The sequence below is a fragment of the Urtica dioica genome, chromosome 3 (genome assembly GCF_054948205.1).
Source record: "Urtica dioica subsp. dioica isolate 48M chromosome 3, U.dioica_male_clone48M_v1_H2, whole genome shotgun sequence".
NCBI lineage: Eukaryota > Viridiplantae > Streptophyta > Magnoliopsida > Rosales > Urticaceae > Urtica > Urtica dioica.
In genome coordinates, this window is record NC_142758.1 from 36,013,718 (window position 1) to 36,085,806 (window position 72,089).

Below are 72,089 nucleotides of genomic sequence, written 5' to 3' on the forward strand. Positions count from 1 at the left end.
TTTTGAAGCTGACCAAGCATTGGAGCGTGCTTGAAGTGTGAAATTGAGAGGGGTCTCAGTTTCATGGGGAGTCCTTGTTTTGATAATCACTTGTAGTAATAGTTTCCATGACATTGATTTTTGTGTTGTTCATATAAGTCATTTTCTGTACTATTGACTAATCGATAGTGAATTCCTTTCCACTTGCAGAGAGGCCCCAGATGTAGGTGACGTTGCACCGAATTGAGAAATATTATGTGTCCTTTACTTTACGCCTGCTGATTTCATTATACATCTGTGTTAGAGCAATTTGTTGGACACATTGACTCTACATTGTGTGCGACATCTTGCCTCTTTCTCTAAACAGAATTTCACATTGAAGTTTTGAATATTATGGATTTCTTCCTTAAAACTCTCAAGTTTTTAATTTCATCCCTGAATGTTTAAGTTTTCTCTAATTTTATCATTAGGACCTTAGTTTCACATAAATCAAACATAATTCTAATAATTACAACATAATCAAAACCGGGGGTGAACAAATAAATGAATAAATAGAGAAAATCAGTAAAATTCAGTTCATTGTCAAAGAATTATATTTAAATTTAGAAGCTTAGAGATTTTTGTTTCGAACAACAATTTTGTTGGGATTGAACCCTCAGCTAATTTCTATTTTGGAAGTGATGTTGAATTACCAACTAAATTATGCTAGATATCACATAACTTTAGGGATTTAAATGGATAAAAATGGAAAGTTTAACGATGAATATTCAATAATATGGTCCAATAGTTTCTTAATTGAATTTGTATAAAATTAGGATTATATATTTATTTTGTCCACCCATTTTTATTACAAAAAATTAGCAAAATAGTCAACCCTCAAACGTTGAGATTTGATAAATAGCCAAAGTTTTGTAAATATAAAGTAAATAGCCACTCGGATGACGTGCCCCAATTAGATATTTTTTCAATTCCGAAATCTGTCCTTTTAGAGTTTTGAATTCTGAAAATATTTGAAATTTGAATTTTTAAGATTTTTCGAAACTTTAAATTTGAACTAACCGAATTTATGTATGAACACGATTTAGTTATTTAATTATTTCCTTATATATAGCAACTGCATTAACGTGGCTGTGCATTGTTATTTTGTTTCCTTATATATTTGATTTTTATTCCTTATTTACTGTTTTGATTATTTCTTTACTTTTTAGTTTGATCTTCCTTAATAGTCGTTATATTGATCTTCCTTTTTTACTCTGAATGAATCAGGTGGTATATATATATATATATATATATATATATATATGTATAAAACACGTATAAAAATAGCCGAAGCCTGGGATAGCTATGTAATTGCTCAAATAATAAGGAGTCTTGTGTTACTAAGCCAGTCAATTCTGAGAAAATATATAATATTACCATCATTGATAATAGTTAAAAATATTACTCGTATTTTATTCTTTAAATTTCCTGAATGGTCCGAGGATTTTATGGTATATATATATATATATATATATATATATATATTTAATTTTAGGCTATTTTCGCACCAGTTTTCATAAAATTACTATTGTATTTACGTATATTTACTGTCACTGTTATGTTGCAGTTAAGCTTTTTGAACGTCAATGGTTGGAAAACCATAATCCATTGTCAGGTGGTGTAAATACAGAATGTTATCAAAATGATTTACAAACTGTTTTCGGTAGACAACGTTATTGCGAGCGTCTTATTTCTTATGACAGTTATTTTTGTTATTGCCGTCGTGGTTGAATCATATTAACCCTGTTTGCAGTAAATACGCGTTACTATTCTAATTTCATTATATATAACAAATTCATAACTTGACATATTCAACACTAAATACATGGAAATATCTTCATCACAATTTTTTAATTGACATTTTCGACAGTAAATACACGTTTTAACAAAGAAACAATAACATCTAAAATACCTAGACATCATATTCTTTTTCAACAACATCACACCTAAATCATTGACATCTACATGCACACATTTTTCCTTTTAATTAGACCACAAGCCATGTATAACTCGTCCACTAGTAAATATACACAAGTCATTGATATATTATGCAGTAAATATATGAATCTTTATCCCATAGAAAGATGACTAACACAAAATCTATGTTTTTCAATAATCGAACTCAAAAACCCAGATTTATATTTCCATTATGTGTAAATCTTTGTCGGAAATTAGTAAATACCAGTTAAAATAGTAAGAACATCTACATTTGCATACCATACATATTTGTTGCTGTCGAAATCGTTCGTCAGACGTGTTGGACATGTTTTCGTCGGGGAAGAGACCAGAGGTTTTTTTTTTTTTTTGAGCTTTTTTTTTCTTAAACGAGAGATAATGGAAGTGAGCGGTTATGAATGTGATTTAATTACCTTGATTCTCGGAAATCATGATTTCTTTGAATTTTTTTTTTTTATATTAATCAGGAAATGACGAATGGGCGGGAAATCATGATTAAATTCTGCTGACTATTTATTTAGTATTAATAAAACCTTAGTTATTTAGCAATTTCTTAATTATTTTGCTAAATTACCCTTTTTATTATGTCAATTTGATTTAGATGAATCTCAATGGCTGATGACGAAATTAGTAGAAATTTTTTAAAGTTCAGGGTATCCTTAAAATCTCAATAAAATATATATTTTTCTGCAATCATTGTCGCCACGCACCTTTGGCTTCCTCTTCTTTCCTTAGTTTTTGTTTTTCCTCTACGACCGAAAGAAAAAGAATCAATAAACTCTCTTCTGTTTTTCTTAGGAATCTCATTGATTTAGATTCAGACATGCGGAAGAGAGACAGCGACGGGTCTTCGGAAAGTGAAAGACTGCTCTTGGAACACGGTCGAACTCTACAGGTTTGACTTCTAATTAATTTTTTTTTTTTCAGGTGTGTGAAAGTGTTATGTTCTGAAGGTGTTATTAATTTCGTTTTAAATCCAGCTTAAGGTTTACAATAGTGATTCTTAAGGTTTGAAAATCTTGCTATGGCTTTAAAGGGATATATTATCCATTGATGTGTTTAATAGTTGGACTCCGATGAGTGTTTGACCAGTACAGTGAATTGACAATTTTCCTATTTTTATTTGTTCAATATTTATAGGCTATCTGAATTTTAGTATGTCTTTTCAATTCTTAAATAAATTGCAGGTGATTCATGAAAATAATTTCGACAAGATTTATTTATTTATTTTGCTTTCTAGAAGTAGCTTTCAGAAATGCAGGTTATATTTCTAGCTTTTAATTTTGACTTTTGTATTTTTTCGCTGATCTTTACAATTTAAAGATGTTTTTTTTGTTTTATTTATTTTTTTATTTTTTTTTGTTTATATCTAGAAAAACACGTCACAACTAGAAAAATCTTAATGAATAGTTGCATCATTAGGAAAGCGGCCCAAAGTCGGAAGCGTCGGTGATGGAAAAAAGGGAATAAATATGGTCTTTCATATATGAGATGATTTGCATGGTTATTAGCTCTCTATTTCATAAGAAATGGCATAGAGAAAATAAGTAAAGGTCGAGGGGTTCTAATCTCATAGAGAAAATAACTGTTATGTGTTTTTATTTAAGGAAGCGAGTGGACTCTATACCGGTGATGGCTCTGTTGACATTAATGGAAACCCCTTGCTGAAACAGAACACTGGGAATTGGAAAGCTTGCTCTTTCATTCTAGGTTGTGGTTTTTCAAACCCCCAATGTGTTATTATCTTTCCGTGATAATACTAAATCCTGTTTAACCAACATTGACATGTAACGCAGGCTCCGAATGTTGTGAGCGCTTGGCCTACTATGGGATCGCAACTAATCTCGTTACTTATCTCACAAGGAAACTGCACCAAGGAAATGTGTCCGCTGCCAAGAACGTTTCGATATGGCAAGGCACTTGCTATCTCACTCCCCTCGTCGGAGCCGTCTTGGCCGATGCTTCTATTGGAAGATATTGGACCGTTGCTCTTTCAACGGTGATGTACTTTCTGGTAACAATAATCATCGTCTTCTTGTCTTTCATATGAGTAAGAATTTCACTCAGTGCCTTCATTAGGAAACTTGTAGTTTTAGTTGAACATGTCGAAAAACAAAGGATGCTAGAGAACACCCAAGTGCGTTTAATTTTTCCGTATGCTTATATCTCAATCCAATTAATCAAACACTTATCCTCACTTAAAAGGAAAGTCAGTTCAACAACAATGGTTAGCTTTAGAGAATGATATAACCTTGCAAGCTTCAATGAGAGGGAACGATTGAATTGATGAGTCGAGTTGTCTAACTCTAATACAGGGATTGGTCGCTTTGACATTATCAGCCACAGTTCTGGGTCTGAGGCCCTCAGAATGTACAAGCTCTCAATGTCCGACGTCAACTATTGGTCAATCTGCAGTGTTTTTATCCGGACTTTATATGATCGCGCTTGGAACTGGTGGGATTAAACCGTGTGTCTCCCCCTTTGGCGCGGATCAATTTGATGCAACTGACCCGAAGGAATCGGTGAAAAAAGCATCTTTCTTTAATTGGTATTATTTCACAATTTGTGTGGGCATAATTTTATCGAGTATTTTCCTGGTTTGGATTCAAGACAATTTAGGGTGGGGTTTAGGCTTTGGTATTCCCGCCCTGTTTATGGCCATGGCTACTGCTGTTTTCCTTTCGGGTACTCCTTTTTACAGAATTCAGAGACCAAAGGGAAGCCCTTATACGAGAATTTGCCAGGTTTTGGTGGCGTCATATTGTAAACGGAACCTCGTAGTCCCTGAAGACAAGAATCTCTTGTATGAAACGCAAGAAAAGAGTTGTGCTACAGAACCGAGCTGTAGATTCGAGCACAGCGACACTCTCAAGTAATTCTCTTATCTCTTAACCCTGTGAAAGCTAGAAGAAAAAAAAAATCTGAAGTACTGCCCGATATCGCTTTTTTAGTGATGTCGCTCCTGATTTCAGCGACACTTTGATCAATGCCCATACCTTCAAGGTGATATCTTCGGACATGAATCAACTGCACCTATTTGTCTCGCAGGTTCCTCGATAAAGCCGCCGTTAAATCAGAGGCGGAGATCAGCTCCGGGGAGTTGTCCGATCGATGGAGGCTCTGCACAGCGACCCAGGTCGAAGAGCTCAAGAGTCTTCTCCGACTCTTCCCCATATGGGCGACCGGGATACTCTTCTACGTCGTCCTGGGCCAAGCCCCGATATACGTTGAGCAAGGAATGACGATGGACACAACGATCTCTGGCCGTCTCTCTGTCTCGGCGGCCACGTTCTCCACCATCGACGCTGTCTTCATAATGATCTTGATCCCCGTCTACGACCGGCTCATCGTCCCAGCCTTGAAGATGATCACCGGGAACGAGAAGGGCATTTCAGTCCTTCAGCGCATAGGTGCTGGGCTCTTCTTCTCCGTTCTGTGCCTCGCGGCCTCTGCAGTGTTGGAAACGTATCGGCTAAGGGCCGCCCGAGAGGGCAATGCTCGGCTCAGCGTCTTCTGGCAGACTCCGCAGTATTTTCTGATGAGTGTTTCGGAGATGCTGGCTTACGTGGGCCAAATGGAGTTGCTGTACGAGGAAGCCCCGGTGGCGATGCGAAGTTTGTGCAGCGCGTTGGTGTTTCTCAGCCTCTCCATCGGATTTTATCTGAGCTCGTTCATTCTAAGCGTCGTCGCATACTTCACCGTTGCGGAGGACGGCAGAGGAGGCTGGATTCCCGATGATCTGAATGTGGGTCATCTCGATTACTACTTTTGGCTCTTGGCTTGTCTCTGCTTCCTGAATCTGTTGGCATTCGTGCTCTGTGCCAAGAACTTTAAACAAAGCAAGGTTTTTTGAATGTCTTATCAACATGTTTTTTATTTTATTTTAATTTTTTATTTTTTATTTTGGCCTTAGACCTAAAGTAAAGCTTTTTTTTTTTTTTTTTAATGTTCGGCACGGGAATAAATATTCATACATTTAACTTGGTATCCATTATGAAACGGGGAAATTAGATGTTTCTAGGCTCTCCGAATCACCACCCTGACTGGAAGAGTGAGGATCAGGGTGGGCTGAAAAAGGGAATAACAAACTCTGTTGATTTGCTCGTGAATGTGAGATTACAGGTCCTAAGACCTATTGATTCAAGGCATATTGGAATTTTGGCAATAAAAATTCGTCGATTCAAACAAACGAAGAATTTTTTGAGGAAAGAGAGAACACTGTCAAAAGTTTTTTTTTGTTTTGTTTTTTTTTTTTTTTTGTCATTTTATCATAATCTTCTCTAACATAAAAAAAAGTCCAAAATTTATAGTGTATCTAGAGACTTTTCACAACCTATGAAGACATTAAACATAAAATTAGAGGTACATAACACACATTAACACACGAAATAAAAAATTGCAATTAAAAAAAAAAAACAAACAGACAACATAAGGTCGTTGTTAGGGTCTAAACGTCCGAATTTGGCTTAAATCGCCTCCATTTTATTTTTGCCATTTCCAATAAAAAAATACTACTTTTGCATCTATTTTCATTATGACAATCCTATGTTTCGAAAAATTGTAGTCCTGTTTGTTATGCATCAAAGAGATAACTTACATGTCTGATGTTCATAATTTAAGCTTAAATTTAATAGTATAAGCGTACCTGAACTAAATAGGATTTATGTGTGTAATTATTTTATCTGTAATATATATTATCCATTTGGAGGACTAAATGCACGGATTTGTTGTAGGTCACGGTGGCGGAGTCACCGTAGATGATGGCGGCTCTCTCATGGAATCCGAGAACGGTCATCGGGCACGAGGTCGCCGGGTTTGGCTTCAGATTGATGATATGATCGTGTAAGAGAGAAACGATTGAATATACTTGAGGTCACTATGGTCAAAATAAAAGCTCAAAGGGATGAAGCTGATCTTCCCTTGTGGTTTTGCTTATCTTTCTTCCTTTTTTTTTTCCCTGAGAAAATGATTTTTCATGTAAATAATAATAGTTATGCTAATATTAGTTAATAAGATTAATTATTATTAGTATTACTGTTAATAATAAGATTAACTATTGTTATTGTTATGCGAGTAATATTTAATAAGATTAATTATTTTTATCGTTACGAATAATTAAGATTAACTATAGTTATTGTGAGGGTATAAATTCGGTCCAAGAACATTAAGAAATTAGGCTGAATAGCCCAATATCAAAAGAGAAAATCATTTAACAAACCGAATAATTCCTAATATTCAAATATTTAATTCTCGACGAAACATTGAATAATGAGACCATTTGGGCCCGACCCAAATAACATGAAGAACTCAACCCATTTCTGCAACTAGCCTTGACGAAATCGAGGTCATCATAAGGGATGCGATCTTGCCTATAAACAAGAAAGCGACGTGGTAGTGGACGAGGCAATAAAGGACGAAGTCTACTACACGTGTCTCCGAAGATCCCGGACCTCGCTCGAGTATAAATGTCTTCGACCCAAGAAGATTTAGGCACTTTTCTCTTGTATTTTGAATATAACATTTCTTATCGTGAGTTCGCTGATTGATTTTGGTGACCAATCGAGCTCATCCCTTTGTATTTCATTCCAATTAATAAATAAATAGCCTACTTTTTATATTCATTTATTCAATAAATTCATTTAATTATATTTCTTGTTTATTATACGACGTTTTTCCAAGATCCACATAATTAATAAATCGAAACAAACGCTTATACTTTTATATTCTTCTTTCTTCGTGATTGTTGAAGCTCGGAAACGACATCAACAATTTGACGCCGTCTGTGGGAAACTTTCGGAAAAACCAACCTCGAAAAGAAGCGAGTTAAGATCGAATTTTTTTTATCATGTCTTCATCTCTAGCTCGTTATGAATCGGGAGCTGATATCCCTTAGTGGATTAGGGTGATTCTGGGCATGTTGAACAAAAAATTCGATCACTAAGAGGAGACTAATCGACCCATCCATGCACAATTGGATAACATGGCCACTCCACCCCCATCCGCTCATGGTCAATACCCCGGGGAGGGTGAGATCGTCGCAGCAGGATCGGATCGGAGCATGGTCACGGCCACACACACCAATCGAAGCCTCCCTCTAGGCACTCGCCTGGATTTCAACGTAATCAATGTCACCTCGGCGCGAGAGATCGATCAATATCCAATCTTCCAGTCGGGAGTGATCCCTGAAACAACTGGAACCTGATCCTCTACCACCTCCAGGCGGACCTCCACCGAGATCCTTTCCAATTGGTCCCAGCGAAGGTCCCCGCATGAAATCAATTGGGATTTCAGATAATGGCAAATACAATCAAACAAACGACCATAACTCTAATGGGCATGGGATTTCAGTTTCCTCCCACAGGAAACCCTAGCATGAATGAATTTGAAGAATTCAAAGAAATGATGGTAGCTGAACTAAGGGCAGTCCATTCAAAGTTCCACAATGTGAAGAGCTCAGCACCCGAGCTTGATCGTCTTTGGGTGAAACCCTTATAGGTTTCGACTTGTCCATCAACTCCTTTCTTTCTCTTATAGATCCACTTGCACCCAATTGGTCTAATTTGTTCGGGTGCATGTACAAGAGTCCAGACTGAGTTTAAGTGCATAGACTTTATCTCTTGATTCATGGCTTCTAGCCATCTATCTTTGTCCAAATCGACCATTGCATCATTAAATGATGCGGGGTTGGCATCGCTCGTATCCAATGCAACAACGTTTGCTTCAAAGCCAAAATATCGGTCAGGATCTCTAGAGACCCTCCCACTATGACGAGACAATGTAGCACTTGGACCAACATCTGTGTTTTCTTCTTCATCTCCCACTCTCACATCAGTTGTAGGTGGAGATGGTTCCCCTCGGACGTTAGTCTTTGGGGTTTGTCAAATTGTTTCCTCGAGTACAATCGTACTACGAGGTTTATGTGTTTTAACATAATCATCTTCAAGAAATGTAGCATGAGTAGAAACGAAGGTTTTCTTATCCAAAGGATCATAGAATACACCTCCTCTAGTCTCTTATGTATATCCAACAAAGAAACATAAGTTTGTTTTTTATTCCAGTTTACTCACCTTCTTTTTCAAGACGTGAGCGGGGAAACCTCATATACGAAAGTGACGCAAGCTAGGATTAGCTCAGTTCCATAATTCCAATGGGGTTTTGGATATTGATTTAGAAGGAACATGTTCAAGAAAAATACAGCAGTTTGCAAAGCATAACCCAGAAAGGTGTTGAGAGTGATGAATAGCTAATCATGAATCTTACCATGTCTAATAGTGTTCCGTTTCTTGTTTCAGCAACTCCATTTTTTTGTGGGTTACCAGGAGCCGATAATTGCGACACAATCTCATGTTCAAGAAAATAATCGGTGAACTCAGTATCCAAGAACTCGACTCCCCGATCAGATCAAAAGGTCTTAATAGCTTTACCTTATTGGTTTTTAACAGAAGCACAAAATTCTTTGAACTCTCATCCGGTTATTCTCTTTTTGGCGAAAGATTGCCCCGTCCACGAGGTGCGAAGGTTTTCTTCTTGGGTGGTAGTCCTAGGTCGATGTCCTTCAACTCGCCTTTAGCGTATTTTTCGGCAAGACTTTCCTCATTGTATCACAATTAATAGTTTCGTGGATTTAAATTTATAGAAATCGCAATATGCATCGGGGTCTTGGGTCCATTTCTTCCCTTGGAACTTGTCCTCCTTTGCTTCGTCGTTCATGTTAAACAAGAAGCCGGGGGGCGCGTTATGATTTTTTGAGTGAGGAGTGTTGTCCTGAATATGTTGGCGGTGTATTTTTTTAGCTAGCAAGCTTATTTCTTCTTCAGTCTTTGCAAAGTTTGAAGCTCGATGAATTGCATCTTTGATAGTTACTGGGCAATTCACGGTCATCTTAAGGCGGAATCGGGAATCATGCCATAATCCATTTTTAAGAGCAGTCAGGGTGGAGTCATTGTCTATGTTTGAGATTTTTGTCATGATGCCTTTGAATCGGCTCATAAAATCATTCAGAGACTCGGCCTCTGACTGCTGTATGTTCACCGGTCGTTCATGGTGGATTCGTCTTCCACAAACAGGGAATAGTGTTTAAGGAATGCCGCTGATGACATGGGAAATTGTCAATGGAGGTTTCCTCTAGTCTGGAGAACCACTCGAGTGCGGGTCCAAAGAGGTTTTCTTCTAACGATTGACAGTAGCCCACCTCTCGTTCGTGTTCCATCAACTGAGCTCGCCCCATAGCGATCTTCAAGTACGTTATGAAAGCTTTTGGGTTAGAGGTGCCACCGTAACATGGAAGCCGAACTTTCCTAGCGTCACCAATGAATACCCCAGTAATCTTGTCGGTGAATGGAGTTCGCCATGTTTCAGCGACAAGACGATCAAGCTCGGGTGCTGAGCTCTTCGCATTGTGGAACTTTGAATGGACTGCCCTTAGTTCAGCTACCATCATTTCTTTGAATTCTTCAAATTCATTCATGCTAGGGTTTCCTGTGGGAGGAAACTGAAATCCCATGCCCATTGGAGTTATGGTCGTTTGTTTGATTGTATTTTCCATTATCTGAAATCCCAATTGATTTCATGCGGAGACCTTCATTGGGACCGATCGGAAAGGATCTCGGTGGAGGTCCGCCTGGAGGTGGTAGAGGATTAGGTTCCAATTGTTTCAGGGATCACTCCCGACTGGAAGATTGGATATTGATCGATCTCTCGTGCCGAGGTGACGTTGATTACATTGAAATCCAGGTGCCTAGAGGGAGGCTTCGATTGGTTTTTGTGGCCGTGACAATGCTCCGATCCGATCCTTCTGCGACGATCTTACCCTCCCTAGGGTACTTAGCGCCATCTGGACCGATATTGTCCTCTGTACAAGTCAATGACTTATAGTACCACCGATAATAGTTCATTATGATTTGGGTGCTATGCAACACTCAGAGTATACATTTATGCTACTTATAGGAGAGCAACTCGGGATATATCCCGGAAGAATAATCATTTCTCTTTTATGCTCGTTAGTGTTTTAAGTTGAAGACTCGCGACGTGACTCCCGGTACTTCTACCCTCGATTCGAATCTAAGAGTCGACCAATGCTCTCATGTCTCCCAAGTTTAACGGGTGAAACGTAGAACTTAAGGAATAATTATATCACATAGCAATGAATATGTTTCAACAATTCTATGGTTGAACGTATCGGGAAAATCCGAACTAAGTTTTCAAGAAAAGTGGCCGAAGCCTTAATCTTTGAGTTTATTCCTTTTTCAAGATTTCACCTACTCTTGTTTACTATCACGTAAAGGCACGTAAACATAGTTATTCTGTTGGTAAGTAGTTGACTTAGGTCTCGGCACTTACCCGGAATAGTTCGCCATGGAACTTGTTGAGACACTTCATACGTCCTGGAGCGTCGAGAGAACTAGGATCCGAAGTTGAGATATCGTTAGTTATTTGATTCGAAAATGTTGAAGAGATTGAGGTTCGTTTTCAGGATTCGTTACAAGTCCTTTCGAGTTTTGAGAATTTAATTTAGTAATTCTCGGTCTTTCAGAAATTAATCCTTATTTAAGACCCGTAAGCTTTCGTACCGAAAAAAGTATTAAATGAAATTCCAATAATTTATTTTTAATGGGTCTTAAATAAATAAATAATATGAAATTATACAAACCGAGAATTCCAGATTATTAACTGAAACTAAATATCCAAACATGTTTAAAAATAATTCACAATTATTTAAAAAGAATATCAAAATAATTGGATCTACGATCTAAGTCGAGAGTATTAAACGCTACAAAGCGATTGATAAAACTCACAAGGTAGATCAGGATATACTATTTTCTGATTTTTCTATCTCCGGCTTCGATGGTCTCGATCATGTCGGCACTTGCTCGTCCCGAATCGATTTGCGAAAAAGATGCGAGATTCAAACATGAATATTGAGTCAACTCACGATTCTAAACCAGTCTCAATCCTAAAATCCAATCACTTGGTCTCACCACGAGATCTGAAAGATTCCGAGAGTCCGACTAATAAACGAACCATAATATCAAATAATCAAAAGATTCCAAACAAGAAAATTCTCAAATTCACACAATCGTAACATGTCAATCGAGTTCCAAAATCAAAATCGGAACGTAAACAACTTCAAACGTTCTCAGATTCAATTCAATTCTTTTATTCGACCGAGTTTCAAGACAACATGACATTCAACCAACTAAACACGCAGCCAACCAAACAAGGACCAGCCAAACAAAGTCAAGCCAAAACCAAACAAAACCAAAACAATCTCGAACGAACAAACAAAACCGAAAAAGTCGGCCAAACCAATCAACGAGTAAACCTCTCAAACAACCTGAATCATCACTGAACAAAAATCGAAATCAAAAATTCGAAAACTCAGAATCAACATCAACAATTCAAATGCAACCAAAACGCGAGACTAATAGTGAAGAAATTCTCAATTCCAATTTTCCAAACGCACGGGTAACCATAAATTTCAGAGACAAAATTCATCAAGAATCCGAAATCCATCAAGTCTCAACATAAACAGAGCATGACCATTCCACAACACCTTAATACAATCAAACAATAATCAGAATTGAAAAGACCAAAATTTAAAATTAAAAACCCTAATTTTTGGAATTCTTTAGATGAGACAAAAATTTCCTTACCTAACTTGAGGAATCAAACCACTCAAACGAAATCCTTTCTCCTTTCACCGTCTGAAATGCTTGCCGAAGCTCCTGAGAAATGCGGCCGAGAAGAGAGATGAGAAAGGGATTTCTAACTCTAGAAAGAACTTGACGAAATTCGGAGAGAAATTGAGGAAATCGGACTTAATTCTTACCTCTGATAGCTTCATCGGCGTCCTCTCCGGTGACTTTCCTCGGTCCAGCGTCCTTGTCTAGCTCACGGCGATTTGCTTCTTCTGCGCCAGAGCGCGCGTGCGAGACAGGTCTCGGTGGCTTGTGGTTGTCCGGTTGAGCACATGTGAAGAAGAAGAAGAGCGAATGAGATGTTGGTGATGATGGGGATTGTTGTTGTTGCCTATTGTTGGTTTTTTCTTTCTTTCCTAGTTTGTTTTTGCAGGTATCGCATGCTGAGAATGAACATGAAGAAGAAAGAAGAAGAAGTTGAAGAAGTTGGTGATGAGAGAGATGTTGTCAATGGTGCCCACAAGAAGAGTAGTAGTGTCTATTTATGTACATTTGATGTATTGTCAATGGTGCCCACAAGAAGAGTTGTAGCCTTTATATTGTACATTTGATGTAATAAAGTCTCATGAAGACTCTTGCTTGTAATTGCTTATTCATTAATAAAAAGTTGAAACGTTCATTCATTCCTCCTTGTCTGTTTGAAGCTTTATGATAAAAAAATTAGTCTTTAGTCCATAAACAAACTAAACAACTTACGAAGAGACAAATGTAGATTTGCATGAACAAACTCTTCGTAGTTTGCTTAAAACGATACATTCGCAATCTAAGGGTCAAAGGACTATTGACCTCAGTATGATTGTTAGAAGAATCTATGATGTGTGGTTATGAGGCATTGAGTGTTGGAGACTCTATAGTTCTTCTAGGTATCTTCCGAAGGTACTGAATTGACCAGTGCACTTCTAGAGGCAAGATAAGAACAAACCATATAACCTCTCATGTCTCGAAGTCACTACGTATGAATTGCATCGTGCTTACCTTAATCCTGAAATGAGACATGCCATTTCACACCTTACGTATTCTCATTTGAGAAAGTCAGAGTTCGGACTCACTATGTGATTCCGAACAAGGCATATTGGTGAAATACTAAGTTGTGAGAATGTCATGAGTAACTTTGTGAAGTTCTCATAGATATGGAATTCATGTACAAGATTGCTGAAATGCAATATATATCACCTCATGTTTTGTACCTTGGAATGTGAATAAATGAACTGGCCAGTGACCGAATTGAGTCTTGACTCTTTTGGATGAAACAATGTGACTTGTTAGCTCCTCGTCAATACATTGTTTCTAACTTATTCACAAGCGACAAAGGAGTTGAGGAAATAACAGCTAGAAGGGTAAAATGGTAATTTTGTAAAACCCGACTAGCTGATGATATTCATGAAGGCTAAACACTGATAATATTATGTGGATCCACTTATTAAAATTAGGTTGAATTCTTGAGTAGAAAATAAATTCATTTGAACCGAGAGATTTTCAGTGTTAACTCTTTAGTGGAGTCAGTTGACATTAAGCTAAACTTGGAAAAGGTTTGTGAACTTTTGAGTCCAAGTGTTTAGCTCAAGCTTTGTTCATTTGGATCCATGAGGTTACTGTCACGAATCACATCAAGTAGGAATAGTTAAACTGAAAGCTAAGTCAAAACAAAAACGAGACAAGTTTTTTCGAAAATTGTCAAAAGGGTATTTTTGTCTTTTGAGACATAGGATGAAATGAATGTCAATAAATTTTTTGACATGATCATTTGATGACAAGTATCACTCGGCCAAAATTAGATTTATTGGGCCTTGTGGATTAATTTCATTTCATAGGAATTTTATTGAAAATTCTTAATGGGTCTTTTTTCATGTTGTCATGAATAAATGGAAAAGCTTCTAGAAGCCTTTTCTAGACAACATGGGCGCCCAACATACCCAAAGAAAGAGAGAATATTTTGTGCATGAATGTATGAAGATACTTGCCAAAATAAAAAGAGAAAACAAATTTCCTGAAAGAGGCAAGAGGGAATTCGCCAACATGGGTCAAGGGAGAAGCAAATAAAAGAGGAAACAAATCCAAGGACTTGCTTGGCAAGTCTTGGCCGTGTGCCTCATGAAAGAAAAGGGGAAATTGGCTCATCAATATGTGATATTCTATAGAAGAGGAAACTACCTTATTGAAGGTGAGACCTCTCCTATAAATAGGAGCCTCATTCTCCACATTTCATTCATCCAAAGTTTTAGAGATTGAGAGCTTCTCTCTCTAGACTTGGCCGCCCCTCTTCTCTCTCTCTCTCTCTATTCAATTTCGTTTTTATTGTTTTGGCACCTAGGTCCTCATTTGACCTAGTGTTTAGCTCTTCCACTTCAAGACTCGTTCTTAAGTCGTAGTGTTTAAAAGTGCCCACACACTAATTCCTTTTTATCTTGAGTGATTTAGTGATAGAAACTTTCGTGGTTACTCGAGTTAGTGAAGAAAGGAAGAAAGACGTGCAACGAGGGAGACGAACGTTTTCAACCTTCCGAAGGCTTATCAACGTTCAAGCTTCTAAAGAGGTTAGTAAATTTATTATGCTCATATTAATTTTATTTACATGTGCTTGCTCTTTGTCTAGGTTAGTAAAAACTGTTTTACTTGTAAAAGAAATTTTTTAAAATTCCGCCGCTTACCGAAGCGTTAAACTTTTTCTTAAACCCTAGATCAATTCCAAAAAATGGTATCAGAGCTATGGTCAAAGATATGGATGTACATGTAATTTAAAAATATGAGCTTGAAAATCGTTTTTCGAAAGTTTACTAATTTTGTGACAAGTTAGAATTGTTTTCTTAGATCTTTTTTTTTAATTTATTGCTCAAGTCTTTAAATTAAAAATTATATTGTTTTTCTATGAGTTTGGGATGTTATTAAAACACATTAGAATCAGTTATGAAAGTTTTTAATTTTTTATATTGAAAAACGTGTTTTTAAGTTTGAGAAAATTTCGAGTAATTTTGTGACTAGTTATATTGTCTTGCTAGTTTCTTTTATTTACTTGAATCGTTTTATGCTTGTTGTTATTTATTTTATACCATGTTGTTACCTTGCTAATAAAACACAAATAAAAGCTTTAACAACTTCCTAAAACGTTCCGTTACACTCGATTCTTTTTCGCACCTTAAAAGACCGAACTTTAATTATTTCTTTTTCTTCGAGCTGGAGTAAAACCCGCAGTAAAAGTAGCATAACTCTCTGCTCAGAAATTGAAATTTAATGATTCTTGAATCAAATTAAAGCTCTGTCTGTCCTCTGTCCAATGCTACCGGTTTCAGGCGATTTTAACTCATCAGAGCCGCCAGTTATGGCGATTTTACTCCGAGGTGCGCGGCTTAAAATGTTTTTTATAAGATTATAAACATGATGTGAAAGATTAAAATGTTTTTATTTTTGAAAGTTTAATTGAAATTAAATTTTTACAAAACTAGTTTGAATTTTGAAAAACCGTTTTCGTTTTCAAACTTGAAAATATTTTGTCATCCAAATCAAATAAGTTTTCAAAAAATTTTCAAAACTATATCTATATCACATATGTTCAAAATATATATGCTCTTGAAAATTTGAGTGAGAGGTCTCCTTGTAGACAAGCCGAAAAATAAAAAGATGTGTAATCTCAAACTTTCAAGTGTTCGAGTGAGTTGAAGTTCACACTTCCCTCATGCACTTTCCCGAAATAGAAAATAGGAAAAGATCCGAGTATATTCCTTGCGCCTTTATGCACTAACACTACTCTGAACATGAAGATCTAGGATTCTTTTCTAGTTGTCCGCTCTGTCGCTCTATAACTAGGAAAACCGTTTCCGAACTTATAAGAGTTGATGTACCAACTCGGAAAACTAAGTGGGAAGGTTATATCTGTTGTTTGTAACCCACGATCCCCAACACTAATGAGAAGTGCAATTTTCGCTAGACTAAGAGTCACCCTCGTGGCCCTCTCTTAAATGAGAGTACTCAAGGGCACTTTACACTGATCATTGCTCAATGAGCTAAGTCCGAAAGTGAGACAGTGAGACAAGACCTCCCCTCGGTGGATTGTTTTTCAAAGTCGATCTTTTGGACTAAGTGGTTGGTTACACACTTAGACTCAATCCCTAGTAATCCTCCCTCGAGGCTCTGCGAAAGGATGTGAGTGATCAAACCAATTTAAAAGGTGGCTGGTCAAAAATGGTGTATTGACATCTTGGCTAAGCATTAATGATGTGTCATTTACTTATAAATGGAGATTTTTTGCGGCCTTCCCTCGAGGGAGTAAATTATCGTTTCGTTCATAACACCTTTGGATTTTTCATGTCTTGTTCATCCTAAAAACTTAAACAAACTCAAATCCTAAACCAAAAGACTAATCATAAACTTGTTTCAACTTAATTAAGCAACATGTCTCTCCACCTTCTCTCAATCATCCTTTCCTCTAACAAACTCGAAAACGAAAAACTACGTAGAATCGTAACGTAACCTCGATATCATCCTTACCATTAACAAGCACAAATGGGTACTCACCACCCCGTGTCCTCCTCTGACGAATGATGATTCGACTCAAGAGGGCTAAGACGCCTTAGCGGCCTGGCTTCGATCCCATGAGATTGTGAGGTGCTATATCTTAGCATCAATGAACAATGTGTTGCAACAACAACATCGTGACAAGGAGACTGCCGCTAACATGCTGTGAGACCCGACTTTTGTACACGTCAGCTTCTGTAACAATTTCCTCTTATCAATAAATAAAGGAAATTTTCTTCTCTCTCCGTGTTGAATAAGTTATTAATTTCACAATCTCTCTCGTTTCAGTTTATTAGAGATGTTCTCTCTATATTTTCTCGTTCCACGTTCTAAGTGAAATTTTTGAATTTCGGAAGAAATTCATAGTAAATTTGGATAAATCAATAAGAAAAAGGATTTTTGAAAGCACTTGAATGTTGGAATAAATTTAAGTGCTTGAGAACGAAGGAAATAATATTTAAGGGTGACGAAATTTCGGAATAAGGATATTCGAGTAAATTCGATATTATTTTCCGAATAAAAATTTCTCGGAATGTACCCGGAGCTTTAAAAATCTCAAGGGTGAAAATAAATTCTGAAATCCCTTAAATATATTCAAGGTAACGAGAATTAATGAGAATTTTCTCGGTTATTTTTCGAGATTATTTTCAATTAATTAAGGACAAGATTGTGAGATTTTATTTTGGAAGGACTTATGTGCAACGTTTTGAAGGACGAAATTGAAAGAAAAGAGTAAAGAGGGGTTATTTTAAGAGAGACGTGTCAAAATTTTGTTGGGCCATTTGTGCACGTGTGGCGTGAGGAGGAGCTGCCATGTGGCATTTCTTTCTTCTTCTCCTCTCATTTTCGGCCACCTCACCCTCTCACTCTCTTTCTTTTCTTTTCCTTCTTCTTCTTTCTCTCTTCTCGTTCTTCTCTCCCGCGCGCGCACAGCAACACCTGCAGACAAAGAAAAAAAAAGAGAGAAAAGAATTTCGGCCATCTTCTTCAAGCCTCACCGAGCTTTATCATCACCTTAATCACCCTTCCCTTCTCTTTTTCTTCTCTCCTCATCTTCGCGCGCCATCTCCGCCGTGAGCCCCGTCGCCGCGCGCTTCAGGCCGAGGAGAACGAGACTCGCCGAGAGCCGCCGTGACGCCGGACCAGGAAGGAACGCCGGGGAAGGTTTGAGAGCACGCTGAGGAGGCTGAATTTCACGGGAATAAGGTGATAATCTCTTCCTCAACTTGAATTCGAAATCTAGGGTTCTAAGATTCGAAATTGGGGGTTTTTGATTCCGGATTGAAATATGTGAAATTGATTGGTTCTACATGTTTATTGAGCTCGGTTATTGATGATTATAGCTTGAGATTGAGGATTGATTTCGAATTTCTTGTTTTGGATTCATTTTGGCCGAATGTGTGAAAAAGAAAAAACTGTTTGAACAGCCTCTGTAAATCGACGTGGACAGACCGTTATGCTCTGAGTCCTTATTTTTGGATATTTTTCATGGATAGTAGACCGTACGAGCTTTCTAAAATGACCAAGAACATGTAAATCCATTGAGTATTGAATGAGTTATGAATTTTCAAAGATTGTGTTTCGCAGCAGTATTTACAAGATTTCCAGAACTGTAACCGGGAATTACGGGCTGTTTTTGAGATAGCTATTCTTGTCGTATGTATGCTTGTAATATCTCGTTAGAAAGCTACATGAGTCTACTTTCATTTTCCGCTAGAATCAATCGATTTCAAGTTTTGTAGCTCGAGTTATGATGGCTTAAGCGCTAGTGGGTCGGGCTGTCGGGAAATTCTTGTGATTTGTTTGTGTTTTGCCGAGCGTTTGATTCTGTGTGTTCAGCCGGGGCTGGTTAAGTGTTTGCTTGGTTTGGAGTTGATTATGAGTTTGAAAGTGTGAAATTGACTCGTTATCGGATTCAATGACTTGATTACAGATCTAGACGGACGAACGGAAACCGGACGAGGCGAAGGCGACGAAGTCGGTTTTGAAGATTCTAAGAAAGAGTTATCGAAATTAAAGCTCGATTAACTCGTGAGTCTTTTAATCGCGTCTCGCGTTTAAATACTCTTGGATTTGATTATGTGATGTATTTCGCGTATTTAAATAAATAATTTATGTTTATTTATTTAATAACGTTTAAGAGTTTGATTTGATTCGCTTTGGAATTCTCGGTTACTTTTTATTCGGATCAATTTATTTGAGACTCATAAGCATGTTATTGGATTTTATTTCGTATTGTTCTCGATACGAAAATACGCGAGTCTTGAATAAGTTTGACTCCCGAAAAACCGGAGAATAATGAATTAAATTCTCGAATTCCGAACCGACTCGAATCTAATCCCGACGACGACCATTATCTTTTCAAGTAGTTCGATAACTAACGAAGTTTCAACTTCGGATTCTAGTTCTCTCGACGCTCCAGGACGTGCTAAAGGTCTCGGGAAGCGTGTTTAGCAAAGTGTCCTCCGGAATTCATCGAGTTCTCCGACGAACTATTCCGGGTAAGTGGGATTTAAGTTTGAGGCGCCAAAAGGGGAATGGTGCCTAGTAGAATAATTGTTTATGTTTCTTCGTTTAATCCTAAAACAAAGAGAAACCCTCAGTTAGACAAGATGACCGAATAAGGCTTCGGCCACTAACTAATAAGATAATAAAATGATAGGGTTAAACGGTTAGCGGGTTAAGAACCTTGAAGCCTTTAAAGTTATGTTGAGCTTCTGTAATAGGTTTTACCCCTTCGTCCTGATGAGAGGACAACAGGAGGAGGAAAGACGGTGTCCTTCGGATTCAATCCCGAGAGGAACTGTTCTAGGAGAAGGTCCAGCCTCACAGCTGTCGACAACTCCTTGTAAAATACTTAAAGAGCCATACAGTGAAATTAATAATGTTAATGACGGGCTTTATCCCGATAAGATCTCCTCCTGTATTAAGATAGGCAGGTAGGCTGTAGACAGCTCCTGTAAAACATAACGAACTCTTGTCGGCAATGTAGCGAGTGGCATTCCTGAAGGCCCTTTAATGGGAAGTCGATGGGTGGCTTCAGGTAAGTCGATGAGTGGCTTACCTGTCCTGAGGGAAATATGAAACCCTGGACCAACCAGGGATTGGTGAGGGTTTGCTCCCCTCTACCATACGCGCGTCAAGGCCCTCCTACATGTGCTAGTGGATCCCAGACATTAAAACTTCGGCCTTCTGAGGGCTAGGCTCAAGTTCTCAGAATGGTTTACTCATCTCTCATGAACGGCTGCGGACTGAAGTGTTGATTGGCCAGTCCACTGATGTAAGGCGCCGGTATGAGCGAGATGGATGAGTTTCTAGGAAGACGGTTGTTAGCCGGATTCCTATATGATTATGTGTTTGATTGTTTTAGAACGGGGTTCTAAAACTGAATATGTCTATGTTGATTGAATGATATTTTTGTTATCCTGATTGTATGATGGAACTTCTTTATTCTTATGAATCTATCACCTGCTGTTATCTGCATTTTATCATCTGCAACCATGCATCTCATGTAGTGCTAGGTTAGATATCCTGCTTACTGAGTCGGTGTGACTCACCCCTTAAATCCCTCTCCTTGTAGATAAAGGAAAAGCTCAGGCGAAGCAAGAGTGCTAGTCAAGGTAGATCTCATGACGACCTGTGGCATAGGAAATGTCTTTTTGGGAAATGGGTATCAGGTTTTTGAAAACCGAGCTTATATGCTCGTGAAAGTTTTATATAGCTTTGAAAGAACTTTTATTATATCATAACGTTTAGATAATCGGCCCGAACCTCTTTTTATGTTTTGAAACTCGGTTAGCACGATTATGGGCCTGTGCTTATGGATAGCAAGCTAGGGTAGTCCACATTTTTGTAACTCTTCTAAAAGCGAAAAATTTTACCAGTTTTTAGCGGACTAGCTCTAGGAACCCTTGTTATTCCTTATATGTAAATTAATTTTATTTCCGCTGTTTGTTTAATAAACGTTTTGTAAATGACGTTTGAAAATGTTTTATGTTCATTTCATTTGAAAACATAAATGGTTTATGATAATGTTATGGGAAAGGTCGCGTTCCGAGGACGACGGGTGTCCCGCGGGTCGTGACAGAGTTTTTGGTATCAGAGCCACAGGTTTAGTCGTTTCTGTAGACTGTGAGATCTATTAGTTGACTGAGCATTTTGTTTACGGTCTGAGTGTCTACATGTATAACCTTTTTTTTTTATGGTTACTAGGAGTATGAGGGTATCAGTGTGTCGGTGTGCTGTGTTTCCTGTTTGGATTCGTTGAAGTATATGTTATGCTATCTTGAGCTTTCTGGCGTCGTTCAGTTTCTGACCTGGCTATTGTCATGTGATTCCTTTAGAATCTGGAAGTAATGGCGGAAGAAGGGGAAAGTCTTGACGCTCGTATCGCAAGGATAGAGCAATCGTTGGAACGACAGGCTAGAGAAGCGCAGCAAAGGAATGAGCAAACGGAGAGACAGAACCGTTTGATGGCATTGCTGCTTGAGCGAATGGATCAGCAGGTTCAACCGGATCCTCCTCTAGCTGCCGAGAACCAACCTCAAGAACCTCTTCCAGCCTTACCGGTAGCGAGAGCGGAAGAGTTGAACTACCGTATTCCTGATGTAGCCCCTGTTATAGGAGAGCCAGTGTACGAACGATTCCGGAAGCAGAAGCCACCAGTGTTCGAAGGAGGTCCAGACCCTGTAGCGGCTGAGAATTGGATCAAGAAGATCCAACAGATCGTTAGCTACATGCAGTTGTCCGACGCGGAGCGCGTAGCTTGCGCGATCTACCAGATGACCTCTGAGGCTCGAAGCTGGTGGGAGGTAACTGTCATGTCAGAGGATGTAACGACTATGACATGGGTACACTTCATCAACCTCTTCCATGAGAAATACCTGAGCGAGGCAAGCACATCCGACAAGATTCGAGAGTTCATGAATCTGCGTCAAGGGAAGATGCCAGTAGCGGAATAGGTTGCGAAGTTCGACGAGCTGGCAAAGTTTTCTCCGTCCGTGGTTCCGACCGATCAAGCACGGAAGACGAAGTTTATGCATGGTTTGAACGTTGGAATCGTGAAGCTGGTAGAGAGCGGAGACACTGGGCCAAGAACCTACGCTAGTGCGGTTCAAAGGGCGTTGAGGATCGACGCTTGGCATGGAGACGTGGCAGTTTCTGCTCCAACTCCTCTTACTATAGTGCCGCCACCACAAGCTGGTTCGAATACAGGGAATCAGTTCAAGAGGAATCGTTTCCAGCAGCAGTCAGGACGCCGTAATCCGACGAACTATGGAAATCAGCCTCAACAGAGGAATCAGTCGGGAGGCGGAAACTCGTATGGAAAAGGTAAGCGCTTCCAGAAAGGTGACCAGAACGTCGATAACAAGCGCGCCAGACCTGACAATCAGAACATCCCTCAATGTGCGAAGTGTGGGAACCGACATCCAGGCGAGTGCCGAGCCAATAATGTTACCTGTTACAATTGTGGCCAAGTGGGACATTATTCCAGGACCTGTCCAAACCCGAGACAAGGAGATGTACCAGCCAAGGCCCCACCGAAAGCCAATGCTCGAGTGTTCACTATTCGTGAAGATGGTGTGCGTGCAGGAACGTCTACTGCAGTTACAGGTCAGCTTTCTGTGGGAAATCTTTCAGCTTATGTACTCATGGATTCAGGTGCTACGCATTCATTTATTGCATCTAAAGTAGCTGAAAAGTTAGAAAGTGAAAAGTTGAATTTTTCCTACCCGTTCATAACCGTTAGTCCGGCAGGAGATCTGTTCGAATCTAAGTTATGGTTCAAGAATGTACCAATTTACGTTCAATGTAGAGAGCTGATGGCTCATCTGATTGAACTTGAAATGGTTGACTATGATGTTATACTCGGGATGGATTGGTTAAGCAAGCATCACGCAGTGATTAACTGCAATAAGAAAGAAGTTAAGTTTCAAGCTCCTGGGAGTGAATCGTTTTACTTTCATGGGTCATCTCGGAAACCAGCCCTTCCAATGGTATCAGCAATGGGAGCTTTGAGGATGCTACAGAGTGGATGTGTTGGATTCCTAGCAAGCGTAAGAGATGTATCAAAGGAACAGAAGGTAGAGCCGAAGGATATTCCAGTCGTAAGGGAGTTTTTAGACGCATTTCCTGAAGATCTACCAGGATTACCACCTGAACGGGAGATCGAATTTTGCATAGAATTGATTACTGGAACTGCACCGATATCGAAGACCCCATACCGGATGGCTCCAGCAGAGTTGAAAGAGCTTAAGACGCAGTTACAAGAGTTGTTGGATAAAGGTTTCATCCGTCCAAGTCACTCTCCGTGGGGAGCGCCGGTGTTATTCGTGAAGAAAGCGGATGGTTCTCTAAGGTTATGCATCGACTACCGAGGATTGAACCAGGTGACTATTAAGAATAGATATCCGCTTCCTCGTATCGACGATCTGTTTGATCAATTAGCAGGAGCGCAAATCTTCTCAAAGATCGATCTACGTTCGGGCTATCATCAGCTTAAGGTCCGAGGTGAAGACATTCCGAAGACAGCGTTCCGAACGCGATATGGGCATTATGAGTTCTTAGTCATGTCCTTTGGATTGACGAATGCTCCTGCAGCATTTATGGATCTAATGAACCGAGTGTTTGAGGCGTTCTTGGATAAGTTCGTGATCGTTTTCATAGACGATATCCTCATATACTCGAAGACTCGGGAGGATCATGAGCAGCATTTAAGAATGGTTCTAGCGAAACTCCGAGAAAAACAGCTCTATGCCAAGTTCTCGAAGTGTGAATTTTGGCTTGACAAGGTAATCTTCTTGGGTCATGTCATTTCGAAGGAAGGAGTTATGGTCGACCCAGCGAAGATCCAAGCAGTTAAGGACTGGAATAGGCCGAAAACAGTAACGGAGATAAGAAGTTTCCTAGGTTTAGCTGGCTACTATAGGAAATTCGTGGAAGGATTTTCTAAGTTAGCCATGCCTCTGACCCAATTAACACGAAAAGGAACCAAGTTTGAATGGACGGACAAGTGTGAAAGCAGTTTTCGAGAGCTAAAGAAGCGCCTAACGATAGCTCCAATCCTTGCAATTCCACAAGGAACTGAAGGTTTTGCAATTTATTGTGACGCATCGAAACAAGGCCTAGGAGCAGTGCTGATGCAACGGGGCAAGGTGATCGCCTACGCATCTCGACAGCTCAAGGACTACGAGACAAGGTATCCAACGCATGATATGGAGCTCGCAGCTGTGGTTTTTGCACTCAAACTTTGGAGGCATTATCTGTATGGAGTACACTGCGACATTTACACGGACCATAAGACCCTCAAATACCTCTTTACTCAGAAAGAGTTGAATATGAGGCAGGGACGTTGGATGGAATTGTTGAATGATTACGACTTTGAGCTTCATTATCACCCTGGAAAGGCGAATAAGGTGGCTGATGCCCTTAGTCGAAAGACCGCCGCAGTAGCTGCGAATCTAGTTGGACAGTCTCCTCAGCTCAAGTCAGAGATAGAAAGGTTGGAGATGCAGCTGATCACTGGAAGATTAGCAGCTCTTAACGTGCGACCAACCCTTCTTGAGCAGATAAAGGAGGGACAATACGCGGATGAGTTCTTGCTTGGGAAGATGTTTGACGCCCAAGGGAACCAAGAAGGTGAATTTAAACTCGACGATCGGGAAATGTTGAGATGTAACGGTAAGGTCTGTGTGCCTGCCAATGATGATCTCCGACGCCAATTGCTGCAAGAAGCTCATGGGACTCCATATTCGATCCATCCAGGTGCGACGAAAATGTATCAAGATCTCAAGAAGATCTATTGGTGGCCGGGTATGAAGAGAGATGTGGTGACGTTCGTCCAAAAGTGTCTTACATGCCAGCAGATTAAGGCTGAGCATCAGAAACCCGCAGGGATGTTGCAACCCTTGGAAGTTCCACAGTGGAAGTGGGACCAGATCACGATGGATTTCGTGTCGGGTTTACCCAGGACTACGACAGGGTATGACGCAGTCTGGGTGATTGTAGACAGGTTGACGAAGTCGGCCCACTTTCTTCCCATAAGGACCACTTATTCAATTGATAGATTAGCTGAGCTATTTATCAAGGAGATAGTGCGCCTGCATGGAGTTCCTTTGTCGATCGTTTCAGATCGAGATACTCGATTCACTTCGAGGTTTTGGCAACGTCTCCACGATGGCATGGGATCAAGATTGAAGTTCAGTACAGCCTTCCATCCTCAGACTGATGGGCAGAGTGAGCGCACCATTCAGATTCTGGAAGATATGCTCCGAGCCAGCGTGCTAGATTTTCAGGGCTCGTGGAGCCGTTACCTTCCCTTGATAGAATTTGCGTATAACAATAGTTATCAAGCGACTATTGGAATGGCGCCATATGAAGCACTCTATGGAAGGAAATGTCGATCCCCTGTCCACTGGGACGAAGTCGGAGAGAACAAGCTCGTAGGGCCAGAGATGCTAGAGCAAACCACAGAAGCAATCAAGAAGATCCGAGCGAGGATGAAGGCTTCTCAGAATCGTCAGAAGAGCTATGCAGATAAACGGAGACGACCTCTTGAGTTTCAGGTCGGAGACAAAGTGTTTCTGAAAGTTTCACCAATGCGCGGGGTGATGAGATTCGGCAAGAAGGGTAAGCTGAGCCCCAGGTATACAGGACCTTTTGAGATCCTGGAGCGCGTTGGAGTGGTAGCTTATCGTTTAGCTTTGCCACCGTCAATGTCTCATCTGCATAATGTCTTCCATGTTTCCATGCTAAGGAAATATGTAGAGGACACTTCTCACGTTCTTCCGGTCCATGAAGTCGAGGTTTCAGAAAGTGTACAATATGAAGAGCCAGCAGTTGCAATTCTCGACAGGAAAGAGAAGGTTTTGAGGAACAAGGTAATCCCCTTGGTGAAAGTGCAATGGAAAAGGCACAATGTCGAAGAAGCGACATGGGAACTCGAGGAAGAAATGAAGAAAAAGTACCCATCGCTTTTCTAAGTTTCGAGGACGAAACTTCTTTAAGGGGTTAGGGGTTGTGAGACCCGACTTTTGTACACGTCAGCTTCTGTAACAATTTCCTCTTATCAATAAATAAAGGAAATTTTCTTCTCTCTCCGTGTTGAATAAGTTATTAATTTCACAATCTCTCTCGTTTCAGTTTATTAGAGATGTTCTCTCTATATTTTCTCGTTCCACGTTCTAAGTGAAATTTTTGAATTTCGGAAGAAATTCATAGTAAATTTGGATAAATCAATAAGAAAAAGGATTTTTGAAAGCACTTGAATGTTGGAATAAATTTAAGTGCTTGAGAACGAAGGAAATAATATTTAAGGGTGACGAAATTTCGGAATAAGGATATTCGAGTAAATTCGATATTATTTTCCGAATAAAAATTTCTCGGAATGTACCCGGAGCTTTAAAAATCTCAAGGGTGAAAATAAATTCTGAAATCCCTTAAATATATTCAAGGTAACGAGAATTAATGAGAATTTTCTCGGTTATTTTTCGAGATTATTTTCAATTAATTAAGGACAAGATTGTGAGATTTTATTTTGGAAGGACTTATGTGCAACGTTTTGAAGGACGAAATTGAAAGAAAAGAGTAAAGAGGGGTTATTTTAAGAGAGACGTGTCAAAATTTTGTTGGGCCATTTGTGCACGTGTGGCGTGAGGAGGAGCTGCCATGTGGCATTTCTTTCTTCTTCTCCTCTCATTTTCGGCCACCTCACCCTCTCACTCTCTTTCTTTTCTTTTCCTTCTTCTTCTTTCTCTCTTCTCGTTCTTCTCTCCCGCGCGCGCACAGCAACACCTGCAGACAAAGAAAAAAAAAGAGAGAAAAGAATTTCGGCCATCTTCTTCAAGCCTCACCGAGCTTTATCATCACCTTAATCACCCTTCCCTTCTCTTTTTCTTCTCTCCTCATCTTCGCGCGCCATCTCCGCCGTGAGCCCCATCGCCGCGCGCTTCAGGCCGAGGAGAACGAGACTCGCCGAGAGCCGCCGTGACGCCGGACTAGGAAGGAACGCCGGGGAAGGTTTGAGAGCACGCTGAGGAGGCTGAATTTCACAGGAATAAGGTGATAATCTCTTCCTCAACTTGAATTCGAAATCTAGGGTTCTAAGATTCGAAATTGGGGGTTTTTGATTCCGGATTGAAATATGTGAAATTGATTGGTTCTACATGTTTATTGAGCTCGGTTATTGATGATTATAGCTTGAGATTGAGGATTGATTTCGAATTTCTTGTTTTGGATTCATTTTGGCCGAATGTGTGAAAAAGAAAAAACTGTTTGAACAGCCTCTGTAAATCGACGTGGACAGACCGTTATGCTCTGAGTCCTTATTTTTGGATATTTTTCATGGATAGTAGACCGTACGAGCTTTCTAAAATGACCAAGAACATGTAAATCCATTGAGTATTGAATGAGTTATGAATTTTCAAAGATTGTGTTTCGCAGCAGTATTTACAAGATTTCCAGAACTGTAACCGGGAATTACGGGCTGTTTTTGAGATAGCTATTCTTGTCGTATGTATGCTTGTAATATCTCGTTAGAAAGCTACATGAGTCTACTTTCATTTGCCGCTAGAATCAATCGATTTCAAGTTTTGTAGCTCGAGTTATGATGGCTTAAGCGCTAGTGGGTCGGGCTGTCGGGAAATTCTTGTGATTTGTTTGTGTTTTGCCGAGCGTTTGATTCTGTGTGTTCAGCCGGGGCTGGTTAAGTGTTTGCTTGGTTTGGAGTTGATTATGAGTTTGAAAGTGTGAAATTGACTCGTTATCGGATTAAATGATTTGATTACAGATCTAGACGGACGAACGGAAACCGGACGAGGCGAAGGCGACGAAGCCGGTTTTGAAGATTCTAAGAAAGAGTTATCGAAATTAAAGCTCGATTAACTCGTGAGTCTTTTAATCGCGTCTCGCGTTTAAATACTCTTGGATTTGATTATGTGATGTATTTCGCGTATTTAAATAAATAATTTATGTTTATTTATTTAATAACGTTTAAGAGTTTGATTTGATTCGCTTTGGAATTCTCGGTTACTTTTTATTCGGATCAATTTATTTGAGACTCATAAGCATGTTATTGGATTTTATTTCGTATTGTTCTCGATACGAAAATACGCGAGTCTTGAATAAGTTTGACTCCCGAAAAACCGGAGAATAATGAATTAAATTCTCGAATTCCGAACCGACTCGAATCTAATCCCGACGACGACCATTATCTTTTCAAGTAGTTCGATAACTAACGAAGTTTCAACTTCGGATTCTAGTTCTCTCGACGCTCCAGGACGTGCTAAAGGTCTCGGGAAGCGTGTTTAGCAAAGTGTCCTCCGGAATTCATCGAGTTCTCCGACGAACTATTCCGGGTAAGTGGGATTTAAGTTTGAGGCGCCAAAAGGGGAATGGTGCCTAGTAGAATAATTGTTTATGTTTCTTCGTTTAATCCTAAAACAAAGAGAAACCCTCAGTTAGACAAGATGACCGAATAAGGCTTCGGCCACTAACTAATAAGATAATAAAATGATAGGGTTAAACGGTTAGCGGGTTAAGAACCTTGAAGCCTTTAAAGTTATGTTGAGCTTCTGTAATAGGTTTTACCCCTTCGTCCTGATGAGAGGACAACAGGAGGAGGAAAGACGGTGTCCTTCGGATTCAATCCCGAGAGGAACTGTTCTAGGAGAAGGTCCAGCCTCACAGCTGTCGACAACTCCTTGTAAAATACTTAAAGAGCCATACAGTGAAATTAATAATGTTAATGACGGGCTTTATCCCGATAAGATCTCCTCCTGTATTAAGATAGGCAGGTAGGCTGTAGACAGCTCCTGTAAAACATAACGAACTCTTGTCGGCAATGTAGCGAGTGGCATTCCTGAAGGCCCTTTAATGGGAAGTCGATGGGTGGCTTCAGGTAAGTCGATGAGTGGCTTACCTGTCCTGAGGGAAATATGAAACCCTGGACCAACCAGGGATTGGTGAGGGTTTGCTCCCCTCTACCATACGCGCGTCAAGGCCCTCCTACATGTGCTAGTGGATCCCAGACATTAAAACTTCGGCCTTCTGAGGGCTAGGCTCAAGTTCTCAGAATGGTTTACTCATCTCTCATGAACGGCTGCGGACTGAAGTGTTGATTGGCCAGTCCACTGATGTAAGGCGCCGGTATGAGCGAGATGGATGAGTTTCTAGGAAGACGGTTGTTAGCCGGATTCCTATATGATTATGTGTTTGATTGTTTTAGAACGGGGTTCTAAAACTGAATATGTCTATGTTGATTGAATGATATTTTTGTTATCCTGATTGTATGATGGAACTTCTTTATTCTTATGAATCTATCACCTGCTGTTATCTGCATTTTATCATCTGCAACCATGCATCTCATGTAGTGCTAGGTTAGATATCCTGCTTACTGAGTCGGTGTGACTCACCCCTTAAATCCCTCTCCTTGTAGATAAAGGAAAAGCTCAGGCGAAGCAGGAGTGCTAGTCAAGGTAGATCTCATGACGACCTGTGGCATAGGAAATGTCTTTTTGGGAAATGGGTATCAGGTTTTTGAAAACTGAGCTTATATGCTCGTGAAAGTTTTATATAGCTTTGAAAGAACTTTTATTATATCATAACGTTTAGATAATCGGCCCGAACCTCTTTTTATGTTTTGAAACTCGGTTAGCACGATTATGGGCCTGTGCTTATGGATAGCAAGCTAGGGTAGTCCGCATTTTTGTAACTCTTCTAAAAGCGAAAAATTTTACCAGTTTTTAGCGGACTAGCTCTAGGAACCCTTGTTATTCCTTATATGTAAATTAATTTTATTTCCGCTGTTTGTTTAATAAACGTTTTGTAAATGACGTTTGAAAATGTTTTATGTTCATTTCATTTGAAAACATAAATGGTTTATGATAATGTTATGGGAAAGGTCGCGTTCCGAGGACGACGGGTGTCCCGCGGGTCGTGACAGAGTTTTTGGTATCAGAGCCACAGGTTTAGTCGTTTCTGTAGACTGTGAGATCTATTAGTTGACTGAGCATTTTGTTTACGGTCTGAGTGTCTACATGTGTAACCTTTTTTTTTTATGGTTACTAGGAGTATGAGGGTATCAGTGTGTCGGTGTGCTGTGTTTCCTGTTTGGATTCGTTGAAGTATATGTTATGCTATCTTGAGCTTTCTGGCGTCGTTCAGTTTCTGACCTGGCTATTGTCATGTGATTCCTTTAGAATCTGGAAGTAATGGCGGAAGAAGGGGAAAGTCTTGACGCTCGTATCGCAAGGATAGAGCAATCGTTGGAACGACAGGCTAGAGAAGCGCAGCAAAGGAATGAGCAAACGGAGAGACAGAACCGTTTGATGGCATTGCTGCTTGAGCGAATGGATCAGCAGGTTCAACCGGATCCTCCTCTAGCTGCCGAGAACCAACCTCAAGAACCTCTTCCAGCCTTACCGGTAGCGAGAGCGGAAGAGTTGAACTACCGTATTCCTGATGTAGCCCCTGTTATAGGAGAGCCAGTGTACGAACGATTCCGGAAGCAGAAGCCACCAGTGTTCGAAGGAGGTCCAGACCCTGTAGCGGCTGAGAATTGGATCAAGAAGATCCAACAGATCGTTAGCTACATGCAGTTGTCCGACGCGGAGCGCGTAGCTTGCGCGATCTACCAGATGACCTCTGAGGCTCGAAGCTGGTGGGAGGTAACTGTCATGTCAGAGGATGTAACGACTATGACATGGGTACACTTCATCAACCTCTTCCATGAGAAATACCTGAGCGAGGCAAGCACATCCGACAAGATTCGAGAGTTCATGAATCTGCGTCAAGGGAAGATGCCAGTAGCGGAATAGGTTGCGAAGTTCGACGAGCTGGCAAAGTTTTCTCCGTCCGTGGTTCCGACCGATCAAGCACGGAAGACGAAGTTTATGCATGGTTTGAACGTTGGAATCGTGAAGCTGGTAGAGAGCGGAGACACTGGGCCAAGAACCTACGCTAGTGCGGTTCAAAGGGCGTTGAGGATCGACGCTTGGCATGGAGACGTGGCAGTTTCTGCTCCAACTCCTCTTACTATAGTGCCGCCACCACAAGCTGGTTCGAATACAGGGAATCAGTTCAAGAGGAATCGTTTCCAGCAGCAGTCAGGACGCCGTAATCCGACGAACTATGGAAATCAGCCTCAACAGAGGAATCAGTCGGGAGGCGGAAACTCGTATGGAAAAGGTAAGCGCTTCCAGAAAGGTGACCAGAACGTCGATAACAAGCGCGCCAGACCTGACAATCAGAACATCCCTCAATGTGCGAAGTGTGGGAACCGACATCCAGGCGAGTGCCGAGCCAATAATGTTACCTGTTACAATTGTGGCCAAGTGGGACATTATTCCAGGACCTGTCCAAACCCGAGACAAGGAGATGTACCAGCCAAGGCCCCACCGAAAGCCAATGCTCGAGTGTTCACTATTCGTGAAGATGGTGTGCGTGCAGGAACGTCTACTGCAGTTACAGGTCAGCTTTCTGTGGGAAATCTTTCAGCTTATGTACTCATGGATTCAGGTGCTACGCATTCATTTATTGCATCTAAAGTAGCTGAAAAGTTAGAAAGTGAAAAGTTGAATTTTTCCTACCCGTTCATAACCGTTAGTCCGGCAGGAGATCTGTTCGAATCTAAGTTATGGTTCAAGAATGTACCAATTTACGTTCAATGTAGAGAGCTGATGGCTCATCTGATTGAACTTGAAATGGTTGACTATGATGTTATACTCGGGATGGATTGGTTAAGCAAGCATCACGCAGTGATTAACTGCAATAAGAAAGAAGTTAAGTTTCAAGCTCCTGGGAGTGAATCGTTTTACTTTCATGGGTCATCTCGGAAACCAGCCCTTCCAATGGTATCAGCAATGGGAGCTTTGAGGATGCTACAGAGTGGATGTGTTGGATTCCTAGCAAGCGTAAGAGATGTATCAAAGGAACAGAAGGTAGAGCCGAAGGATATTCCAGTCGTAAGGGAGTTTTTAGACGCATTTCCTGAAGATCTACCAGGATTACCACCTGAACGGGAGATCGAATTTTGCATAGAATTGATTCCTGGAACTGCACCGATATCGAAGACCCCATACCGGATGTCTCCAGCAGAGTTGAAAGAGCTTAAGACGCAGTTACAAGAGTTGTTGGATAAAGGTTTCATCCGTCCAAGTCACTCTCCGTGGGGAGCGCCGGTGTTATTCGTGAAGAAAGCGGATGGTTCTCTAAGGTTATGCATCGACTACCGAGGATTGAACCAGGTGACTATTAAGAATAGATATCCGCTTCCTCGTATCGACGATCTGTTTGATCAATTAGCAGGAGCGCAAATCTTCTCAAAGATCGATCTACGTTCGGGCTATCATCAGCTTAAGGTCCGAGGTGAAGACATTCCGAAGACAGCGTTCCGAACGCGATATGGGCATTATGAGTTCTTAGTCATGTCCTTTGGATTGACGAATGCTCCTGCAGCATTTATGGATCTAATGAACCGAGTGTTTGAGGCGTTCTTGGATAAGTTCGTGATCGTTTTCATAGACGATATCCTCATATACTCGAAGACTCGGGAGGATCATGAGCAGCATTTAAGAATGGTTCTAGCGAAACTCCGAGAAAAACAGCTCTATGCCAAGTTCTCGAAGTGTGAATTTTGGCTTGACAAGGTAATCTTCTTGGGTCATGTCATTTCGAAGGAAGGAGTTATGGTCGACCCAGCGAAGATCCAAGCAGTTAAGGACTGGAATAGGCCGAAAACAGTAACGGAGATAAGAAGTTTCCTAGGTTTAGCTGGCTACTATAGGAAATTCGTGGAAGGATTTTCTAAGTTAGCCATGCCTCTGACCCAATTAACACGAAAAGGAACCAAGTTTGAATGGACGGACAAGTGTGAAAGCAGTTTTCGAGAGCTAAAGAAGCGCCTAACGATAGCTCCAATCCTTGCAATTCCACAAGGAACTGAAGGTTTTGCAATTTATTGTGACGCATCGAAACAAGGCCTAGGAGCAGTGCTGATGCAACGGGGCAAGGTGATCACCTACGCATCTCGACAGCTCAAGGACTACGAGACAAGGTATCCAACGCATGATATGGAGCTCGCAGCTGTGGTTTTTGCACTCAAACTTTGGAGGCATTATCTGTATGGAGTACACTGCGACATTTACACGGACCATAAGACCCTCAAATACCTCTTTACTCAGAAAGAGTTGAATATGAGGCAGGGACGTTGGATGGAATTGTTGAATGATTACGACTTTGAGCTTCATTATCACCCTGGAAAGGCGAATAAGGTGGCTGATGCCCTTAGTCGAAAGACCGCCGCAGTAGCTGCGAATCTAGTTGGACAGTCTCCTCAGCTCAAGTCAGAGATAGAAAGGTTGGAGATGCAGCTGATCACTGGAAGATTAGCAGCTCTTAACGTGCGACCAACCCTTCTTGAGCAGATAAAGGAGGGACAATACGCGGATGAGTTCTTGCTTGGGAAGATGTTTGACGCCCAAGGGAACCAAGAAGGTGAATTTAAACTCGACGATCGGGAAATGTTGAGATGTAACGGTAAGGTCTGTGTGCCTGCCAATGATGATCTCCGACGCCAATTGCTGCAAGAAGCTCATGGGACTCCATATTCGATCCATCCAGGTGCGACGAAAATGTATCAAGATCTCAAGAAGATCTATTGGTGGCCGGGTATGAAGAGAGATGTGGTGACGTTCGTCCAAAAGTGTCTTACATGCCAGCAGATTAAGGCTGAGCATCAGAAACCCGCAGGGATGTTGCAACCCTTGGAAGTTCCACAGTGGAAGTGGGACCAGATCACGATGGATTTCGTGTCGGGTTTACCCAGGACTACGACAGGGTATGACGCAGTCTGGGTGATTGTAGACAGGTTGACGAAGTCGGCCCACTTTCTTCCCATAAGGACCACTTATTCAATTGATAGATTAGCTGAGCTATTTATCAAGGAGATAGTGCGCCTGCATGGAGTTCCTTTGTCGATCGTTTCAGATCGAGATACTCGATTCACTTCGAGGTTTTGGCAACGTCTCCACGATGGCATGGGATCAAGATTGAAGTTCAGTACAGTCTTCCATCCTCAGACTGATGGGCAGAGTGAGCGCACCATTCAGATTCTGGAAGATATGCTCCGAGCCAGCGTGCTAGATTTTCAGGGCTCGTGGAGCCGTTACCTTCCCTTGATAGAATTTGCGTATAACAATAGTTATCAAGCGACTATTGGAATGGCGCCATATGAAGCACTCTATGGAAGGAAATGTCGATCCCCTGTCCACTGGGACGAAGTCGGAGAGAACAAGCTCGTAGGGCCAGAGATGCTAGAGCAAACCACAGAAGCAATCAAGAAGATCCGAGCGAGGATGAAGGCTTCTCAGAATCGTCAGAAGAGCTATGCAGATAAACGGAGACGACCTCTTGAGTTTCAGGTCGGAGACAAAGTGTTTCTGAAAGTTTCACCAATGCGCGGGGTGATGAGATTCGGCAAGAAGGGTAAGCTGAGCCCCAGGTATACAGGACCTTTTGAGATCCTGGAGCGCGTTGGAGTGGTAGCTTATCGTTTAGCTTTGCCACCGTCAATGTCTCATCTGCATAATGTCTTCCATGTTTCCATGCTAAGGAAATATGTAGAGGACACTTCTCACGTTCTTCCGGTCCATGAAGTCGAGGTTTCAGAAAGTGTACAATATGAAGAGCCAGCAGTTGCAATTCTCGACAGGAAAGAGAAGGTTTTGAGGAACAAGGTAATCCCCTTGGTGAAAGTGCAATGGAAAAGGCACAATGTCGAAGAAGCGACATGGGAACTCGAGGAAGAAATGAAGAAAAAGTACCCATCGCTTTTCTAAGTTTCGAGGACGAAACTTCTTTAAGGGGTTAGGGGTTGTGAGACCCGACTTTTGTACACGTCAGCTTCTGTAACAATTTCCTCTTATCAATAAATAAAGGAAATTTTCTTCTCTCTCCGTGTTGAATAAGTTATTAATTTCACAATCTCTCTCGTTTCAGTTTATTAGAGATGTTCTCTCTATATTTTCTCGTTCCACGTTCTAAGTGAAATTTTTGAATTTCGGAAGAAATTCATAGTAAATTTGGATAAATCAATAAGAAAAAGGATTTTTGAAAGCACTTGAATGTTGGAATAAATTTAAGTGCTTGAGAACGAAGGAAATAATATTTAAGGGTGACGAAATTTCGGAATAAGGATATTCGAGTAAATTCGATATTATTTTCCGAATAAAAATTTCTCGGAATGTACCCGGAGCTTTAAAAATCTCAAGGGTGAAAATAAATTCTGAAATCCCTTAAATATATTCAAGGTAACGAGAATTAATGAGAATTTTCTCGGTTATTTTTCGAGATTATTTTCAATTAATTAAGGACAAGATTGTGAGATTTTATTTTGGAAGGACTTATGTGCAACGTTTTGAAGGACGAAATTGAAAGAAAAGAGTAAAGAGGGGTTATTTTAAGAGAGACGTGTCAAAATTTTGTTGGGCCATTTGTGCACGTGTGGCGTGAGGAGGAGCTGCCATGTGGCATTTCTTTCTTCTTCTCCTCTCATTTTCGGCCACCTCACCCTCTCACTCTCTTTCTTTTCTTTTCCTTCTTCTTCTTTCTCTCTTCTCGTTCTTCTCTCCCGCGCGCGCACAGCAACACCTGCAGACAAAGAAAAAAAAAGAGAGAAAAGAATTTCGGCCATCTTCTTCAAGCCTCACCGAGCTTTATCATCACCTTAATCACCCTTCCCTTCTCTTTTTCTTCTCTCCTCATCTTCGCGCGCCATCTCCGCCGTGAGCCCCATCGCCGCGCGCTTCAGGCCGAGGAGAACGAGACTCGCCGAGAGCCGCCGTGACGCCGGACTAGGAAGGAACGCCGGGGAAGGTTTGAGAGCACGCTGAGGAGGCTGAATTTCACAGGAATAAGGTGATAATCTCTTCCTCAACTTGAATTCGAAATCTAGGGTTCTAAGATTCGAAATTGGGGGTTTTTGATTCCGGATTGAAATATGTGAAATTGATTGGTTCTACATGTTTATTGAGCTCGGTTATTGATGATTATAGCTTGAGATTGAGGATTGATTTCGAATTTCTTGTTTTGGATTCATTTTGGCCGAATGTGTGAAAAAGAAAAAACTGTTTGAACAGCCTCTGTAAATCGACGTGGACAGACCGTTATGCTCTGAGTCCTTATTTTTGGATATTTTTCATGGATAGTAGACCGTACGAGCTTTCTAAAATGACCAAGAACATGTAAATCCATTGAGTATTGAATGAGTTATGAATTTTCAAAGATTGTGTTTCGCAGCAGTATTTACAAGATTTCCAGAACTGTAACCGGGAATTACGGGCTGTTTTTGAGATAGCTATTCTTGTCGTATGTATGCTTGTAATATCTCGTTAGAAAGCTACATGAGTCTACTTTCATTTGCCGCTAGAATCAATCGATTTCAAGTTTTGTAGCTCGAGTTATGATGGCTTAAGCGCTAGTGGGTCGGGCTGTCGGGAAATTCTTGTGATTTGTTTGTGTTTTGCCGAGCGTTTGATTCTGTGTGTTCAGCCGGGGCTGGTTAAGTGTTTGCTTGGTTTGGAGTTGATTATGAGTTTGAAAGTGTGAAATTGACTCGTTATCGGATTCAATGACTTGATTACAGATCTAGACGGACGAACGGAAACCGGACGAGGCGAAGGCGACGAAGCCGGTTTTGAAGATTCTAAGAAAGAGTTATCGAAATTAAAGCTCGATTAACTCGTGAGTCTTTTAATCGCGTCTCGCGTTTAAATACTCTTGGATTTGATTATGTGATGTATTTCGCGTATTTAAATAAATAATTTATGTTTATTTATTTAATAACGTTTAAGAGTTTGATTTGATTCGCTTTGGAATTCTCGGTTACTTTTTATTCGGATCAATTTATTTGAGACTCATAAGCATGTTATTGGATTTTATTTCGTATTGTTCTCGATACGAAAATACGCGAGTCTTGAATAAGTTTGACTCCCGAAAAACCGGAGAATAATGAATTAAATTCTCGAATTCCGAACCGACTCGAATCTAATCCCGACGACGACCATTATCTTTTCAAGTAGTTCGATAACTAACGAAGTTTCAACTTCGGATTCTAGTTCTCTCGACGCTCCAGGACGTGCTAAAGGTCTCGGGAAGCGTGTTTAGCAAAGTGTCCTCCGGAATTCATCGAGTTCTCCGACGAACTATTCCGGGTAAGTGGGATTTAAGTTTGAGGCGCCAAAAGGGGAATGGTGCCTAGTAGAATAATTGTTTATGTTTCTTCGTTTAATCCTAAAACAAAGAGAAACCCTCAGTTAGACAAGATGACCGAATAAGGCTTCGGCCACTAACTAATAAGATAATAAAATGATAGGGTTAAACGGTTAGCGGGTTAAGAACCTTGAAGCCTTTAAAGTTATGTTGAGCTTCTGTAATAGGTTTTACCCCTTCGTCCTGATGAGAGGACAACAGGAGGAGGAAAGACGGTGTCCTTCGGATTCAATCCCGAGAGGAACTGTTCTAGGAGAAGGTCCAGCCTCACAGCTGTCGACAACTCCTTGTAAAATACTTAAAGAGCCATACAGTGAAATTAATAATGTTAATGACGGGCTTTATCCCGATAAGATCTCCTCCTGTATTAAGATAGGCAGGTAGGCTGTAGACAGCTCCTGTAAAACATAACGAACTCTTGTCGGCAATGTAGCGAGTGGCATTCCTGAAGGCCCTTTAATGGGAAGTCGATGGGTGGCTTCAGGTAAGTCGATGAGTGGCTTACCTGTCCTGAGGGAAATATGAAACCCTGGACCAACCAGGGATTGGTGAGGGTTTGCTCCCCTCTACCATACGCGCGTCAAGGCCCTCCTACATGTGCTAGTGGATCCCAGACATTAAAACTTCGGCCTTCTGAGGGCTAGGCTCAAGTTCTCAGAATGGTTTACTCATCTCTCATGAACGGATGCGGACTGAAGTGTTGATTGGCCAGTCCACTGATGTAAGGCGCCGGTATGAGCGAGATGGATGAGTTTCTAGGAAGACGGTTGTTAGCCGGATTCCTATATGATTATGTGTTTGATTGTTTTAGAACGGGGTTCTAAAACTGAATATGTCTATGTTGATTGAATGATATTTTTGTTATCCTGATTGTATGATGGAACTTCTTTATTCTTATGAATCTATCACCTGCTGTTATCTGCATTTTATCATCTGCAACCATGCATCTCATGTAGTGCTAGGTTAGATATCCTGCTTACTGAGTCGGTGTGACTCACCCCTTAAATCCCTCTCCTTGTAGATAAAGGAAAAGCTCAGGCGAAGCAGGAGTGCTAGTCAAGGTAGATCTCATGACGACCTGTGGCATAGGAAATGTCTTTTTGGGAAATGGGTATCAGGTTTTTGAAAACCGAGCTTATATGCTCGTGAAAGTTTTATATAGCTTTGAAAGAACTTTTATTATATCATAACGTGTAGATAATCGGCCCGAACCTCTTTTTATGTTTTGAAACTCGGTTAGCACGATTATGGGCCTGTGCTTATGGATAGCAAGCTAGGGTAGTCCGCATTTTTGTAACTCTTCTAAAAGCGAAAAATTTTACCAGTTTTTAGCGGACTAGCTCTAGGAACCCTTGTTATTCCTTATATGTAAATTAATTTTATTTCCGCTGTTTGTTTAATAAACGTTTTGTAAATGACGTTTGAAAATGTTTTATGTTCATTTCATTTGAAAACATAAATGGTTTATGATAATGTTATGGGAAAGGTCGCGTTCCGAGGACGACGGGTGTCCCGCGGGTCGTGACAGAGTTTTTGGTATCAGAGCCACAGGTTTAGTCGTTTCTGTAGACTGTGAGATCTATTAGTTGACTGAGCATTTTGTTTACGGTCTGAGTGTCTACATGTGTAACCTTTTTTTTTTTATGGTTACTAGGAGTATGAGGGTATCAGTGTGTCGGTGTGCTGTGTTTCCTGTTTGGATTCGTTGAAGTATATGTTATGCTATCTTGAGCTTTCTGGCGTCGTTCAGTTTCTGACCTGGCTATTGTCATGTGATTCCTTTAGAATCTGGAAGTAATGGCGGAAGAAGGGGAAAGTCTTGACGCTCGTATCGCAAGGATAGAGCAATCGTTGGAACGACAGGCTAGAGAAGCGCAGCAAAGGAATGAGCAAACGGAGAGACAGAACCGTTTGATGGCATTGCTGCTTGAGCGAATGGATCAGCAGGTTCAACCGGATCCTCCTCTAGCTGCCGAGAACCAACCTCAAGAACCTCTTCCAGCCTTACCGGTAGCGAGAGCGGAAGAGTTGAACTACCGTATTCCTGATGTAGCCCCTGTTATAGGAGAGCCAGTGTACGAACGATTCCGGAAGCAGAAGCCACCAGTGTTCGAAGGAGGTCCAGACCCTGTAGCGGCTGAGAATTGGATCAAGAAGATCCAACAGATCGTTAGCTACATGCAGTTGTCCGACGCGGAGCGCGTAGCTTGCGCGATCTACCAGATGACCTCTGAGGCTCGAAGCTGGTGGGAGGTAACTGTCATGTCAGAGGATGTAACGACTATGACATGGGTACACTTCATCAACCTCTTCCATGAGAAATACCTGAGCGAGGCAAGCACATCCGACAAGATTCGAGAGTTCATGAATCTGCGTCAAGGGAAGATGCCAGTAGCGGAATAGGTTGCGAAGTTCGACGAGCTGGCAAAGTTTTCTCCGTCCGTGGTTCCGACCGATCAAGCACGGAAGACGAAGTTTATGCATGGTTTGAACGTTGGAATCGTGAAGCTGGTAGAGAGCGGAGACACTGGGCCAAGAACCTACGCTAGTGCGGTTCAAAGGGCGTTGAGGATCGACGCTTGGCATGGAGACGTGGCAGTTTCTGCTCCAACTCCTCTTACTATAGTGCCGCCACCACAAGCTGGTTCGAATACAGGGAATCAGTTCAAGAGGAATCGTTTCCAGCAGCAGTCAGGACGCCGTAATCCGACGAACTATGGAAATCAGCCTCAACAGAGGAATCAGTCGGGAGGCGGAAACTCGTATGGAAAAGGTAAGCGCTTCCAGAAAGGTGACCAGAACGTCGATAACAAGCGCGCCAGACCTGACAATCAGAACATCCCTCAATGTGCGAAGTGTGGGAACCGACATCCAGGCGAGTGCCGAGCCAATAATGTTACCTGTTACAATTGTGGCCAAGTGGGACATTATTCCAGGACCTGTCCAAACCCGAGACAAGGAGATGTACCAGCCAAGGCCCCACCGAAAGCCAATGCTCGAGTGTTCACTATTCGTGAAGATGATGTGCGTGCAGGAACGTCTACTGCAGTTACAGGTCAGCTTTCTGTGGGAAATCTTTCAGCTTATGTACTCATGGATTCAGGTGCTACGCATTCATTTATTGCATCTAAAGTAGCTGAAAAGTTAGAAAGTGAAAAGTTGAATTTTTCCTACCCGTTCATAACCGTTAGTCCGGCAGGAGATCTGTTCGAATCTAAGTTATGGTTCAAGAATGTACCAATTTACGTTCAATGTAGAGAGCTGATGGCTCATCTGATTGAACTTGAAATGGTTGACTATGATGTTATACTCGGGATGGATTGGTTAAGCAAGCATCACGCAGTGATTAACTGCAATAAGAAAGAAGTTAAGTTTCAAGCTCCTGGGAGTGAATCGTTTTACTTTCATGGGTCATCTCGGAAACCAGCCCTTCCAATGGTATCAGCAATGGGAGCTTTGAGGATGCTACAGAGTGGATGTGTTGGATTCCTAGCAAGCGTAAGAGATGTATCAAAGGAACAGAAGGTAGAGCCGAAGGATATTCCAGTCGTAAGGGAGTTTTTAGACGCATTTCCTGAAGATCTACCAGGATTACCACCTGAACGGGAGATCGAATTTTGCATAGAATTGATTCCTGGAACTGCACCGATATCGAAGACCCCATACCGGATGGCTCCAGCAGAGTTGAAAGAGCTTAAGACGCAGTTACAAGAGTTGTTGGATAAAGGTTTCATCCGTCCAAGTCACTCTCCGTGGGGAGCGCCGGTGTTATTCGTGAAGAAAGCGGATGGTTCTCTAAGGTTATGCATCGACTACCGAGGATTGAACCAGGTGACTATTAAGAATAGATATCCGCTTCCTCGTATCGACGATCTGTTTGATCAATTAGCAGGAGCGCAAATCTTCTCAAAGATCGATCTACGTTCGGGCTATCATCAGCTTAAGGTCCGAGGTGAAGACATTCCGAAGACAGCGTTCCGAACGCGATATGGGCATTATGAGTTCTTAGTCATGTCCTTTGGATTGACGAATGCTCCTGCAGCATTTATGGATCTAATGAACCGAGTGTTTGAGGCGTTCTTGGATAAGTTCGTGATCGTTTTCATAGACGATATCCTCATATACTCGAAGACTCGGGAGGATCATGAGCAGCATTTAAGAATGGTTCTAGCGAAACTCCGAGAAAAACAGCTCTATGCCAAGTTCTCGAAGTGTGAATTTTGGCTTGACAAGGTAATCTTCTTGGGTCATGTCATTTCGAAGGAAGGAGTTATGGTCGACCCAGCGAAGATCCAAGCAGTTAAGGACTGGAATAGGCCGAAAACAGTAACGGAGATAAGAAGTTTCCTAGGTTTAGCTGGCTACTATAGGAAATTCGTGGAAGGATTTTCTAAGTTAGCCATGCCTCTGACCCAATTAACACGAAAAGGAACCAAGTTTGAATGGACGGACAAGTGTGAAAGCAGTTTTCGAGAGCTAAAGAAGCGCCTAACGATAGCTCCAATCCTTGCAATTCCACAAGGAACTGAAGGTTTTGCAATTTATTGTGACGCATCGAAACAAGGCCTAGGAGCAGTGCTGATGCAACGGGGCAAGGTGATCGCCTACGCATCTCGACAGCTCAAGGACTACGAGACAAGGTATCCAACGCATGATATGGAGCTCGCAGCTGTGGTTTTTGCACTCAAACTTTGGAGGCATTATCTGTATGGAGTACACTGCGACATTTACACGGACCATAAGACCCTCAAATACCTCTTTACTCAGAAAGAGTTGAATATGAGGCAGGGACGTTGGATGGAATTGTTGAATGATTACGACTTTGAGCTTCATTATCACCCTGGAAAGGCGAATAAGGTGGCTGATGCCCTTAGTCGAAAGACCGCCGCAGTAGCTGCGAATCTAGTTGGACAGTCTCCTCAGCTCAAGTCAGAGATAGAAAGGTTGGAGATGCAGCTGATCACTGGAAGATTAGCAGCTCTTAACGTGCGACCAACCCTTCTTGAGCAGATAAAGGAGGGACAATACGCGGATGAGTTCTTGCTTGGGAAGATGTTTGACGCCCAAGGGAACCAAGAAGGTGAATTTAAACTCGACGATCGGGAAATGTTGAGATGTAACGGTAAGGTCTGTGTGCCTGCCAATGATGATCTCCGACGCCAATTGCTGCAAGAAGCTCATGGGACTCCATATTCGATCCATCCAGGTGCGACGAAAATGTATCAAGATCTCAAGAAGATCTATTGGTGGCCGGGTATGAAGAGAGATGTGGTGACGTTCGTCCAAAAGTGTCTTACATGCCAGCAGATTAAGGCTGAGCATCAGAAACCCGCAGGGATGTTGCAACCCTTGGAAGTTCCACAGTGGAAGTGGGACCAGATCACGATGGATTTCGTGTCGGGTTTACCCAGGACTACGACAGGGTATGACGCAGTCTGGGTGATTGTAGACAGGTTGACGAAGTCGGCCCACTTTCTTCCCATAAGGACCACTTATTCAATTGATAGATTAGCTGAGCTATTTATCAAGGAGATAGTGCGCCTGCATGGAGTTCCTTTGTCGATCGTTTCAGATCGAGATACTCGATTCACTTCGAGGTTTTGGCAACGTCTCCACGATGGCATGGGATCAAGATTGAAGTTCAGTACAGCCTTCCATCCTCAGACTGATGGGCAGAGTGAGCGCACCATTCAGATTCTGGAAGATATGCTCCGAGCCAGCGTGCTAGATTTTCAGGGCTCGTGGAGCCGTTACCTTCCCTTGATAGAATTTGCGTATAACAATAGTTATCAAGCGACTATTGGAATGGCGCCATATGAAGCACTCTATGGAAGGAAATGTCGATCCCCTGTCCACTGGGACGAAGTCGGAGAGAACAAGCTCGTAGGGCCAGAGATGCTAGAGCAAACCACAGAAGCAATCAAGAAGATCCGAGCGAGGATGAAGGCTTCTCAGAATCGTCAGAAGAGCTATGCAGATAAACGGAGACGACCTCTTGAGTTTCAGGTCGGAGACAAAGTGTTTCTGAAAGTTTCACCAATGCGCGGGGTGATGAGATTCGGCAAGAAGGGTAAGCTGAGCCCCAGGTATACAGGACCTTTTGAGATCCTGGAGCGCGTTGGAGTGGTAGCTTATCGTTTAGCTTTGCCACCGTCAATGTCTCATCTGCATAATGTCTTCCATGTTTCCATGCTAAGGAAATATGTAGAGGACACTTCTCACGTTCTTCCGGTCCATGAAGTCGAGGTTTCAGAAAGTGTACAATATGAAGAGCCAGCAGTTGCAATTCTCGACAGGAAAGAGAAGGTTTTGAGGAACAAGGTAATCCCCTTGGTGAAAGTGCAATGGAAAAGGCACAATGTCGAAGAAGCGACATGGGAACTCGAGGAAGAAATGAAGAAAAAGTACCCATCGCTTTTCTAAGTTTCGAGGACGAAACTTCTTTAAGGGGTTAGGGGTTGTGAGATCCGACTTTTGTACACGTCAGCTTCTGTAACAATTTCCTCTTATCAATAAATAAAGGAAATTTTCTTCTCTCTCCGTGTTGAATAAGTTATTAATTTCACAATCTCTCTCGTTTCAGTTTATTAGAGATGTTCTCTCTATATTTTCTCGTTCCACGTTCTAAGTGAAATTTTTGAATTTCGGAAGAAATTCATAGTAAATTTGGATAAATCAATAAGAAAAAGGATTTTTGAAAGCACTTGAATGTTGGAATAAATTTAAGTGCTTGAGAACGAAGGAAATAATATTTAAGGGTGACGAAATTTCGGAATAAGGATATTCGAGTAAATTCGATATTATTTTCCGAATAAAAATTTCTCGGAATGTACCCGGAGCTTTAAAAATCTCAAGGGTGAAAATAAATTCTGAAATCCCTTAAATATATTCAAGGTAACGAGAATTAATGAGAATTTTCTCGGTTATTTTTCGAGATTATTTTCAATTAATTAAGGACAAGATTGTGAGATTTTATTTTGGAAGGACTTATGTGCAACGTTTTGAAGGACGAAATTGAAAGAAAAGAGTAAAGAGGGGTTATTTTAAGAGAGACGTGTCAAAATTTTGTTGGGCCATTTGTGCACGTGTGGCGTGAGGAGGAGCTGCCATGTGGCATTTCTTTCTTCTTCTCCTCTCATTTTCGGCCACCTCACCCTCTCACTCTCTTTCTTTTCTTTTCCTTCTTCTTCTTTCTCTCTTCTCGTTCTTCTCTCCCGCGCGCGCACAGCAACACCTGCAGACAAAGAAAAAAAAAGAGAGAAAAGAATTTCGGCCATCTTCTTCAAGCCTCACCGAGCTTTATCATCACCTTAATCACCCTTCCCTTCTCTTTTTCTTCTCTCCTCATCTTCGCGCGCCATCTCCGCCGTGAGCCCCATCGCCGCGCGCTTCAGGCCGAGGAGAACGAGACTCGCCGAGAGCCGCCGTGACGCCGGACTAGGAAGGAACGCCGGGGAAGGTTTGAGAGCACGCTGAGGAGGCTGAATTTCACAGGAATAAGGTGATAATCTCTTCCTCAACTTGAATTCGAAATCTAGGGTTCTAAGATTCGAAATTGGGGGTTTTTGATTCCGGATTGAAATATGTGAAATTGATTGGTTCTACATGTTTATTGAGCTCGGTTATTGATGATTATAGCTTGAGATTGAGGATTGATTTCGAATTTCTTGTTTTGGATTCATTTTGGCCGAATGTGTGAAAAAGAAAAAACTGTTTGAACAGCCTCTGTAAATCGACGTGGACAGACCGTTATGCTCTGAGTCCTTATTTTTGGATATTTTTCATGGATAGTAGACCGTACGAGCTTTCTAAAATGACCAAGAACATGTAAATCCATTGAGTATTGAATGAGTTATGAATTTTCAAAGATTGTGTTTCGCAGCAGTATTTACAAGATTTCCAGAACTGTAACCGGGAATTACGGGCTGTTTTTGAGATAGCTATTCTTGTCGTATGTATGCTTGTAATATCTCGTTAGAAAGCTACATGAGTCTACTTTCATTTGCCGCTAGAATCAATCGATTTCAAGTTTTGTAGCTCGAGTTATGATGGCTTAAGCGCTAGTGGGTCGGGCTGTCGGGAAATTCTTGTGATTTGTTTGTGTTTTGCCGAGCGTTTGATTCTGTGTGTTCAGCCGGGGCTGGTTAAGTGTTTGCTTGGTTTGGAGTTGATTATGAGTTTGAAAGTGTGAAATTGACTCGTTATCGGATTCAATGACTTGATTACAGATCTAGACGGACGAACGGAAACCGGACGAGGCGAAGGCGACGAAGCCGGTTTTGAAGATTCTAAGAAAGAGTTATCGAAATTAAAGCTCGATTAACTCGTGAGTCTTTTAATCGCGTCTCGCGTTTAAATACTCTTGGATTTGATTATGTGATGTATTTCGCGTATTTAAATAAATAATTTATGTTTATTTATTTAATAACGTTTAAGAGTTTGATTTGATTCGCTTTGGAATTCTCGGTTACTTTTTATTCGGATCAATTTATTTGAGACTCATAAGCATGTTATTGGATTTTATTTCGTATTGTTCTCGATACGAAAATACGCGAGTCTTGAATAAGTTTGACTCCCGAAAAACCGGAGAATAATGAATTAAATTCTCGAATTCCGAACCGACTCGAATCTAATCCCGACGACGACCATTATCTTTTCAAGTAGTTCGATAACTAACGAAGTTTCAACTTCGGATTCTAGTTCTCTCGACGCTCCAGGACGTGCTAAAGGTCTCGGGAAGCGTGTTTAGCAAAGTGTCCTCCGGAATTCATCGAGTTCTCCGACGAACTATTCCGGGTAAGTGGGATTTAAGTTTGAGGCGCCAAAAGGGGAATGGTGCCTAGTAGAATAATTGTTTATGTTTCTTCGTTTAATCCTAAAACAAAGAGAAACCCTCAGTTAGACAAGATGACCGAATAAGGCTTCGGCCACTAACTAATAAGATAATAAAATGATAGGGTTAAACGGTTAGCGGGTTAAGAACCTTGAAGCCTTTAAAGTTATGTTGAGCTTCTGTAATAGGTTTTACCCCTTCGTCCTGATGAGAGGACAACAGGAGGAGGAAAGACGGTGTCCTTCGGATTCAATCCCGAGAGGAACTGTTCTAGGAGAAGGTCCAGCCTCACAGCTGTCGACAACTCCTTGTAAAATACTTAAAGAGCCATACAGTGAAATTAATAATGTTAATGACGGGCTTTATCCCGATAAGATCTCCTCCTGTATTAAGATAGGCAGGTAGGCTGTAGACAGCTCCTGTAAAACATAACGAACTCTTGTCGGCAATGTAGCGAGTGGCATTCCTGAAGGCCCTTTAATGGGAAGTCGATGGGTGGCTTCAGGTAAGTCGATGAGTGGCTTACCTGTCCTGAGGGAAATATGAAACCCTGGACCAACCAGGGATTGGTGAGGGTTTGCTCCCCTCTACCATACGCGCGTCAAGGCCCTCCTACATGTGCTAGTGGATCCCAGACATTAAAACTTCGGCCTTCTGAGGGCTAGGCTCAAGTTCTCAGAATGGTTTACTCATCTCTCATGAACGGCTGCGGACTGAAGTGTTGATTGGCCAGTCCACTGATGTAAGGCGCCGGTATGAGCGAGATGGATGAGTTTCTAGGAAGACGGTTGTTAGCCGGATTCCTATATGATTATGTGTTTGATTGTTTTAGAACGGGGTTCTAAAACTGAATATGTCTATGTTGATTGAATGATATTTTTGTTATCCTGATTGTATGATGGAACTTCTTTATTCTTATGAATCTATCACCTGCTGTTATCTGCATTTTATCATCTGCAACCATGCATCTCATGTAGTGCTAGGTTAGATATCCTGCTTACTGAGTCGGTGTGACTCACCCCTTAAATCCCTCTCCTTGTAGATAAAGGAAAAGCTCAGGCGAAGCAGGAGTGCTAGTCAAGGTAGATCTCATGACGACCTGTGGCATATGAAATGTCTTTTTGGGAAATGGGTATCAGGTTTTTGAAAACCGAGCTTATATGCTCGTGAAAGTTTTATATAGCTTTGAAAGAACTTTTATTATATCATAACGTTTAGATAATCGGCCCGAACCTCTTTTTATGTTTTGAAACTCGGTTAGCACGATTATGGGCCTGTGCTTATGGATAGCAAGCTAGGGTAGTCCGCATTTTTGTAACTCTTCTAAAAGCGAAAAATTTTACCAGTTTTTAGCGGACTAGCTCTAGGAACCCTTGTTATTCCTTATATGTAAATTAATTTTATTTCCGCTGTTTGTTTAATAAACGTTTTGTAAATGACGTTTGAAAATGTTTTATGTTCATTTCATTTGAAAACATAAATGGTTTATGATAATGTTATGGGAAAGGTCGCGTTCCGAGGACGACGGGTGTCCCGCGGGTCGTGACACATGCTCTATAATCTCCATGAGATGTTTGGAGGGCAAAAGCGTCAAGCAAGGCAACAAGCAGTCCGACAGTTTATGAACTGCCATATGAAGGCTAGGACTCCTGTTGGAGACTTTATGTTACTGATCATTAGTTTTCTGAATAAAATGGAAATCCTAGGATCTGAGATTGATGGGAAGAATGTCATAGTTATGATCTTAGAAACTCTCCCCACATCTCTTGATACCTCCAAGATGAACTACTCCATAAACAAGCTAGAGTACACTGTTCCCAAGCTTATGAAGGAACTTCACACTGCTGTAGGTCTCACTAAGAGAAAGAGGAATCAAGGAGAGGCACATGCTACTGAGCAAAAAGCCTCCGCCTCTGGAACTGAGAAGAGACCTCACAAGGCCGATAAAAGGAACTGTCCTGCCTATCTCAAAGCAAAGGAACATAGTATTGTACTAGTTACCGAAGCATGCTTAGTAGCTGATAATGTATCAACGTGGATTCTTGACTCCGCAGCTACTAACCATATTTGTTGTTCCTTGAATGGTTTCAAGAAAACCAAAAGCTTAGAGGAAGGCGAGTTTTGTTTCAAATGGGGGTGATGGGAGCTTGGTGTCTGCGAAGGCTGTGGGATTCGTGACGCTGTCTTTTGAAGACCGCACTTTAAACTTGAATAATGTTTATTTTGTTCCTACCTTTGGGAAGAACTTAATATCCGTTGCCCGTCTTCTTGAGCAAGATTATTGTTTAAAGTTCATTAAGAATGGAAATCGTATTTCGTTTCCTGATAATTATTTTATCACTGATGCATGTATGAAGAACACTCTTTTCTACATCTATCCCACTCAACCTTCTCTTTTAGACACCGAAATAGATAATGATCTAATTAGGGAGCCAAAGAGGATCAAACTTTTTGAATCCTCCGATCTAACAAAATCAACATACCTATGGCACTTAAGACTTGGTCATATCAATCTAGATAGGATTAAGAGTCTTGTGAGGGATGGTCTACTCCAAGCATCTGCAATAGGTTCACTACCTACTTGTGAATCCTGCATAGAAGGAAAAATGACTAAGCGACCTTTCTCTGACAAGGGTCGAAGAGCCACTGAGTTGCTGGAACTAGTACATTCTAATGTATGTGGTCCGCTCAGCCAACAGGCACGTGGAGGATACGAATACTTCGTTACCTTCACCGATGATTACTCGTGATATGGTTTTGTCTATTTGCTCAAAGACAAATCTGAGACCTTTAACGTATTTAAGGTCTTTAGGGCTTTAGTGGAAAAGCAAACTGGCAAAGTGATCAAAACCCTTCGATCCGATCGAGGTGGTGAGTATATGTCTGGAGAGTTCGATGACTTTTTTAAAGAAGAAGGTATCGCTTCTCAGCTTACCGCACCTGGCACACCTCAACAAAACGGAGTGTTAGAGAGAAGAAACCGAACTCTTATGGAGATGGTTAGATCAATGATGAGTTATTCATCACTCGCTCTTTCCTTTTGGGGATATACCCTCGAAACAGCCGCATACATTCTGAACCAAGTTCCATCCAAAACGGTTCCTGGTACTCCTTATGAACGATGGACTGGCTGTAAAGTGAATCTTGGCCGCATCAAAATTTGGGGTTGCCCCGCACACATGCTGAGGCAAAAGACTAGCAAGTTGGCTAGTAGGTCAGAATTGTGTCTGTTTGTTGGATATCCAAAGGAAACCAAAGGTTTTACTTTCTATAGTCCCGAGGATGATAAGACTTTCGTTAGCACGGATGCTCGTTTCCTTGAGGAGGACGTTATGAAGGATGCAAAACCTAGAAGCAAAATTGTGCTCGAAGAAAAGTTGGGTTAGGAAGCTTCTACCTCATTTGTAAGAACTGTTCTTACCCCAACTGAAACCCAACCTAACTCTTCAGAATCTCGTCAAGTAGTACTTCGACGTAGTGGGAGGGCTACTCAAAAGCCTGACAGGTACATGTCCTATGGAGACTCTCTCGTAGTCGTCTCTGACATGGATGATCCTGTTTCCTATAGCCAAGCGATGGCTTGTTCTGAATCAAACCTTTGGCTTGATGCCATGAAAGTTGAGATGCACTCGATGTATGTCAACAAAGTCTGGAAACTTATAGACCTTCCTGAAGGGATTAAACTCGTAGGGTGTAAGTGGATATACAAGAAGAAAAGGAGTCCGGATGGGATCGTCGAGACGTTCAAAGCACGACTTGTGGCTAAGGGTTATACCCAACAAGAAGGGATTGACTATGAAGAAACCTTCTCTCCAGTCGCGATGCTTAAATCCATCCGCATACTCCTATCCATAGCTGCAGCTCTCGACTATGAGATCTGGCAAATGGATGTCAAGACAGCCTTCTTGAATGGCAATCTTGACGAGCGCATTTACATGGCTCAACCAGACGGTTTCGTGGAAAAAGGTCAAGAGACCAAGGTTTGTGAGTTACTTAAGTCCATTTATGGACTCAAGCAAGCATCTAGGTCATGGAATATTAGATTCGATGAAACTGTGAAAGCTTCGGCTTTGAACAGTCAATAGATGAGCCTTGTGTTTACAAGTTAATACACGAAGGCAAAGTTGTGTTTCTGGTACTATATGTCGATGATATATTACTCATAGGTAATGACGTGGGTAAATTATCTGAGGTTAAGGTCTGGTTAGCAAAGCAATTCGATGTGAAGGATCTAGGAGAAGCCGCGTACATTCTGGGGATCCAAATCTTTCGAGATCGGAAAAACCAGACCCCTTTGCTCTCTCAAGCATCTTATATTGATAAGGTGATGGATCGCTTCTCGATGCAAGACTCCAAGAAGGGCCAAACACCCATTAGGCATGGAGTTTCACTCTCTAAGGACCAATCTCCCAAGACTGCACAAGAGATTGAAGACATGAGGAAAATTCCTTACGCCTCTGCAGTAGGAAGCCTCATGTATGCTATGCTTTGCACTAGACCTAACATCTGTTTCGCCGTTGGCGTAGTTAGCCGGTTCCAATCCAACCCTGGACCCGAGCACTGGATTGCTGTTAAGCATGTTCTTAAGTATCTTCGAAGAACTAGGAACTTGATGCTTACATACTCAGGTACTGACCTGACTATGACGGGATATACCGACTCCGATTTTCAAGCGGCTAAGGATTCCAGGAAATCCACTTCGGGATCTGTGTTCATCCTTAATGGTGGAGCTGTTGTGTGGAGAAGTATTAAGCAATCTTGCATTGCTGACTCCACAATGGAAGCGGAATATGTGGCTGCTTGTGAAGCATCCAAAGAGGCTTTATGGCTTAGAAAATTCTTTAAGTATTTGGAAGTTGTTCCAAACGTCGACGAGCCAATGACCCTTTATTGTGATAATAGTGGGGCTGTCGCTAACTCAAAGGAACCTTGAAGCCATAAGCGCTCTAAGCATATTGAGAGGAAATACCATTTGATTCGAGAGATCGTGCAGCGCGGAGACGTGGAAGTGAAGAAGATGTCAACGGTGAACAACCTAGCAGATCCATTCACCAAGGCCCTAGCAAACAAGGTCTTCGACCAACATCGAGAGGAATTAGGCATGAAGGACTATACACATCTTCTTTGAGTCAAGTGGGAGTTTGTTGTCAATGGTGCCCACAAGAAGAGTTGTAGCCTTTATATTGTACATTTGATGTAATAAAGTCTCATGAAGACTCTTCCTTGTAATTGCTTATTCATTAATAAAAAGTTGAAACGTTCATTCATTCCTCCTTGTCTGTTTGAAGCTTTATGATAAAACATTAGTCCTTAGTCCATTAACAAACTAAACAACTTACGATGAGACAAATGTAGATTTGCATGAACAAACTCTTCGTAGTTTGCTTAAAACGATACATTCGCAATCTAAGGGTCAAAGGACTATTGACCTTAGTATGATTGTTAGAAGAATCTATGATGTCTGGTTATGAGGCATTGAGAATTGAAGACTCTATAGTTCTTCTAGGTATCTTCCGAAGGTACTGAATTGACCAGTGCACTTTTAGAGACAAGATAAGAACAAACCATATAACCTCTTATCTCTCGAAGTCACTACGTATGAATTGCATCGTGCTTACCTTAATCCTGAAATGAGACATACCATTTCACACCTTACGTATTCTCATTTGAGAAAGTCAGAGTTCGGACTCACTATGTGATTCCGAACAAGGCCTATTGGTGAAATACTAAGTTGTGAGAATGTCATGAGTAACTTTGTGAAGTTCTCATAGATATGGAATTCATGTACAAGATTGCTGAAATGCAATATATATCACCTCATGCTTTGTTCCTTGGAATGTGAATAAATGAACTGGCCAGTGACCGAATTGAGTCTTGACTCTTTTGGATGAAACAATGTGACTTGTTAGCTCCTCGTCAATACATTGTTTCTAACTTATTCACAAGCGACAAAGGAGTTGAGGAAATAACAGCTAGAAAGGTAAAATGGTAATTTTGTAAAACCCGACTAGCTGATGATATTCATGAAGGCTAAACACTGATAATATTATGTGGATCCACTTATTAAAATTAGGTTGAATTCTTGAGTAGAAAATAAATTCATTTGAACCGAGAGATTTTCAGTGTCAACTCTTTAGTGGAGTCAGTTGACATTAAGCCAAACTTGGAAAAGGTTTGTGAACTTTTGAGTCCAAGTGTTTAGCTCAAGCTTTGTTCATTTGGATCCATGAGGTCACTGTCACGAATCACAACAAGTAGGAATAGTTAAACTGGAAGCTAAGTCAAAACAAAAACGAGACAAGTTTTTTCGAAAATTGTCAAAAGGGTATTTTTGTCTTTTGAGACATAGGATGAAATGAATGTCAATAAATTTTTTTGACATGGTCATTTGATGACAAGTATCACTCGGCCAAAATTGGATTTATTGGGCCTTGTTGATTAATTTCATTTCATAGGAAATTTATTGAAAATTCTTAATGGGTCTTTTTCCATGTTGTCATGAATAAATGGAAAAGCTTCTAGAAGCCTTTTCTAGACAACATGGGCGCCCAACATACCCAAAGAAAGAGAGAAAATTTTGTGCATGAATGTATGAAGATACTTGCCAAAAGAAAAAAGAGGAAACAAATTTCCTGAAAGAGGCAAGAGGGAATTCGGCCACATGGGTCAAGGGAGAAGCAAATAAAAGAGGAAACAAATTCAAGGACTTGCCTGGCAAGTCTTGGCCGTGTGCCTCATGAAAGAAAAGGGGAAATTGGCTCATCAATATGTGATATTCTATAGAAGAGGAAACTACCTTATTGAAGGTGAGTCCTCTCCTATAAATAGGAGCCTCATTCTCCACATTTCATTCATCCAAAGTTTTAGAGATTGAGAGCTTCTCTCTCTAGACTTGGCCGCCCCTCTTCTCTCTCTCTATTCAATTTCGTTTTTATTGTTTTGGCACCTAGGTCCTCATTTGACCTAGAGTTTAGCTCTTCGACTTCAAGACTCGTTCTTAAGTCGTAGTGTTTAAAAGTGCCGACACACTAATTCCTTTTTATCTTGAGTGATTTAGTGATAGAAACTTTCGTGGTTACTCGAGTTAGCGAAGAAAGGAAGAGAGACGTGCAACGAGGGAGAAAAATGTAGATTTGCATGAACAAAGTCTTCGCGGTTTGCTTAAAACAATATATTCGCAATCTAAGGATCAAAGGACTATTGATCTCAGTACGATTGTTAGGAGAATCTATGATGTTTCGTTAGTGGACATTGAGAATTGGAGACTCCATAATTCTTCTAGGTATCTTCCGAAGGTACTGAATTAACCAGTGCATTTCTAGAGACAAGATAAGAACAAACCATTTAACCTCTTATGTATCAAAGTCACAACGTATGAATTGCATCATGCTTACCTCAACCCTGAAATGAGACATGTCATTTCATAGCTACGTATTCTCATTTGAGAAAGTTAGAGTTCGAATTCACTGTGTGATTCTGAACATGACCTATTGGTGAAGTCCTAACTTAAGAAGATGTCATGAGTAACTTTGTGAAGATCTCATAGATATGGAATTCATGTACAAGATTGCTGAAATGCAATGTATATCACTTCATGCTTTGTTTCTTGGAATGTGAATAAATGAACTGGCCAATGTCCAAATTGAGTCATGACTCGTTTGGATGAATCAATGTGACTTGTTAGCTCCTCGTCAATACATTGTTTCTAACTTATTCACAAGCGACAAACGAGTTGAGGAAATAACAGCTAGAAGGTAAAATGGTAATTTTGTAAATCCCGTCTAGCTGATTATATTCATGAAGGGTAAACATAGATAATATTCAGTGGATCCACTCATCACAATTAAGTTGAATTCTTGAGTAGAAAACAAATTCATTAGAACCGAGAGATTCTCAGTGTCAATTCTTTAGTGGAGTCAGTTAACATTAAGCTAAACTTGGCAAAGGTTTATGAACTTTTGAGTCCAAGTATGTTAGCTCAAGCTTTGTTCATTTGGATCCATGAGGTCACTGTCACAAGTCATATCGAGTGGGAATAGTTAAACTAAAAGCTAAGTCAAAACAAGAACTAGACAAGTTTTACGAAAATTGTCTAAAGGGTATTTTAGTCTTTTTGGACATAGAACGAAATGAATGTTGTTGTCGGTCGTTTTCGGAAATCCCGAGACGCCAAGAAGACACGCCGTTCAAAGGGCAGATGGTCAGGCCGGAGGTCCTGAAGAGCGGCAAGCCTTCTGTCACGAGTTGACTGGCAAGTCCTCATGCCAAACTCTCATGCTCCTCGAGTCGAGCCTTGAGTCGTTCTCCTCGAGTCGAGCCTCGAGTCGCTCCTCGAGTCGAGCTTCGCTCCTCGAGTTGAGCCCTGAGTCGTTCTCCTTGAGTCGAGCCTCGAGTCGAGCCTTGAGTCGTTCTCCTCGAGTCGAGCCTCGAATCGCTCCTTGAGTCGAGCTTCGCTCCTCGAGTCGAGCCTCGAGTCGTTCACCTCGAGTCGAGCCTCGGGTCGTTCTCCTCGAGTCGAGCCACGAGTCGTTTTCCTCGAGTCGAGCTTCGCTCCTCGAGTCGAGCCTCGAGTCGTTCTCCTCGAGTCGAGTCACTCTCGTCAAGTAGAAACCCTCATATTTCGCGTGACAAGTATGGTATCCAAAGACCCCTAAAGGCCCACAAGAGTCCGACGAGACGGGCCATGCATCGCGCGGGCAGCACGCCGCGCCGGCCAGCCACATAGCAAGCCACGCGCCGCGCCAGGCAGACCGCGCGCCGCGCGAAGACACGCCCGCGCCGCGCCTGATGACCCGCGCACCGCGCTTTGTGCGCCGCGCGCGCCGTGCGCCTCCACTTGACGGTGCGCGCGCCCCTAGTCCCACATGGACAAAAAAGGGACCTTCTAAGGCCCTCAAACACCTATAAATACCCCCTCTCATTGAGGGGAAAGCCATCCCATTCTTTCTCAAGGAACTTGAGACTTTTCTCCGCTTCTCTGGATGCCATCCTTGGCCTGAAGCGGATTCTCCTCGATTTATTGTTCTCAGAGGTTCTGAAGCACTCGCGGGGACTTCCTGGGCGTCGCTCCCTCTGATCGAACGCCCACAACAAGGAACTCTTGACTTAGAGTCTTCCACGTCTCCAAAAGAGAGAAAACACATATTCTCTCTCAGATCACTCGATCCCCGCGATCTCCGAAGTTCTGAGACGTCGCCGAGGACTTCTCCGCGCCTCGTCTGCTTCGTTGAACACGCTTCTCCACCAAGGCTCCGCGCCTCATACTGTGTCTTACACGCCTGAACTACGTTCTGACCTGATCCCACACACGGGTACGTAGGCAGCCGACACCCAAGGCACGGTCACTCATCCTCCTCACCCCTTACCTCTCCCAAGAGGCGGGTTGATCGGAGAGGAACCTAGCTCGAGACTTTCGAGTTCACACTCTTGGCCCGGGTGCGATCACTTGGTCCGGCCTTGGATCGAACAGCCCGAGGTTTTCAATAGTTGTTCATTTTCGTGCGACAACATTTTGGCGCTAGAAGGAGGGGCACTTCTCGACCTGTTCAGCCCGAAATCCCTCCTGTTCATCTTCTTCTTTTCTTCTGCAAACTCAACTTTCTCGGACTTGAGAAAAGATGAGTAGTCAGCCACCCGTACGTTCTAAGGGCGTGAACAACCCCGATAACGTCACTGTGACCAAAAAATACTTCTTGCGCTCCCGAGCGCATGGTGACGAAGAGTCGCTCCACGAAGAGAGCTCGACCCGCTCACCATATCCATCTCCAGATAGCAGGGACGACGGCATCATGGAGTTGGAGGAGAATGTCCTCCAACTAAAGGCGAAGAACGCGAGGTACCATAGCCGACTGGCTACGAAGCAACCCGCGCATAACGCGGTGATCCCCGATGGAGATCCCGAGAACCTCAATGAGGAAAGTCGCGACCGCGACCCAGATTACGAGGGTGCTGATGATTCGGAGGATATCGAGACTTCTCTCACAAAGGACGGGGAACTTCCCGCTGTGAATGAAGCCGGTCCTTCGGATCCGTCACCCAAGATGGGAAATGCACCTGCGGCCTCCTAAGCAGGGAGCTTACGACGTTCGGCCCATGACCGACTTGGTCAAAGGGAGAGTGTTGCGGAAAGTCAGGGCACGCGAAGAGCGCGCCGTCTTAGACGAAGCCTGCGCCTCCGTGTAGCAAGCCCGGATCTTAGGGACCATCTTACTGCCCAACGCAACAAGCGTGGTAATGATCTGAGAGAGCGGCTAAGCTCTAGACCCAACATCCCGTTGGTAGCCCCAACTAACGGGAACCGCCGCACGGGTCAAGGGTCTAATGAGAGGCGGCAGGTAACTCCTCCCGAACAGGGAGTTACTCCCACTACCGATCTCGATGTGATCACTATGATCCACAATCTTCGAAATGAAGTACGAGATCTCCGAGAACACGGGATAGGCGGAAGTGCCTATGGGGTCGTCGAGGAGAATCCATCGCCTTTCACGGCTCAGATATTGGCCGAGGTATGCACGGGAAATTTCAAACTCCCGAACCTCGCTCCCTATGATGGAAAAGCAGATCCTGCTTACCACATCCAGCACTACGAAACCTGGATGACGATGCAGGGTGTCACTCCCGGCGCCATGTGCCAAGCTTTTAGTCTTACCCTCGCCGGACCCGGCTTCGAGTGGTTCAAGAACTTAAGGCCGGGAAGCATCCGATCGTTCAAAGACCTGAAGGACATCTTCCTAGCACGCTTCGCTACATCTATGGTCCAAAAGAAAACCAAGATGTACCTGTGGTCAATCAGGCAAGAGAATGGCGAGTCTCTTAGACGATACCTCGCCCGATTCACTGAAGAATCGAATAAGGTCGACCGCTTTGACGACAAAGACGCAATCACTGCCATCATTGAAGGCTTGCGCACAAGTGACTTCCTTAAGTCCATCGTCGGCCGTGTCCCTTCTACCATGGCCGAGTTAATGACTCGAGCCAAGACCTTCATGGGAGTCGAAGATTACCTCGATGGCCGCAAGGGCAATAATCAAAGCCCTCACCGCCGAGACGAGCCTAGCGACGAGCAAGGCCACTCCCGTAAAAGGTGAAATATAGGGGGTCAGACTTCTAAACCTCCGATGACCCAAAAGCCACGACTTGCGGAAAACTTTAAAGGGTACTCGTCGTTCACACCGTTGAACACGCCGCCAGAGCGGATCCTGGCTTTGGCACGTGACAAGTTCACTCCCCCGGCTCCAATAAGCAAAGATCCCACGACTCGCGATCGATCTAAATATTGCAAGTTCCATCAGGAATACGGTCACTTGACCTCCGAATGCCACAGTCTTAGAAGGCAGATCGAGGCATTGATCCAATGGGGTGAGCTAAAAGAGTTCGTGTTACGCATGATTAGCGCTGCAGGCCCCACCTCGAACGGACCACAGTCTGTCTGGCAAGAGAGGAGGAACAGCCGCTTCTGCCGACCGCACCATGGCTACTGCCGATGCCAATCCATAACCACCATACTGGGTGGCCCACAAGATGGAGATTCAGCCCGACAATGGAAAAAATTCCTAAGGGCCGTATCTCAAGAAGACGCTGCTATGCACGTCAACCTCACCTATGAAGAACCTCCGTCCGTGTCTCACGAGACGATGTACTTCACCAATGAAGAGGCCAAGCGAGTTGTGCATCCGCACAATGACGCGATAGTGCTCAAAGCCCAAGTGGCTAATAACTTGGTGAAAAGAGTTCTCATCGACAATGGCAGCGCTGCCGACATAGTTTTCAAGTCCACCTTAGAGCGCATGAAGCTCGGGGGGCTACGCCCAACTCCGACCCAAACGCCTCTTTTCGGGTTCACTGGGGAGAGAGTCATTTTTGAGACATAGGATGAAATGAATGCCAATAAATTTTTTGACAAGGTCATTAAATGACATGTTTCACTGGCCAATATTAGTCTTATTGGGCCTTGTGGATTAATTTCATTTCATAAGAGTTTTATTGAAAATTTATAATGGGTCTTTTTCGTGTTGTCATGAACAAATGAAGGAGCTTCTAGAAGCCCCTTCTAGAATTGAAATAAGCGCCCAACATACCCAAAGAAAGAGAGAATATTTTGTGCATGAATGTATGAAGATACTTGCCAAAAGAAAAAGAGGAAACAAATTTCCTCTAAGAGGAAATCAATGTGGGCGCCCAAGAGGAGACAAGGGAGAAACAAATAAAAGAGGAAACAAATCCAAGGACTTACTTGGTAAGTCTTGGCCGTGTACCTCATGAAGGAAAATGGGAAATTGGCTCATGAATATGTGATATTCTATAGAAGAGGAAACTGTTGTCAATGGTGCCCACAAGAAGAGTTGTAGTCTTTACACTGTACATTTGATGTAATAAAGTCTCATGAAGACTCTTGCTTGTAATTACTTATTCATTAATAAAAAGTTGAAACGTTCATTCATTCCTCCTTGTCTGTTTGAAGCTTTATGATAAAACATTATTCTTTAGTCCATAAACAAACTAAACAACTTACGAAGAGACAAATATAGATTTGCATGAACAAACTCTTCGTAGTTTGCTTAAAACGATATATTCGCAATCTAAGGGTCAAAGGACTATTGACCTCAGTATGATTGTTAGGGGAATCTATGATGTCTGGTTATGGGGCATTGAGAGTTGGAGACTCTATAGTTGTTCTAGGTATCTTCCGAAGGTACTGAATTGACAAGTGCACTTCTAGAGACAAGATAAGAACAAACCATTTAACCTCTTATGTATCGAAGTCACTACGTATGAATTGCATCGTGCTTACCTTAATCCTGAAATGAGACATGCCATTTCACGCCTTAGGTATTCTCATTTGATAAAGTCAGAGTTCGGACTCACTATGTGATTCCGAACAAGGCCTATTGGTGAAATACTAAGTTGTGAGAATGTCATGAGTAACTTTGTGAAATTCTCATAGATATGGAATTCATATACAAGATTGCTGAAATGCAATGTATATCATCTCATGATTTGTTCCTTGGAATGTGATTAAATGAACTAGCCAGTGTCCAAATTGAGTCTTGACTCTTTTGGATGAAACAATGTGACTTGTTAGCTCCTCGTCAATACATTGTTTCTAACTTATTCACAAGCGACAAGAGAGTTGAGGAAATAACAGCTAGAAGGGTAAAATGGTAATTTTGTAAATCCTGACTAGCTGACGATGTTCATGAAGGGTAAACACTGATAATATTATGTAGATCCGCTCATTACAATTAGGTTGAATTCTTGAGTAGAAAATAAATTCATTTGAACTGAGAGATTTTCAGTGTCAACTCTTTAGTGGAGTCAGTAGACATTAAGCTAAACTTGGAAAAGGATTGTGAACTTTTGACTCCACGTGTTTAGCTCAAGCTTTGTTCATTTGGATCCATGAGGTCACTGTCATGAATCACATCGAGTAGGAATAGTTAAACTAGAAGCTAAGTCAAAACAAAAACGAGACAAGTTTAACGAAAATTGTCAAAAAGGGTATTTTTGTCTTTTGAGACATAGGATGAAATGAATGTCAATAAATTTTTTGACAAGGTCATTTAATGACATGTTTCGCTCGGCCAATATTAGTCTTATTGGTCCTTGTGGATTAATTTCATTTCATAAGAATTTTATTGAAAATTCTTAATGGGCCTTTTTCATGTTGTCATGAACAAATGAAGGAGCTTCTAGAAGCCCCTTCTAGAATTGAAATAGGCGCCCAACATACCTAAAAAAAGAGAGAATATTTTGTACATGAATGTATGGAGATACTTGCCAAAAGAAAAAGAGGAAACAAATTTCCCCTAAGTGGAAATCAATGTGGGCGCCCAAGAGGAATCAAGAGAGAAGCAAATAAAAGAGGAAACAAATCCAAGGACTTACTTGGTAAGTCTTGGTCGTGTACCTAATGAAGGAAAAGGGGAAATTTGCTCATGAATATGTGATATTCTATAAAAGAGGAAACTGTTGTCAATGGTGCCCACAAGAAGAGTTGTAGTCTTTACATTGTACATTTGATGTAATAAAGTCTCATGAAGACTCTTGCTTGTAATTGCTTATTCATTAATAAAAAGTTGAAACGTTCATTCATTCCTCCTTGTCTGTTTGAAGCTTTATGATAAAACATTAGTCTTTAGTCCATAAACAAACTAAACAACTTACGAAGAGACAAATATAGATTTGCATGAACAAACTCTTCGTAGTTTGCTTAAAACGATATATTCGCAATCTAAGGGTCAAAGGACTATTGACCTCAGTATGATTGTTAGGAGAATCTATGATGTCTGGTTATGGGGTATTGAGAGTTGGAGACTCTATAGTTCTTCTAGGTATCTTCCGAAGGTACTGAATTGACCAGTGCACTTCTAGAGACAAGATAAGAACAAACCATTTAACCTCTTATGTCTCGAAGTCACTACGTATGAATTGCATCGTGCTTACCTTAATCCTGAAATGAGACATGCCATTTCACAGCTTACGTATTCTCATTTGAGAAAGTCAGAGTTCGGACTCACTATGTGATTCTGAACAGGGCCTATTGGTGAAATACTAAGTTGTGAGAATGTCTTGAGTAACTTTGTGAAGTTCTCATAGATATGGAATTCATGTACAAGATTGCTAAAATACAATGTATATCACCTCATGCTTTGTTCCTTGGATTGTGAATAAATGAACTGGCCAGTGTCCAAATTGAGTCTTGACTCTTTTGGATGAAACAATGTGACTTGTTAGCTCCTCGTCAATATATTGTTTATAATTTATTCACAATCTACAAAGGAGTTGAGGAAATAACAACTAGAAGGGTAAAATGGTAATTTTGTAAATCCCAACTAGCTGATGATATTCATGAAGGGTAAACACTGATAATATTCTGTGGATCCGCTCATTACAATTAGGTTGAATTCTTGAGTAGAAAATAAATTCATTTGAACCGAGAGATTTTCAGTGTCAACTCTTTAGTGGAGTCAGTTGGCATTAAGCTAAACTTGGAAAAGGATTGTGAACTTTTGAGTCCAAGTATTTAGCTCAAGCTTTGTTCATTTGGATCCATGAGGTCACTGTCACGAATCACATCGGAGTAGGAATAGTTAAACTAGAAGCTAAGTCAAAACAGAAACGAGGTCACTGTCACGAATCACACGGAGTCTGTCTACGTGGAGGAGGCGGAGGAGGGGACTCTCTACGTGGACGAGGCGGATGAGGGGACTCTCTACGTGGAGAAGGCAGAGTATGAGGAGTCTGTCTAGGTGGTGGAGGAGGGGATTCTCTACGTTCTTGCGTTGCATCGTAGAAAGTATTCATGTCCTCAAGTCCCTGCGTTGGCTCAACCGTGTCAAGAGTTCATCTAAATCCTGGAGAAACTAGGCTCTCCCTTGCTGCCTCATGCCCTTCCCGTGGCTCTTCAGATATTTCCAAAATCATATGAAATCTTCCGACGTCAGGTATCGTTTTCCTCAAATACAAATAAGCTTTGAATTGATCGTTGTCTTTCATCTCAACAGGTTTACATGCACCGTTAATCAAGTACTTCAAATCGATTTTGTGAGTTGATGGGGAAAGGCCAAGCTCCGCGAACAAAATCTGCATCAGACTAGGGTAGTTCACCGAAGACGACACCATAATACCCAAATTTCCTCCCTCGACGTATACTGTGAGTTCGACCCATGTACCACTGTGTTTCAAAAATATATATATTTCTGAAATTCCTGCATAGGAGAAACGCATATCTGATTTTGTTGTTATCATGTATGAAAAAAATTAAATGTCTACAATGAGAATATTTGTAGAAATGTATATCTACAATTACACCAATGAAGTGTAATTGTAGATATACTGTCTACAATTATTGTAATTGTAGACATACAAGTCTACACCTTCAGCTGTTGTAGACTAATACGTCTACAACAACGGAAGTTGTAGACCTATATGTCTACAATTACATTATGTCTACAGTCTACAATTTCAGAGACTGTAGACATGTATGTCTACAATTCAAGAACGCGAAAAACTCAAACGTTCAAAACAATGAAGAACAACACACAAACAAACCCAGCAACAAACAACACAGAGACGGCGGGTAATGGCACCAACAAACTCAGAACGACACAGACCTAAAACCCAGACAAACGCACGAAAACAAAGATGAACGACGAAAGGAAGCTTTCTTTTAAGATGCACGATGATGACGTTGAACAAACATGAATCCGAAACTCAAAAACCCGACGAGGATGAACGAAAGCCCAGAAACAAAAAGAGAGGAGAGAAGATGACGACGACGATGAACGAAAGAAGCTTACTTTTAGACGAGGACGAGGTGGCCGGAGAGCTGAGCTTCACTTCATAGACACGCAGCTCATGGAGGATGATGAAAAGAAGATGAAACGTCCTTCACACGCAGAGAAAAATAGAGAGGAGAGAGAGAGCTGTACATGGCACAATAAACAAGACCGTATGAAAAGTCTTATTGAGCAAGTTTTGGTTTGGGGGCTTGAATGAACAAAATTACAAATTCAAGGGCAAACCCGGTATAAACTTTTATCTCTCCTCAAAACACTACTAAAAGTGTCCAAAAACAAGCTACCCTACATTTTGATCCAAATTATTGAAATGACTACTAGATCCGACCCAGACTTATTTTAGAGTTTCAGTTTGGAGGGTTTAATGTTGTAAATGAGTTAACTTTTTGTTTGTAAAATGATTCTATTTATATCCACTGCAGGAGATCTTTGCCTCGATTTCTACAGGATTTTGATATTCATCATCACCAGTCTGTTTTATTTCACCACAATTTTTGTTAGTTTATTTGAATTTTTTTTCCGTGTAGTTCTATGTAAGGGTCTTGCTCCATTTCTGGAGAATTTTAATTTATGAAAATTAAATGTGCGTTTTCTTATTTTTCTTTACAGTTTGAATTCATTGTTAGAGAGGTAATACGGTTAAAGTCATCCATAGTTAAAGGCCTATTTGAATTCAACGGGAGCATGTGTGTTAGCAATTTAAACATACATAGCAAATTTCTCAAAACATTTGTTTCATGCCTATATGTTTTTAGAGTCACATAACATCTATATCTCATTTAATCATTTTGCCCCAAAAAACAATTACTTCACCGTTTATTAATTGATTTACCGTCTCATTTAATCATTCCATTTTCAAGAACATCGGTTGTTGTAAGAGAAATGGTTAGACATTCATGAAGAAAAGAGCTAGCCATGGCGAAAATACTTCATACTTTAAGTCTTAATAAGCTTTTATGCTATTACTGGCAACATCGAAGAACATATAAAATTTAAAACATATATTATGAAGCACCTCATGAATTAATTATATCGCATTTACATTGGCCGTCTTCGCAAACGTTTTCCAAGTGGTAACCACCAAAATTGCGTTCATCACAAAAATGCTTGGCCTCGCACTCCGATGTTTTGGAACATTTCACTGCTTGTGCTTCTACTCCAATCCATGACATTTCGGAGCCTGCATATACACATAGTTACAACAATTATACAACTCGAGAATTTGAAAAAAAGTTATGTTTAGTGATAAAAATAGCGGAATTTTTTTTTAGAGATACTAACATGCGAGGATGGCTACAAATAAAGCCAAGGAAACCATAAGAGATGAGTTCTTCATTTTGCCTTTTGTGTTGTTGATAAGGATCTCTAAGGGGCTCTATATATAGTGGTAACTAATGTACGTCAATAGAATATAGTACATTAATAAATATATACGAAGGAATCCCCTCAAAATCGTTTTGTTTAATGATATAAATTCGTTTTGATTGTCAAATTTTTTTTTTTTACGGTCGTACTTTTGGTTATCTTAAAAATGGTATATCATTTAATAAAAATCAGAAATATACACTCTGTTGGAGATTATATGCAGATCATTATAATCTGTGGAATATAAAAATCTGCTTTAATATATAGCGTAATAAGCCCCATTCAATTAATATATTTGTAAAAATTTCAAAACAAAATTTCAATATATGTCATTGACGTCGATGGGATATATATTAACAAATTTGCTATTGACTTTCCATATAAAAACGATTTATTGAAAATGGAAACCGAATCGCGAGCCAGATTCTCTGTGATTGACATATTTTAGTAATTTTACCATGTTATTTGCTTTTTTTTTTTTTTTAGTGATGAATCTGCATTAAATCGAAAACGAAATTGCAAAGCTGATTCTAGAGAGATTTGCACCAAAGTCACTTCTTATGAACAAAACTGCATCTATGTCACGACAAAAAAACGTGTTGCAAGTAAGTCACTTTTATTTATTATTAGACCAAAATACCCTTAAAGTAGAACCAGAGTTAAATATTTACAAAACAAAAGTAGACTATAAGAAGAAAGTAGAACCACAGTTAAATATTTACAAAACAAAAGTAGACTAGAAGAAGAAAGTAGAACCACAGTTTAATATTTATAAAACAAAAGTAGACTAGAAGAATAAATCGATAATCTGAAGCGCCTCGACTCCGACGAGGGTTACGGCGGCGGTGGCCTTGTCGGAGCGGCGATCAACGCGGTGGTCGGAGCTTGAGCTAGAAAGATTAGGGTTTATGAGGGAATTTGATGAGAGATTAGGGTTTGGGTGTGGATATAGATTCTTATTGGATATAAAATATAAGGGTAATTAAGACATTGTATATGTGACAAATATGCAAAAAAAAAAGACACGAATGCAATTTAGACTCATTTGTGATACAAATGAAATAATGTGTTGTTGTTGTGACTTCACCAGTAAATTCCACCTGATTCTATGTGATTGACATATTAGTAGGGCTGCTGTGAACGGTTCGATGCGATCTAAAATCGGTTCAAAAATCAGACCGGGCCTCCCAAAATAGTTCAGAAAAATCTAAAGAGTACCGAACAAAAACATTGTGAAAATCGGACTGGACTGGACCATTTTGAATTGTCCGGTTAGGTTTAAACCGTTTTGAATCGTTTAGACCGGATTCTTCTAGACTGTTTGTACCGTTTCAAACCGTTTGGACCGTTTAGACCTTTTTACATAATTAAAAAAAATTATAAAAAAATTAAGTAAACATATACTCATTACACAAACATGAGAAAAATAGTTTACAACATAGTTTAAAGTAGTATAAAAACAAACATAAACTTTACACTTTACACTTACAGTAGTATTTCATAAAAGATGTGAACATTGGTGGGCAAAAAAAAATCAAGGGAAAAAAAAGATGTTCTTTTCGTCATCTTTTATGTCCAATAACACATCTCTCTATATATATCTCATGTCTAACAGAATTGAAAAAAGAAAATCAAAGTATTCTTGAATAAAAAAAAAGGTTAATCTCTACCTGATTTTCAATTATTGGACGACCCGGCTGCATAGAGGATGACACGGTATGAAGAACGTCAGAGAGGCACAGTGGAAGACGGCGATTTTCCGGAGCTCGAGAGGCAGGCTTGGTTTGAGATGGAGATGGAGTTGCTTGGTCGGACTCGTAGATGGTCGGCGATGGAGTTGCGGCTTGGTCGGAGATGGAGAAGATGAGATTTCTATTGGAGATTGGAAAAGATGAAATGAAAAAAATATGTATATGAGGAAAACACACGCACGAATACTTAATTTGGATGACTAGACATTAATTTTTTTTTAAATAAACCGGTCCATTCCGGTTTAACCGTATTTAACAAAAAAAAACCCGGATTGGACTGTTGTAACGAGTTGAGCAGACCGGAATGGATGAAAAAAACCGTTTTAAACCGGACCGGCGGTCAAAAAATCATTGGTTCAGTCTGGTTTATAATTTTTACTGGTTTTTTGCGCCGGCCTATTATACAATGTTATTTTCCATTTGTTTGTTATGGACTCTCTTCTGAATCTAAGTTTTTCGATTTTGGGTACCGGAAACTACAGATTGCAATTTGGTCCAGACACAAAACACAAAGCGGTTACAACACGATTTAAAGTGGATTTGGATCCCAATAAATGGATCGGTACTTAATCGGTTCGAGCACACTAACATGATTAGATAATGGGTCAAAACGACACGATTACGATAATACGATTTAAAACCGATTAACACGATTATTAAATGGTTGACACAAAACACAATTACAACCCGCACGAATATGGCTCAATTAATACTATTACGAGTAATAACATGGTTACGACACATTTAAACATGATTAATATTATATATGTAAAATTATTAACTTATAACTATAATCATAAAGTTGATTTTATAAAATATGATGAAATAACATCAGGTAATTTCATATCAATATCAATTCACGTATGATAACATGTATTCAATAGTATACCAATTGACTTCAAGAGAGCAATAATAATGTATCGAACTAGTTTTTTTCAGCTACTAATATAAGTAGTATATCTAGTGGTGTTCTCATAATTCACAATTTACGATCTCAATAATAATAGTCTCATAATAATGTATCGTATTTGAGTTTATTTGATTACAATTCAATTCAATTTATATCGACAATCACAATACTAATAGTCTCAGTATTGTATTCATTTTTATTTGATTTCAGTTCAATTCAATTCATATCGAACAATCAAAATTTACAATACACAATCGCATTAATAATAGTCTTATAATAATGTTGTCGGCCGTTTTCAGAAAACCGGAAACATCGAGAAAAGACGCTGCTCAATGGGCCGATGGTCAGGCCGGAGGTCCTAAAGAGTGGCGAGCCTTCTTCCACGAGTCGACTGACAAGTCCTTGTGTCGAAACTTTCAGCTCCACGAGTCGAGTCTTTCTCCTCGAGTCGGGTCTTTCTCTTCGAGTCGAGTCTTTCTCCTTGAATCGAGTTTGTTCCTTGAGTCAAATTTTGTGTCCATGAGTCGATTGACGAGTCTTCGTGTCAACCTAATTCCTCGAGTAGAGTCTCTCCTATTTCGCGCACCTTGCACAAAATCCCGAGCCCCGAAAGCGCACTAAGGTCCACAACGGCTAATGCCCATACAAATGGCCCAAAAATCTTAAGACCATGCTCCTTGCCAAGGAGTGCGCACTCAATTCCGCTCCTTGTCAAGGAGCACGCGTTGCACCCCCTAAGGCCGCGAGCGCGCTCTTTTCGAGGAGCGCGTGCACCTCAAAAGGAGCGCACGAGCGCGCTCCTAGAAACAAGGCGTGCGGTGGGCACAACACACGGCATGCTGCGCTGGGCAGGCAGCGCAACGCGCCCAGGCGCGGCCGCGCTGCACTCCTTGGAGCAACGAGCGCCCCGAAACCTATTCTCCACTCCTTGAGGTGCGATCCTAGGGCCTCTTAGACCTTCTCATTCACTATAAATACCCATTCTCATTGAGGGGGGAGAAACACATTCATTCCTTTTAAAGATTACTCACTCTCAGAGTTCTGAAACGCTGTCGGAGACTTTCTGAGCACAATTTCCTCTGCTTGAGTGCTTGATCTAGAGCGCAACCCGCTCCTAGGATTTTCCACTGAAACTCCCCTACGCGTCTAACACACAAGACGCGTCCACGTTTTTCCACTAAAAATCGCCTATGCGTCCAACGAACCAGCCACGTCTACGATTTTCTACTAAAAATGTCATACGCGTCCAACACACTCAGAATTCTCCACTCAGAATCTCTTACGTCACCAAAAGAGAAAAAACATACATTCTCTCTAGGGTCATTGATCCTAGAGTTCTGAAACGTCGCCGAGGACTCCTTTGTGGTCCGTCCCCTCTATCGAGCACACCCTCCAAGCTCTGCGCCTCATACAGTGTTACATACATCTTGAACTACGTTTTGACCTAATCTCGCACACGGGTACATATGCAGCTTATACAAAAAGTACGGTCACTCCCCGTATTCACCCCATCTCTCGTTAGAGAAGCCCTCTGCCTAGAGCAAAACCTTAAATTAAGACTTTCGAGTTCACACCTTGGCTCGGGTACGGCCACTTGGTCCGGCCTGGGGTCGAACCGCCCGAAGCTTAAAATCGTTGTTCATTTTCGTGCGAAAACATTTTGGCGCTAGAAGGAGGGGACTTTCTGACTTGCACAACCCGAAATCCCTCCTATTCATCTTCTTCTTTTCCTCTGACAACTCGACTTTCTAAGACATGAGAAAAGATGAATAATCAACCACCCATATGTTCTGAGGGTGTTAACAACCTCGATAACACTATTGGGACCAAAAAATATTTATTGCGCTCCCGAGCGCATGGTGACAAAGAGTCGCTCCCTGAAAAGGGCTCCTCCCACTCATCATCTCCATCTCCAGAAAGCCGGGACGATCGCATCCTGGAGTTGGAGGAGAATATCTGCCGACTAAAGGTGAAGAATGCGAGGTATCACAGTCGACTGGCTGCAAAACAACCTATGCAAAACACGGTAATCCCCAACGGGGATCCCAAAAACCTCAATGAGGAAAGTAACGACCGCGACCCAGATTACGAGGGCTCTGATAATGCAGAAAATATCAAGACATCTCTCACAATGGACGGGGAACTCCCCGCTGTGAATGAAGCCAGTCCTTTGGATCCCTCACCCAAGATGAGGAATGCACTTGTGGCCTCCCAAGAGTAGTACTCCTGACGTTCAGCCCATGACCGACTTGGCCAAATGTGTTGGAATTGATCTAGGGTTTAAGAAAAAGATTAAACGCTTCGGGAAGCGGCGGAATTTTAAAATATTTCTTTTCAAGTAAAAACAGTTTTTACTAACCTAGACAAAGAGCAAGTACATGTAATTAAAACCTATTATGAGTATAGAAGTTTACTAACCTTTCTTGAAGCTTGAACTTTGTAGAAGCTTTTGGAAAGTTTGCAATGCTCGTCTCCTCGCAGCACGTCTCTCTTTCTTTCATCGGCACCTCGAGCAACCACGATAGTTTCTATCACTAAATCACTCGAAAAAAAGGAATCAGTGAGTGGGCACTTTTAAACACTACGACTTAAGAACGAGTCTTGAAGTCGCAGAGCTAAACTCTAGGTCAAATGAGGACCTAGGTGCCAAAACAAAATCGAAAATAAAGTAGAGAGAGAGAGAGGAGTTCGGCCAAAGTTCTAGAGAGAGAGTCTCTCAAATCTCTTAAACTTGGATGAATGAAATGTGAGGAATGAGGCTCCTATTTATAGGAGGAGGATTACCTTCAAAAGGTAGTTTCCTCTTTTCCTATTGCCTTGCACGTCCAACATGCCTCATGAAGGCTTAGGATTTGTTTCCTCATTTGATTTCCTCTTAGTTGGCCGAAAATGCACTTTCCTTCTTAAGGAAATTTGTTTACCCTTTTTCTTTTGGCAAGTATCTTCATACATCAACGCACAAAATAAACTCTCTTTCCCACTATGGCATGAACGAAATTCAGCCTTATTTTCCTTGGGTTGGACGAAATTTGAGCTTCTAGAAGGAGCTTCTAGATGTTTCTTCATTTGTTCATGACAACATAAGAAAAGCCCATTAAGAATTTTCAAGTAAAATTCTATGAAATGAAATTAATCCTCAAGGCCGAATTACACTAATATGGCTGAATAATATTTATTTCATTTGTCATCATATGACAATGTCAAAAAAATTTATTGACATTTTTTTTCGTCCTATGTCCAAAAAGACAAAAATACCCTTTTGACAATTTTCGTAAAACTGTCTCGTTCTTGTTTTGACTTAGCTTTCAGTTTAACTATTCCTACTCGATGTGATTCGTGACAGTGACCTCATGGACCCAAATGAACAAAGCTTGAGCTAAACACTTGGACTCAAAAGTTCACAAACCTTTTCCAAGTTTAGCTTAATGCCAACTGACTCCACTAAAGAGTTGACACTGAAAATCTCTCGGTTCAAATGAATTTATTTTCTACTCAAGAATTCACCTAATTATAATGAGCGGATCCACTGAATATTATCTATGTTTACCCTTCATGAATGTCATCAGCTAGTCGGGATTTACTAAATTATCATTTTACCCTTCTAGCTGTTATTTCCTCAACTCCTTTGTCGCTTGTGAATAAGTTAGAAACAATGTATTGACGAGGAGCTAACAAGTCACATTGTTTCATCCAAAAGAGTCAGGACTCAATTTGGACACTGGCCAGTTCATTTATTCACACTCCAAGGAACAAAGCATGAGGTGACATACATTGCATTTCAGCAATCTTGTACATGAATTCCATATCTATGAGAACTTCACAAAGTTACTCATGACAGACTCACAACTTAGTACTTCACCAATAGGCCTTGTTCGGAATCACATAGTGAGTCCGAACTTTGACTTTCTCAAATGAGAATACTAAGGTGTGAAATGGCATGTCTCATTTCAGGATTAAGGTAAGCATGATGCAATTCATACATAGTGACTTCGAGACATAAGAGGTTAAATGGTTTGTTCTTATATTGTCTGTAGAAGTGCACTAGTCAATTCAGTACCTTCGGAAGATACCTAGAAGAACTATAGAGTCCCCAACTCTCAATGCCTCATAACCAGACATCATAGATTCTTCTAACAATCATACTGAGGTCAATAGTCCTTTGACCCTAAGATTGCGAATATATCGTTTTAAGCAAACTACGAAGAGTTTGTTCATGCAAATCTACATTTGTCTCTTCGTAAGTTGTTAAGTTTGTTTATGGACTAAAAGACTAAGGTTTTATCATAAAACTTCAAACAAAGAAAGAATGAATGAACGTTTCAACTTTATTAATAATGAATAAGCAATTACAAGCAAGAGTCTTCGTAAGACTATATGACATCAAATGTACATAATAAAGACTACAACTCTTCTTGTGGGCACCATTGACAACAAACTCCCACTTGACTCAAAGAAGGTGTGTGTAGTCCTTCATGCCTAATCCCTCACGATGTTGGTCGAAGACCTTGTTCGCTAGGGCCTTGGTGAATGGATCTGCGAGGTTGTCCACCGTTGAGATCTTCTTCACTTCCACGTCTCCGCGCTGCACGATCTCTCGAATCAAATGGTATTTCCTCTCAATATGCTTAGAGCGCTTATGGCTTCTAGGTTCCTTTGAGTTAGCGACAGCCCCACTATTATCACAATAAAGGGTCATGGGCTCGTCGACGTTTGGAACAACTTCCAAATACTTAAGGAACTTTTTAAGCCATACAGCCTCTTTGGATGCTTCACAAGCAGCCACATATTCTGCTTCCATTGTGGAGTCAGCAATGCAAGATTGCTTAATACTTCTCCACACAACAGCTCCACCATTAAGGATGAACACAGATCCCGAAGTGGATTTACTGGAATCCTTATCCGCTTGAAAATCGGAGTCGGTATATCCCGTCATAGTCAGGTCAATACCTGAGTATGTAAGCATCAAGTTCCTAGTTCTTCGAAGATACTTAAGAACATGCTTAACAGCAATCCAGTGCTCGGGTCCAGGGTTGGATTGGAAACGGCTAACTACGCCAACGGCGAAACATATATCAGGTCTAGTGCAAAGCATAGCATACATGAGGCTTCCTACGGCAGAGGCGTAAGGAATCTTCCTCATGTCTTCAATCTCTTGTGCAGTCTTGGGAGACTGGTCCTTAGAGAGTGAAACTCCATGCCTAAAGGGTGTTTGACCCCTCTTGCAGTCTTGCATCGAGAAGCGATCCATCACCTTATCAATATAAGATGCTTGAGAGAGCGACAGGGTCCGGTTTTTCCTATCTCGAAAGATTTGGATTCCCAGAATGTATGCGGCTTCTCCTAGATCCTTCATATCGAATTTCTTTGCCAACCAGACCTTAACCTCAGATAACTTACCCACGTCATTACCAATGAGTAGTATGCGCTAGATGCTTGCTTTAGTCCATAAATGGATGTAAGCAACTCACAAACCTTGGTCTCTTGACC

General features: G+C 41.2%; 2 protein-coding genes and 2 long non-coding RNA genes across 5 annotated transcripts; 3 read left to right on the forward strand and 1 right to left on the reverse strand.

The window, feature by feature from the left end:
* Positions 1–2,674: 2,674 nt before the first annotated feature.
* On the forward strand, positions 2,675–5,855 carry LOC149402658 (protein NRT1/ PTR FAMILY 8.3-like). The gene is made up of 5 exons (XM_089610101.1): positions 2,675–2,869; positions 3,582–3,684; positions 3,771–3,988; positions 4,290–4,846; positions 5,023–5,855. The coding sequence occupies exons 1-5, from the start codon at positions 2,798–2,800 to the stop codon at positions 5,825–5,827; spliced, it is 1,755 nt and encodes a 584-aa protein (XP_089466227.1). The 5' UTR covers positions 2,675–2,797; the 3' UTR covers positions 5,828–5,855.
* A 5,956-nt stretch (positions 5,856–11,811) lies between these two features.
* LOC149402659 (uncharacterized) lies at positions 11,812–13,124 on the reverse strand. Its single transcript, XR_016295979.1, has 3 exons — positions 12,803–13,124; positions 12,627–12,698; positions 11,812–11,959 (listed from the first exon to the last, which is right to left on the reverse strand). It is a non-coding gene; the product is annotated as an uncharacterized LOC149402659 (long non-coding RNA).
* Positions 13,125–18,025: 4,901 nt separating this feature from the next.
* LOC149402660 (uncharacterized) lies at positions 18,026–45,893 on the forward strand. 2 transcript variants are annotated; one of them, XR_016296084.1, is made up of 6 exons: positions 18,026–18,386; positions 19,114–19,681; positions 27,967–28,534; positions 36,820–36,917; positions 37,292–37,387; positions 45,674–45,893. It is a non-coding gene; the product is annotated as an uncharacterized LOC149402660 (long non-coding RNA). The 2 variants fall into 2 exon arrangements; XR_016296083.1 differs by lacking the exons at positions 37,292–37,387; positions 45,674–45,893 and having other exon boundaries at positions 36,820–37,039.
* LOC149402661 (uncharacterized) lies at positions 30,363–30,994 on the forward strand. The gene has a single exon (XM_089609293.1). It carries the CDS (start codon positions 30,389–30,391, stop codon positions 30,992–30,994), a length of 606 nt encoding a protein of 201 aa, XP_089465419.1. The 5' UTR covers positions 30,363–30,388.
* Positions 45,894–72,089: the final 26,196 nt, after the last annotated feature.

Bases quoted from the DNA above. Each gene is read 5' to 3' on its own strand.
- LOC149402658 (XM_089610101.1), top strand. From the start codon at position 2,798: ATGCGGAAGAGAGACAGCGACGGGTCTTCGGAAAGTGAAAGACTGCTC. The intron at 2,870-3,581 runs GTTTGACTTCTA...TTTTTATTTAAG, and splicing joins AACACGGTCGAACTCTACAG to GAAGCGAGTGGACTCTATAC. The intron at 3,685-3,770 runs GTTGTGGTTTTT...CATGTAACGCAG, and splicing joins AGCTTGCTCTTTCATTCTAG to GCTCCGAATGTTGTGAGCGC.
- LOC149402661 (XM_089609293.1), top strand. From the start codon at position 30,389: ATGGCGGAAGAAGGGGAAAGTCTTGACGCTCGTATCGCAAGGATAGAG.